The sequence below is a fragment of the Malus domestica genome, chromosome 17, assembly GCF_042453785.1.
Source record: "Malus domestica chromosome 17, GDT2T_hap1".
In the NCBI taxonomy this organism is placed as follows: domain Eukaryota; kingdom Viridiplantae; phylum Streptophyta; class Magnoliopsida; order Rosales; family Rosaceae; genus Malus; species Malus domestica.
Window position 1 is genome coordinate 23051955 of NC_091677.1, and position 60757 is coordinate 23112711.

At 36.5% G+C, this 60757-nt stretch overlaps 2 protein-coding genes and 3 long non-coding RNA genes across 7 annotated transcripts; 2 read left to right on the forward strand and 3 right to left on the reverse strand.

Moving 5' to 3' along the window:
- The first annotated feature begins 1706 nt into the window (after nucleotides 1-1706).
- LOC103405447 (cytochrome c-type biogenesis CcmH-like mitochondrial protein) lies at nucleotides 1707-4563 on the forward strand. Of its 3 annotated transcripts, none has more exons than XM_008344451.4 (4): nucleotides 1707-1990; nucleotides 2294-2467; nucleotides 3965-4096; nucleotides 4190-4563. In XM_008344451.4, exons 2-4 carry the CDS (start codon nucleotides 2324-2326, stop codon nucleotides 4388-4390), a joined length of 477 nt encoding a protein of 158 aa, XP_008342673.3. In that variant the 5' UTR covers nucleotides 1707-1990; nucleotides 2294-2323; the 3' UTR covers nucleotides 4391-4563. The 3 variants fall into 3 exon arrangements, with proteins under 3 accessions (XP_008342673.3, XP_070672841.1, XP_017179388.3); XM_070816740.1 differs by having other exon boundaries at nucleotides 1889-1997; XM_017323899.3 differs by having other exon boundaries at nucleotides 1962-2070.
- Nucleotides 4564-5417: 854 nt separating this feature from the next.
- Nucleotides 5418-8430, reverse strand: LOC103405448 (sulfite exporter TauE/SafE family protein 3-like). The gene is made up of 11 exons (XM_008344452.4): nucleotides 8027-8430; nucleotides 7555-7714; nucleotides 7225-7425; nucleotides 7089-7153; nucleotides 6962-6998; nucleotides 6787-6863; nucleotides 6633-6719; nucleotides 6463-6513; nucleotides 6023-6338; nucleotides 5781-5921; nucleotides 5418-5664 (listed from the first exon to the last, which is right to left on the reverse strand). Exons 1-11 carry the CDS (start codon nucleotides 8207-8209, stop codon nucleotides 5579-5581), a joined length of 1404 nt encoding a protein of 467 aa, XP_008342674.3. The 5' UTR covers nucleotides 8210-8430; the 3' UTR covers nucleotides 5418-5578.
- A 12825-nt stretch (nucleotides 8431-21255) lies between these two features.
- Nucleotides 21256-23564, reverse strand: LOC139193755 (uncharacterized). The gene is made up of 3 exons (XR_011578220.1): nucleotides 22867-23564; nucleotides 22493-22742; nucleotides 21256-22411 (listed from the first exon to the last, which is right to left on the reverse strand). It is a non-coding gene; the product is annotated as an uncharacterized lncRNA (long non-coding RNA).
- Nucleotides 23565-28103: 4539 nt separating this feature from the next.
- Nucleotides 28104-29896, reverse strand: LOC108174852 (uncharacterized). The gene is made up of 3 exons (XR_003776789.2): nucleotides 29722-29896; nucleotides 28949-29008; nucleotides 28104-28242 (listed from the first exon to the last, which is right to left on the reverse strand). It is a non-coding gene; the product is annotated as an uncharacterized lncRNA (long non-coding RNA).
- A 26473-nt stretch (nucleotides 29897-56369) lies between these two features.
- Nucleotides 56370-60557, forward strand: LOC103405449 (uncharacterized). Its single transcript, XR_524437.4, has 3 exons — nucleotides 56370-56745; nucleotides 56836-56905; nucleotides 60012-60557. It is a non-coding gene; the product is annotated as an uncharacterized lncRNA (long non-coding RNA).
- The last annotated feature ends 200 nt before the right edge of the window (nucleotides 60558-60757 follow it).

Sequence of the window (60757 nt, forward strand, 5' to 3'; positions counted from 1 at the left end):
CGAATCAAATTTCAAATGCCCAAATTTGTGGCATTGGTGGAAGGGATCCGGAGAGGATCCCTTTCCCATTTTTTTTTCCCCTTTTTTCCAAGTTGCTTTGGCATGAAACCGGCTTTTTTTTTTTTTAATTTCTTTTTACTATTATAAGGGGGAGAGTTTGAAGCTATTACAATAATTTAGGAAATGAGAGTTTTGAACTCGGAATGCATGGATAAAAATCTAACACCTTAACACTACTTACTAGGATATTGGTTTACATGCTGAAACTAATTAAACCCTATATATAGAAGGCTGGATCTTGTGCTACGAGACATGAAATAGCTGGTTGACGAGCCTAATATTTAGCAAAACGAGATTATGATCAAGAAAATTTGTGTCAGGTCAACCAATAAGATGATGTCACATGTTAGTTACTTGCTAGGTACACTTAAATAGACAAGTATATCAACAACTATGTAATCAAAATATTAATAATGTCAAATAATATAATATGAATTGACATATTGACAACTATGTTTCATACAACATAACGTAAATTTTCTTTATAGATAATTGATTATTAGAGCAAGCATATTAACGTTAATCGGCTTACCTTTTGTTTGTCTGAAAAAAAAACAAAGAGGAATAGAATAGGTATCCCCTTAGATGTCGTTTATGCATCCTAGAGCAGATGGATCATCGTATCTCCTGTATTGAACACTAAATCTTATCTATTGATAGAAAGATCTTTGTCGTATATCGTTATATGTGCCCCCTCCCTATTTTGAGAGAGAGAGAGAGAGAGAGAGAGAGAGAGAGAGAGCATATGGATCATCGTATCCCCTGTATTGAACACTAAATCCTATCTATTGATAGAAAGATCTTTGTCAAATACCTTTTTTTAGGAATTCCTCATATCCAAGGTAAGCAAGAGCACCTCTTCTCAAAATCTCAAAAGGAAATATGTTGAGTCAGAATCCCATTGTAAGATTCTTGTGGTTCCGAAGGATATAACTACAGAAGAACTAGAAACAGAGAGCTTTCTAACTGTTTTCATGCGACTGTTTAATCTTAAGAATGTTAATTTTAAGAATAAATGATTGCCCTGACCTTTACTGCCCACCTCCCTCTCATATGTGATCCAATTGCGCACCCACTATTCCCAAGCGACATGCATAAGTGGGTGACGTGGTTGCTTTTTCCCGTACAACATGCATTGAATAGGTAGCGTGATTACTCAACACACATTGAATGTTTAAGGACTCTCAAAGTAGAATTCTTCATGAATTTTCTGTCAATATTATAAGTATTGTGTTAAAAACATGATATAAGAGTCTGACTTTTGAAATAGTCTCATTAGCATTTATCATTATTTACGACATCATTACTACACATCAAATATTTGAGGTCCCACAACTATGTAATAAGAGTATTAATTTTGTCAATAATATGAAATAAATGTCCATAGTTGATGGTGTTGATATGCTTATCATGTAATAAGAGTATTAATTTTGTCAATTAAAAAACGTCAACATCTTATATTGATTTTTTTTTTTAGAAGCAATAAGACAAAAAGTAAAGTTTGAGAGGAGGGGAGGGAAGTGGATGAGAGTAGGAGATGAGAGAATCCTACTCCAATTCTCATGACACCCCTCCGATTGAACTCAGGACTGCAGACTTGACCGGAGTGCATAGTACAAAAAGCCTCAGCCCTTTCAATAAGGTTTGTGTTATCTACATACTTATTTTTTACTTCTCACAAACACACCTCTTAATTTTCAACATTCGGATTGAATGCATAAAAAAATCAACGGTGAAATATTTAAAAAGGTATGTAAAACGTAAAAATAAGTGTATGAATAACATTATTTCGTTCAATAAAAGTGGAGCGCTAAAAGTTTTCAAACGAGGATAGCATACATTTGATACGACTGTCGTTTTACATTCAAATCAAAGCAAAATCAAAGCACGACAGAATTTTTGAGAGCGTATCATCTCAGTTTCAGCTCAGGTACGCCGTATGCGCCGGCTCTCTCTTCTTCATTTCTTATCACCTGTTTGTTTGCCAAGAAAATGCCGAGAGAAAACTACGTAACAATTTCACTTGTCTTTCATAACTCAGTCAATTCTCAAAAGTTATCAACAACATATAGCGGTTTTGATCGATTGTTGGATGTGTTGTTTTTGAAAAAATAAAATGCACGGCAACTGTTTGATGAAATGTCTCAGTGAGAGCACAACCGTTTGAACTTTGTTTAATTGCCTATTTAATTAGTTTTTATTTTTTAATTTTTTTGGGGCTGATCGTTGGTAGGTTTGAGATCTTGAGGCCCGATACAGAACAATGGGTAGCGAAGAGGACCCGGTGAAGAAGTCTCAGGTGGTGGATGCCCGGGCTCGGAACATTAGTCATAATGTTCGATGCACTGAGTGTGGGAGTCAGTCCATTGAAGATTCACAAGCGGATATTGCCATTTTGCTTAGAAAGGTACATTTACCATTATGTTGAATTTGAGATACATTATTGATACAATCCATGAAAAACCTTTTGACATCCAATCTATGAAGCAGTAGTGAACCTTAGAGAGAGAGAGAACAGTAAAGAATCATTACATATTATGAACTGGTTTTAGACCAGATATATGATATACAACTCTAATTATTATTATTAACAAGCTTGCACAAAATCAGTGATACTTTGGAAGTGTCAAGTTTGTGACCTTTGCTCGGTTGCTCCGGTCATCTAGTGAGGATAATATATAAAGAGATAGGGGTAGGGAAGCAAACACAAGATGTACGTGGTTCACTCTAAGTTTGGCTACATCCACGGAATAGAGGAGTTCTCATTAATAGTGAAGGGTTTACACAAATACAGAAGTTCAAGCATAATCATCATTAATGGGTTCTAATGATTATTTTAAGTACAATAATGACATTAGGGATTAATTGTAGTAGAATGGTCTCCTTTTATAGTTGAGGAGAGTCTCCGACTTTCGACTGCGGTTGATGTGGGACTCTAGGAGTTTTATTCTGACATTGACATGTGTTGTGCTATGATTGGCCTACTGGTTGGAGGGAAACTTTTGTGCTTCTGCAGGGGTGCCTAAGCATGAACCCTTTAGTGGGTCCTTAAGGGTATGAAGTTGACCGGTGCTTGGTAGTTTAGGGATTGGTCAAGTATGGTACAAACAAATCTAAACACAATAGATTAGTTGGAAATCTAACTAATCATGTTTTGCACTAATTGACTTGTTGAGCTTTCACTTTGGTTTCAATCTGGGTGCTTGATGATGCATGCTAACAATTATTAGGTATATCATTAGTCAATTTGCGTATGGTTCAATTACACCAAAGTTGAGATACCTATCAAAACTTTTGAGAAACATCATGTAAGTAAGTAGCAAGTAGCAGCTACTAATCACTTAGATGTCCAAGTTAGCAATATAAGAGGTTTTTTATTTGTTTCTTTATATACTTATAAGTTATCTGTGAATGATAGTCTTCAACTATTCATGTCTGAAATAATTGCTTCATCGTTCATAGAGAAGATGGAGATATTTGCGACGAGTGACACTAATTAATGGCCAAAATTAGGCTAGTTTGGTTTAACCCAGATGTACTAAGTGGCGGGATATTTGTAACAACACTACATTTTAGGTGCATGTTTGTCAATTTCATTTGTGAACTTATTCTAGCATGGTATTTCTCTATGTCAGGCATGTTACTTTCCATCTTGATTGTATGAAAAGGAAATTTTTTTATTTTTTAAGTTGATTAACTTCCCGTACTGTAACATAATGATTATTTACAAACTGTCAAATACCGTTTGAACTTATGCTAGTATTGCTTTTCTCTAACCATCTTGATTGCTGTTTGTGAGAAGGAGTTTGGGAAGTCCATAAACTTTTTGTTACATAACTGAGTATGCACCTTCTGTATCATAAAGGCTTACCTAATAACGTTAATGTATATGATATTTGTGTAGTTAATTCGGGATGAAATTCATGCTGGGAAGAGCGATAAAGAGATATATAAGAAGCTTGAAGAGGACTTTGGGGAGACAGTACTTTATGCCCCAAAATTTGATCTGCAGACTGCAGGCTTGTGGTTATCACCGGTCAATTGGAAAACCTTAAACACTTGAACTTTTCTGCTGGAATCTTAATTTTTTATTTATGCTCATTTGATTGTTATTGGGTTTTGGAAACAGCTTGTCGTTGCTGGTGCTGCTGCAGGAATATGGGCATATAACAGGCACAGGCAAAAGACTAATGTCCACATCATGGCCTTGAACCTTGTTAGAGGTGTTCCATTGACCCCGAATGAGAAGCAAACCATGTTAGACCTCCTCACGCCTCCGCCTTCACGAGGAACTCCTTCCTCATTGTGGAGGAGGTGGAGAGAACAGTGATGCGCCCTCTTCCACAAGCCCTAGTTTTCTATTTTATACCTGAAACTGCGTGGTAGAAATTAATGAACTATAGCTGAACAAGGATAGGGTCCGAAGATGTAAATCGACTTGTTAAGTAGTTTGTTTTCTTTGAGTACGCTCTGTCAACGCAAAATAAATCTGATTTTCATACAGTCGCACATAGCTGGTGATCACGTTGATTGTTTTGTTTACTAGTTGATGTCTTGTTATTTGACTATCATTTAAAATTCTTGTCCATGTTTTGGTTGGAAGTTTTCCTCCGAGATGCTTGTACTTATTTGTCTAATTCTTCCTTGGCCAAAATATCTAAACGTTTCTTTCAAGTTTCAGCTATCTACTGGTTGCAATGAAGCTCCTCTTAACATTTAGTAGATTTGTGGAAGGGTTCACTTGAGTTCACACAATTAGGTGGTTAACTCGATCAGTCATTGTGAATGCGTATGCAATTACAAAGCCTCGTAGATAAGGGTTTAGTTGCTCTTGTGAGTGATTATTAGCCGTTGATGCATTAGATCTGGTAATGCACCTATGGCTCATTAGTCATCCACACGTGTGTGGATGGGGCGACCGAGCTCAGGATATCTGTAAACCTAATTAAGAGATCGGTCTCAAAACCATTGTATGGTGACCAAGTTGCAATACTTTGGTCAACAATTAACAGGATATCTGTTAACCTAATTAAAATGCTAACCAATCAGGCTCTCAAAAGATCGCACACATTCATGTTTTCTTAAATTGGAACTATGGAAAGAAGCCACTACAAAAATTTGACGATTCTTTTATTTTCCCTTTCAACGCAAGCAATACCAGGGAAGACCGGAGTGCTGTTTAAAGCCCCGGACCAAACACACTAATTTCGTGCATAAGGGTGAACGTTCTTAGAGCATCTCCAACAGCCTCTACAAATACAAGTTTATTAACCAACGCGGTAATTTGAAGAGTAAATTTGCTACTTCACAATTTTTCTCCAAACTATAAAATTTAATATTATAATTAGGGGCACGCATTCAAAAGAAACTAAATAATGATATAGAAACAGCTTAAACTTTTGGTTTTGAGTACATGTTTTTGGTTTCTAGTATAAGGAGGTATAATTAGGTCAAAAATCTGTCATGCTAATTCCCCAGATGCTTCTCTCTGCTGCCAAACTTTTCGTCTTCGGAAAAGCTAGGGTTTTTGAGTGCAGATGTTCTGAAATCCCAAGGGCTTCTTCTGCTCGATATTTTTAACCATGTTTCCTACGCCAATCCCACCTGTTAAGTTGCAAAAAAAGTATTCACTTTGTCAACAGAAATACGTATCTTCGCCGCCCGGAATATGACAGGTTCAACTCACTAAGAGAAATAGAGTACAAGGGGATGGTGCATACCTAACGTTACTGAACTCACAAGTATCGTGGAAGCGAGAACGAAGATAATCAACGATGCTCTTCCCAGTTTCTTGATCACCTTTCCTGCCACATGCTGCCCTACGACTGCGGAAATAGTAGTCACAGCAGCAAAGTAGAGAGCTGCAAGAGAATTACAAAGAAAAAAGCCAACGTTTTATTTGAAAGTATAACCAAATTGTCTTTTAAACAATCACAGAAACTTGTATGGCTAAGAAAGTTACCGTAGGGAACGGGAAAGCGTTTTAGGAGGTAGTACTCTACAACGGACATGGACGAAGAGAATGTCATGGCAAAGGTGGCTGTGGCACTTGATACCTGAGGAGGGATTCCCATCTCCAAAAAAAGGGGACCTAACATGAATGCTCCGCCGAGGCCAAGCAATCCACCAAGGATACCAGCTGCTATGCCACCAGCGCAATAAGCAATAAGCTTGTAAACTGGCCACTTTGTGCTTGCTTCTCCCTTCGATGCAATTACTCTGCGCCCTTTGTACAGATTAACTGCCTGATATGAAGTTACTCCAACAGCCACCGGAATCTAATTTATACGACAAGAAAAAATTCCATCAATGGGAGTCTCATTTTGGTCATATTTCTGGCTATCTGCAGGCACAAAGAAGTTTTTCTTTTCTTGGTACAAGAAGCATGGAAGATGTACGTACCTGCAAGAGTTCTATCAACCAATATGTTCCAGAACATTTCTTCACGTAAGTCTGCACCGACAAGTAAGATTCACGTTAATCTAATTTCTTAATGCAAAGAAGTGAAGGAGACTCCAAATGGAAAGAATCAATGTAAGGAAAACCGACAACGTATGACACTAGATATAAACCTTAGCAATCTGCAATGCAAGTATTACAAGCCAGACTGCTACAAGAGCTCCGAGTTCCTTCCAGCGAACATTATCAACAGCAGAAACCTGGGAATATCACAGAAGTTAGTGTCTAAAATATTGCAGAGAAAAGTTTAAGCTTCAAAATTTTTACCTTCGTTCTTTTAGTTTCGTTCTTTTCTGTTAGAGCTCCATTGGTTGCGCCTCCAGGAATATATTTGTCTTCAACATCTTCATGAGTAAAGAGAAAATTAGCCTTCCAAGTAATACTAATAAGATAAATATCAGAGCTTGAACAGGCGACAAGAACAAATTGTAGACCAACTCACCATTTGATTGCAAGCCTTCGGAAGCAACACGTTTAATCTAAAAATAATTAAACAAGTTGCAGAGTTAGATGGATCAGTTGTGCAGAATATAAGATGAATTCGGTAGAAATCAAAGTTTAAAGCCTGCCTTTTTAGTTACAGTTTCTGCTTTCCATGCCTTGACACCCTTGAAGAATGACTTAGTTGATACCGCTGCAGATCATGAACACTCAATGAAGCTTGTCCAAGATGTGAATGAAGAAGAATTGTTAAGAAATTGTTACCTAAGAGGACGACAAATAGTAGGATTGTGATCATCCAGTCAGAAAGAACCACATTCAGAGAAACGCCAATGCTGATCCCTAGAACCAACACTGGTTGGAAAAGAAGTGCGAGATCATAGTCGATGATGGGCAACTCAAGTGTAGGATGCCTTCGCCTTAAATTGTACACGACCGTTGAAGTTGCTGTACCCGTGATCATACCTGACTAAGCGCAAAGAAGCGACATTCAGATTTTTCAATGGAAAACATAAAAAGCAAAAGGTAAAATAGCATCGGGAGCGAGATGAATTAAATAAAGCCGCTCTGTGATATATGAAACTATGTACTTACATTTGGATACTGCTATAGCTGATTTCTGATCAAAGCCAATGATGAGGGTGAGCATTGGGATGAAAAAGCCACCCCCACCAACACCTCCCACACTCCCAAACGCTGCCCCAACAAATGCAATCATCGTACCAACAGCAATTTTCCAGCTGAATCTGATTTCCTACACGTAAAAACTACAATTCAACTTTGAACTATTTCGACACTCGAAGTACCACTTAAGCTTGAAAAAGTGAGCTTTGCTTATGAGAGAACAAAAAGGTATGTAGTACATTGTTAATTGATTGTGTTGGCTGGGAAGTACAACTTCAACACACACAAATTCGGAAGTTTCATGCCTAATCGATCACCCTTGTGGCGACGTGCATTTTCTCAGAAGCCAAACAGTTCATGTATATCACAATCAACTTAGAACAACATACATTGACTTAGACAACATTAATCCCAATAAATTTTATTCGAAAATTGGACATACCGGCCACACATGCTTATATCCCAAGTTTGATTCAACCTCTTTCCCAGTATTATTTTCATGCCTTGAAGGTTGTGACTCCACCAGTTCTTCATGCGCTGAAACTGCTGCTGATGATAATGCTAACAAAACCAGCAAACCCAGCAAACCAAACCGAACAGTTCCAATCATAATCATACTTGACATCTTTCTTTTTTTCAGAACTTGCTCCTCCAAAGCAGCAAATGAAACCGAAAATTATAGCAAAAGAATGTATCTGAATGCATGTACTTGTATAGAGATACAATCTTGTTAGAGCAGGATCTCCAAAACGGGTAATTTTTTTATTGCCTTTATTTTTTGAAGATTCAGTACTGGACACTGAATGATGATTGATTCTTATAAGATTCACAAGGCACGATCGAGTTGATTATTTTCCAACTTTGAACCTCCCTAATTATTCCTCACCAACAGTCACCCATATATTTATTGCTTGTTGGAGCAGCAGGCGTGTATTTATTACAGAACAAGGAACTAAAAATTTCACACCGATATATTTGTTACTGTTTTCTAACCAAAACAAATAAACTCAATTTGGAGGGTTCGGATCCCCCTCTCCTGTTGGACAAAGGCACGATTTCGAAATTTCACAAATAAGGGAATGTCAACTTGCTATTTATTTGAACTCAAAAAAAAAAACTTGCTACTCCTTTGAAGGGTTAATCTCAATTTACCACCTTGAAGTTTCTTGGTTTTTAACATTTGATACATGAAGTTTTTTTTTTATCGTAGAGTGATACCTAAAGTCATAATTTTGGAACCGTTTCATATATCCGTTAAGGTTACTGTTAAGTCAACCGTTAACTGGTGACATGACACTCGAGTAGACAATAACTGGATACCATGTGTCATTATGAGCCCACATGAAAATTAAAAAATTAAAAATTAAAAAATAAAAAAAAGAGAAAACCTAAATCTTCCACCGCCATTTTCACCCCCAAACTGCTGCAAATGCAGAGTCCCCACCCCATGGCTGCCCTTCCATCCTTCTTCTCCAACATCTTCGCTTCCAAAAACCTTAGCCTTTTCCTTTTGCCCTGTGCTTGAAGCAATACAGGTACTTTATTGGCTTTATTTGTCTCTACCACTGCAATCGTAGCGGACATTCCAATCTTACCCTCTTTCTGATTTCCCTTTTTTTTTTTCTCAAAATCCAAATGGGTTTTTGACAAATTCGTCAACAAGAATCTGTCTCTCTGGAATGCAATCCTTGTTGTCAATTTAAGGGTCGGTCAATTTGACAAAGTTCTTCGACGTTACATAGATTTGAGGCAGTGGAATGTCGTGTTGGATAGCGGTGCCATTACGTTTGGTTTGAAAAATTGTATTAAGCTGGGTATTTGTGGGTTCTTCGCTTAGAGGAAGAAGAGCAGAGAGTTATGGAGGTTTGGAGAGAGAAGAAGAGGAGAGAGAGAGAGAGAGGAAGAAGGAGGAGGAAAAGGAAGATACTTTCATGGTTTAGGGAGTGTGCGGACGCCTGAGAAGGTGCTGGGTGAGAATGAGAGGGAGAGAGTATTGTGGCGGTTATGGGTGGAAGGGTAGCCATGGGTAGGGGCTCTGCATTTGCAGCAGTTTGGGGTGAAAATGGTGGTGGAAGATTTAGGTTTTCTCTTTTTTTAATTTTTAATTTTTAATATCTACGTGGACCTATAATGAAACGTGATGTTCACTTGGATGCTACATCACTAGTTAACGGTTGACTTAATAACGACTGTTCTAAAATTATGACTTTGAATACCACTCTGGGATGAAAAAAACTTTATATACCAAATGTTGAAAATCAAGAAACTTTATGGTAGTAAACTGAGATTAAGCCTTATTTGAAAGTACACACCAAACATTATAAAATATATAAAAAAGGAAATACAAATCAAACTAGGTTCTTAGCCAATGTCGATCGATGACCACATAAATAATAACACAAATAAGTCGGAAGGTTTTACAAATTTACACCACGTTGAATTGAGATTTAGAGGGATTTTAATTCTGTTAATAAATTTAGAAGTATTCAATCAAGATTTTAAAATATTTTATTAAAATTCTTAAAAATCTGGTGTATTCAATTAGAATTTTAAACAAGTTTATAATATTCCAAGTATATCCAATTGGAAATTTATTTTAAAGAATTTTAAAAAGTTGAGAAATTTGAGAAATTTCGTAGTGTATTTTAAACATTCACAAATCTTACCTCCCCTGAGTTTTCAAGGGAATTGAATCAATATTTTATAGGGTGTGATATCCACACACCCCATTTTACTTCTCACACACCTTTTTAATTTTCGGCCGTCGGATCGGATGAATTGAAGAATATCAACGGATAGAAATTATCAAGGAGTGTGTGAGAAGTAAAATGGATTGTGTGGATAACACACCCCTATTTTATATGGAATCTTTACAAATCAATTAAACTTCATAAATCTATTAAAATCCTTTAAAATCTCAATTAAATACATCTCTATTATTCTCTCCCGTGCTGCTCACCTAAGGTCTTCAAAATGAGAACCTGTGAGGTCCTATTGAATATTTAATACACACAATTAATTTCAAGCAAATTTTAAGGGGGAATTAATAAAACCTTAATGTTATAAATTCATTGCCTAATATATAATAATAACAAACCATGCCTAAAAAACTTTACAGATATAAATTCATTGCCTAATATATAATAACAACAAAACATGCCTAATATATGTAATAATACATGCTTAATTAAGTGAAATTATATTTATAGAAACTTCATTCTAATCCTTGGCAAAGATGACTTTTAGACTAAAACCATGACTAAGATCAAAGTACAATTGTCACAGCCCGTCCCGAAATAAATTATCGATGACATGAATTGACTATTTTACCTTTGGATGTGAGCATTGTGGTGTGTTATGCATGTAAATGGGGGTCCAAACTTGCATTTTTTCCCTAATTTTTGGAACAAATTGGAAATGAGTTTTTGTGGTTTTGGTTGGTGACCCACGTGGACCACTCACACACACACACACACACAAACCCTTCCTCTTTCTTCTCTCATGTGCTCTCTCCCTCGGACTCACTCTCTCTCCTTTCTCCCGTACGGACGAACATCAAATCTAGAAGAAAGTTTGCAGATCGAAGGTTTAAAGGAGACTATCGTGTCCTTGAGGTTCATATAAATTGAATGGTACCATTTTTAGGTAAGAACTCCTTTGAAAACCCTAGTTTCTCTCGAACTCTGATTTAGGTACTATTCATGCAAACGTAAAATCTCATGTTTTGGGGGATTTCAAGCTTATAGGTAGCTTAAGGAGGTCCTCACAAGGCTAGGAGTGGTTCGTTGGAAGATTTTGGACGTCGGAATAGCGAGAACGACGAGTTTTAAGAATTACCGGAATATCGAGGCTTTTTCCGGCGGGTTTCTGGCGGTTTCAGGGCTCGACTCAGGTATGGTTTGGTTCGTCTTGGTGAGATCTTTAAAATGGTTCAAGTTTCATGAAGTTTGGTGTTAAAACGAGAGAGATATAAGGTTTTGAATTTAACCCAAAAACCGGAGAAGTCACCGGCGTTCGGCGACTCGTCAGAGAAGATGAAGGTATATTCCGTCAAAACTGACGGACTATGCTAACGACGTTGGATGACGCCGTTAATAATTAATGGTATATGCTACCTTTCTAACGGAATATTCCTTAACGCTGTTAGGGTTACTGTTAGTGTGCCTGGCACGTGCCCGCACGTGGGCGGCGCGTCTGGCCGTGCCTTGGCCAGCGAGTGGCGGTGCGTGGGTGGTCCGAAAATTATTCTAAAAATATGGGGATGTTCGTGGAGTTGTGTAGATCATGTTGGTATATTCAAACATCCCATTTGAGCAATGTATGAGAAATTATTAGCTAGTATTGGTTAGGTGCTTTAAATTAACGTTTATTCAGTTAATTCGCATATAGGTGAGGACGAGCGCAGTCAAGGGCGACTCGGGGGCTACGACCCTTCGACATACCAGTGAGTGGGCTTTTGGTTTTTAGTATATACTTATATACTTGATATTTTCCCAGAAAAATGCGTTTAAATGAAGTATGCCTTGAATGCCATGCATATAAATTTATATTCTGTATATGAATTGGTATATGATGCATAATATATAATTGTGGTGCTATGGATGCTCAGGTAAGCCCAGTGAGTTATGCATTGTGATGTGATTTAATGTTGTGATTAATTGAGAAACATAGAGCTCATAAACCTGCACATAGGGTGATTGTGATTTAGCCAGAGATATGGCACATGCCTGTTATTGATGTCACCTCCCGCACCATATGCTCATATTGGATCCAATTTAGGTGCATAGTCTTGTCGTACAGACCATCATAGGTGGTTCCGACTTGTAGGTGACTAGCGATTTATCGCCCAGCCATCATGAGAGAGTAGTATTGAGCATAATTATATTATACCCAGTCTTGGCGTATAGACCTTTTCATTGGTTCTGACTCGTGTGCAATATAGTGCCGTATAGGTCATTGTAGTGACTCTGGCTAGATTGACTATTGAGCTATGAATTCAGCCGTACAGACTTATGCAGGAGTTCCGACTAATATGTTATATTTCCATGAATTTATTCTCACCTGAATTACTTACTCTGTTATATCTTGGCATGGCATACTTTTGATTATGAATATGTGAAGCATGATTTGAATTGATATATTTACATATATATTTATGCATATGTATATATTCTATTTCTGGGAAAATTATACATGTTTTATGGTGAAGGGTTAGAACTGTTGAGAAATGAAATGATTTTGTAAAACATTTGTTTTTGCCCACTCACGTTTTCTGTTTTGCGCCCCTCCAAGTTTTAGGTAGACTGCTGTTGGTGGCGTACGAGGATTCCGGCGGTTTTGACATATTAAAATAATTGTAGGACATCTTATGGTACTGTTTAACTAGTACTTGTCCTATTGGACTGCACTTAGACTTTCCATGCTCTGATTATGAATAATTGCTTTTGTATCTCACTCCTAACACTTCCTATTTGTTAGTGGACATTAGTAGCTTTTGGTTTTTATTTATACGTACATTTCTTATCTTATTTGCTTCCGCACTGTGCACATGGCTACGTCACCCTACGTGACGGCTAGCATGCCTCGATCTCGGTCGGGGTGTGTCAACAATTTTAGTCCCTTGATACATTAATAACCTCATTTATTAATTGCATTTTGAATTTTGAATTATTTATCTTTTTCTTCCTAATTTTAATGTATTAATTTTATTTCATTATAATTATAATTCTCATTCCATTTATCGAATGTATTTTGTTGTAAACATTTAGATAAACTAATTTTTGTTATACAATATATTTCGATGTACTTTGTCTTTTTCATTTAGATACATTAAATTCATTATCATACATTTCGGTGCATACATTTAGGTACATACATTTTGGTACATACATTTAGGTACAAACATTTAGGTACATTAATTCAATATAATACATTTCGGTACACACATTTAGATACATTAATTTAATATAATACATTTTTGTGCATATATTTCAGTACATACATTTCAGTATTAACATTTAAATACATTAGTTCAATATAATACATTTCGGTACATTAATTTAGTCTTTCAAGTTCGAAGAATGTTAAATAAAATTAATAAATTAAAAAAAAATTGGTTAAAAAATAAATTAAAACTTGTATATTAATAAATTTAAATATTTAATGACATTAAATAAAATGCACATTAATTATTTGAATTAAGGACACATCAAGGGACTATAATCAATATGTAATCTAACACTAGGTTTATTTTAAATTTCAACCTTCCCGAAGGATTAAAGTAAAAACACCCCTTATATTTACATATAATGTAGGTAATTATTTTACACACACTGGAGACTTACATGCTCCAAACCATATTGATTTGGAGATAGGTGGTTTGGATGTGGAAAAGTGAGTCAAATATTTCTCTCCGGACCTATTCTCAAAACCATATTGATTTGGAGATAGGTGGTTTGGGGGATGCACTCCACTGGAGACTTACATGCTTTTATGGTTACCCATGGGAGACCGAAAGACATAAATCATGGAGACTACTCGAACAACTCAATGAAAATGCAAGCTTGCCATGGTGTTATATTGGGGATTTCAACGAGACCTTGAAAGCTGACGAGCAAGGAAAGGATTTAAGCAGCAAGCGACATATGTTAGTTACCTTGTTCGTCTAGATCGAGCTCTCGCAACTCAGGAGTGGATAAATTTATTTCCCAAAGCCAATGTTAGTTACCTTAAGCCAACTTCCTCGGATCACCTACCGATTTTTCTTGATTGGGAGGCAAAAAGCACAATGAAGTTTAAAAAGGCTTTTAGGTATGAATAAGCTTGGACAGAGAAAGAGGGTTGTATAGAGCAAGGTATAAAATATCGATGATATCGGAAATATCGGTAGTCCAAAAACACGGAAATTTCAATGGAAATATCGGGATATTATCGATATTGATAAGAATTGAATAAAAACCACGGAAATTGTAAGAAAAACTTGGAAATTTTTATTGAAACTTTGCAGGATGTTTATTTAGTTAATTATCTATTAGTTTATCACAAAAAAAAAAATTGGAAGGAAATGCATTACATGATGGATTTAACTGATTTAAGTTCATTATATAGCGAGCTGACAAACATTGTGAGTGTAGAAAATATGTACGTAATTAATGAAAGAAGTTTAAACCAAGGTCTAATATATCAATATTATCCTGATATTTCCATCGAAATTTCCGTGTTTTTGGACTACCGTCATTTCCGATATCATCGATATTTTAGATCTTGATAGGAACTCTATGTGGTACTAAGTCACTCATGTATCTAACCATGCAATGTATAAAGTGTAAAATATTGTACTAATTCATTATATATAAATGATTATGGTGTGTTTAAACTTCATTCATTAATTACTACATATTTTCTACACTCATAATGTTTGCTAGCTCGCTATATAATCAACTTAAATCAGTTAAATCCATCATGCAATGGATTTCCTTCCAATTTTTTTTTGTGATAAACTAATAGATAATTGACTAAATAAACATCATGCAAAGTTTCAATAAAAATTTCCAAGTTTTTCTTACAATTTCCATGGTTTTTATTCAATTTTTATCGATATCGATAATATCCCGATATTTCCATCGAAATTTCCATGTTTTTGGACTACCGATATTTTCGATATCATCGATATTTAAACCTTGGTTTAAACACACCATAATCATTTATATATAATGAATTAGTACAATATTTTACACTTCATACATTGCATGATAAGATACATGAGTGACTTAGTACCACATAGAGTTCCTATCAAGATCTAAAATATCGATGATATCGGAAATATTGGTAGTCCAAAAACACGGAAATTTCGATGAAAATATCGGGATAATATCGATATTTTAGACCTTGGTACAGAGGCGGTAAAGGTGGGGTGGGCTGCGGAATGCAATGGTTCTCCAATGTACTTAGTCACGGAAAAAATCAAGGCAACACGAATTCAATTGCTCAAATGGGCAAGTAGAGAAACGCGGAAAATTCCTGGGGAAATCGCAGCGACTGAAGACAAGTTGAATAGCTTATTTGGTCAACCATTTAATGACACCACCATTGCCCAACGGAAAGAACTACAATTACAACTCCATTCCTTACTAGCTCAGGAAGAGGCTTTTTGGAAACAGAGATCCCGAGAAAATTGGTTACGTCTAGGTGACCAAAATACAAAGTATTTCCATCAGAGAGTGAATCGTCGGCAACAAAGCAATGGTTTACATGGGCTATATGATGAAAACAGAGACTGGCATGATGAAAAACCAGGTATGGAATGTATTTCACAAAACTCTTTGATTCTTAGGGAGTGACGAATGCTATGGAAGTTCTTAATACCGTAACTCCAAGGGTGGGGCCGGAAATAAATGAGGAGCTTTCTTTGCCATTTCTGGATGAGGAAATAAAGCACACTATCTTTCAAATGCATCATTCTACGGCTCTAAGACCGGATGACATGTCCCCAGGTTTTTACCAAAAACACTGGGATACAGTTGTCCAAGATGTTTGTAATGTCGTAAGGTCTGTACTTTCTTCCGGAATCATGCTTCAGAAAATTAACTACACCCATGTGACGTTGATCCCTAAGAATAAAGATCCATCCATAATACTCATCTCAGGCCGATTAGTTTGTGCAATGTCATTTACAAGATTTGTTCAAAGGTTCTTACCAATAGATAAAAGCATGTGTTGTCAAAGGGTGAAGCTGTTGTTAAAAGTTTATGAACAAGCTTCGGGTCAAGCGATAAATTATGACAAGAGTTATGTGGCTTTTAATGAAAATCTCACAACCGTGGATAGGCAACTCCTTTCGACTGTTTGGGTATTGCTTGAGTCGATTACCATGACCGTTATTTGGCTTTACCAGTGTTTGTGGGGAAGACCAAGAAAGCCACATTCTCCTATGTAAAAGATCATTTATGGAAAAAATTGAATGGGTGGCGTGGAAATTTGTTGAGTAGTGCGGGTAAGTGTTAATCATTATGCAGGAAGAAGAGAACAGATAGATTATAGAAGAAGGAGGAAACATAGGAAACGTAGAGAGAGAAAGAGAATGATTTTTCACTTGTATTTTCTTGATTGATTCAATGGTTCCAATGATACAGTTATATAGAAGAGTACTGAGCTAACTGCCTTACCTGAATCTCACACTTAGCAATAATCCTAACTACCTTATCGTATTTGGCTAATCCTAATGACCTTATCTTATTTGGCTATATGCCCTAACATCCCCCTGCAAGCTCATGGTGGTTCAAGCATGAGATTGTTGCAATTGGATAGTAGAGTATCTATTCACTGCTGATAGTTGTGGCTGATCCCATTGTCTCACAAGCGGCCAAATGCCTGACTAGGGCCTTATCGTTCATCATCTTCTTAATGGCAAAAGCAAGACTTAATGTCACAGCCAAAAGCAAACCTTCTGGAACAGCAATAACTACAATTGTAATAGCTATAGCAAAATATTCCAAGATTTCCCATGTGTCATCTCCGGACCAGATCAAGTGGGATCCTTCTTGAAGCTTGTGGCTGAACAATCCTTGTATTTTACCATTATACCGTGTATACCATAGTAACCAAATCAGTGTAGACTTGGTGCCCCCACCCTTATCAGAAATTCTCATATGGTATCCTAACTGAATATCAAATATACTTCCACCATTGCATAACCGAAGTACATAAAATCCTTTGAACTCATGTACAAAAGTTTGAGCAAGAACACCAATTTTTGCCTTGTTGTCAGAGTTAAGAGTTGGAAATGTCACTTGAATACACGATCCCATGAAATCAATTGAGAGTCTGTACTTTCCTTGTCAATACATTCCAAAACTTGTTTTTCTGCATCATCTAAAAACATTTCATCTTCTGAAACAATGAAGTGAGAGAGAAAACCAGATTGGCGATCATAAGCTGTATGAATTTCAACATTAGAATCGCTCTGTAAAGGTGTTTCATGATTTTCCAGGATGACTGGACACACTATTTTCAATTGTTGATCCAATGTGCTTTGACATAATTCAGGGGTTGAAATTGAAGATTGAGCATTATGTATGTGATAACAATCATCATCAAAATGATCTTTCTGTGAACATATTTGATGTACTCTGCAAGTTTGTGAACTTTCTGCACCAACAGAACTAGGTGGCTGCTCTTTGGTTTTCATTATAATTGTTGTATCACAATCATTCTGCTTTGAAGCACTGATAGAATTTCCCTTTGGGGAATTAAATGGCAGGGAAGATTCAAGTTAATGAGAGAAAGAATTGACCATAACTGAGTTTGTCTTAATTGACTCCATTGAATCAGAAAATCGAACCTGATCCTGCAAGTTTGGATCTTGTGTAATAGATGAGTTGGTAGTTTGAGCAGAACAATGGGCGGCAAGATGATCCTTATGTGAATAAATTTGACATGTAGTAATTTCAGGTGGCAGAGAACTAGGATATGTAAATGGAGATGAGCCAAGAATTCCATTATAATTATCAACATTACTGCCATAGCTTGACTGGTATGAACTTAAATTGAATTGATCATGATCCACACCATTGAAGCCAGTATGAAATTGAGAGCTAAAGAGAGGAAAGAAAGAACCCTTTGTCTCACATTCAGCAAGAGCACAATCCACAATGGCTTCCTCAGTGAGCAATTGTGCGCGAAAGTCCTTGATTGAAATGATACTATCACGCCCCCGAATTACAGACTTAAATGTGTTGTATTTTGCAGGTAGTCCATTCAATGCAATGATCACAAAGTCTTCATCATCAAATGTGACACCAAGAACAGAAAGTCCATCCCTTGCTTCTTTAAGCCTTTGAAGATATTGGGAAACTGAATCGGATCCTTTCTTTATGTTGTAAAGATCACTCTGTAACTTGATTATACTACTTTTTGAACTTGGTAAGAAAAAGTGGTTTTGAAGACAAACCCACATCTCTCGAGAACTCTTGCTACCAATTACACAGGAAATAGTGGATGAAGAGAGAGTTGCAGTAAGACACTCGTTCCAACCCTCAACTCTCTTTTCTAGGTTCATCGATATTGAATCAATCGAACGCACCTCTAAAACCTGTTCAACTTTTGGAAGGCCCTGCGTTATATCACCAGATCTAGATTTTTCATATATAAATGTAACGAATGTATCTCCTTCGGAAAGGATTTCTCCATAATGTCCATGAACAGTTGCTCCTGGAGTGGCTAAATAGGGCTTCGCCGATCTTATTACTACAGAGTCAATTTGAACAATTATAACTTGCCCCGATTTTAGGTGTGATCCTTTTTGGGCACATACCTCGTGGTTTGTTTTTTGCTTCAGGCAACTTAAGTTCTTTTGGGACTTTCATATATATATATATATGTCTGTATCTAATTCTCCATATAGATACACGGTGATGACATCCATAAGTTGCATGTCAAGTTTTTCTGAAATCACCAAACTTATTAAGTAACGGAACGTAATTGCGTCCATTACAGGAGATTATGTCTCTTCATAATAAATTCCAGGTCTTTTTGAAAAACTTTGTGCAACGAGTCATGCTTTATATCTTGCAATCTCGTTTTTCTCGTTGCGTTTCCTTGTGAATACCCATTTGTAACCTACGGGGTTCACACCAGGCGGGGTTTGGACTACTGGTCCAAAAACACTTCGTCTTTCCAAGGAATTTAATTATGCTTGGATTGTATCTTTCCACTTAGGCCAATCTTGACTTTATCTGCATTATCAACAGAGAGAGGCTCATCGTCGATGATTATTTCATTTTGATCCCACAATTCATTAGTACATTCATAATTTATGGATATTTCTTTGCTTTCATGTACTTCTGTCTCTTCAGGAACATGTGTCTCATCAAGGACATTTTTTTTTTCTGGAAGTACAGAATCATGAATTGTGGATTTATCATTCAATTTCTTGTCTTGAATGATATCATTTGGGTTCAATTGTGCCCTCATCTTTCTATTTCGAGGGGCTGAATCTTTTGAACCTGGGGGTCTACCACGCTTCAGGCGTGCACTGGATGAATCATTCGCTGCCACTTTATTTTGTCGAACAGGGATATCAATTCTTGCAGGTGAGTTTGCAGCTGGTATATGTGACTTTGTCACCTTTCGAAGCATCATTAAATGCATCTGGCATTTGATTAGCAATACCTTGAAGATGAACGATCATTTTCACTTCATTTCCACATTAAGTGCTTCATGGATCAAAATGAGATAAGGTGGGAACAACCCATGTTAGCTCTTGCTCTTCTTTTGGAACGGTTTTTTCTCCTCCTAACGACGAGAAAACTGTCTCATCAAAATGACAATCAGCAAAACGAGATGTAAACATATCACCAGTCAAAGGCTCCAAATATCTAATGATAGATGGTGAATCAAAACCCACATAAATTCCCAGTCTGCGCTGAGGTCCCATTTTAGTTCGTTGTGGCGGTGCAATAGGCACATAAACAGCACTACCAAAAACTCGTAAATGTGAAATATTTGGCTGATGTCCAAACACGAGTTGTATTGATGAGTATTGGTGGTTGGCTATGGGTCTCAGTCGAACCAATGATGCTGCATGTAAGATGGCATGTCCCCATGTAGAGACATGCAATTTCGTTTTCATGAGCAGAGTGCGGGCTATTAATTGAAGTCGCTTGATAAATGCCTCTGCTAAACCATTTTGGGTATAGACATGAGGAACAAGATGTTCAACATCAATGCCCAGTGCCATGCAGTAATCATCAAAGGTTTGAAACGTAAATTCACCAGCGCTATCAAGTCGAATGGACTTAATGGGATGATCTGGAAACTGTGCTCGCAACTTAATTATCTGAGCAAGAAGTCTCGCAAAAGATACATTTCGAGTAGACAATAGGCAAACATGTGACCATTGGATAGATGCATCAACCAAAACCATAAAATATCGAAATGGTCCACAAGGTGGTTGAATAGGTCCACAAATATCCCCTTGAATTCTTTGTAAAAATGATGGGGATTCATCATCAACCTTTAGTTGTGATGGTCTAATTACCAACTTCCCTTGGGAACAAGCCTTGCAAAGGTTATCATTTGAGACATCAATGTGTCTGCTTAATAATGGATGTCCATTAGAGTTGGTAATGATTCTACGCATCATGGTAGATCGTGGATGACCTAGACGGTCATGCCAAAGCATGTAAACCTTTGAATCAATGAACTTCTGGTTCATGACAGTATATGCCTCAACTGTCTTTATGTATATATAATACAATCCACTCGATAAACCATGCAACTTCTCCAATATATGCTTCTGGGTATGATTGGAGGTAATGCATAAATATTCCACATTTTCTACACTTTTCGTTTCAATGTGGTATCCATTTAGACGTATGTCTTTAAAACTCAACCAATTTCGAATGGATTGAGTAGCATATAATGCATTCTTTATGGACAATATTGTTCCATTTGGTAACATAATCTGGGCTTTTCCTGAGCCTTCAATTACATTTGATTGCCCTGATATTGTTGTTACCTTTACTTTTGCAAGTACCGAATTCGAGAAATACTTTCGATCTCGAAGTATTGAATGCGTGGTTGCGTTGTCTGCAAGACAAAAGTCTCCGCCATTGCTCTTGTTTTTAGAATAACCATAATTTTTATCCATGTTCTCTGAGTAAAGAAAAACAGTTTATTCATACTGGAATACTACTTTTATTGAATTAAAAATGCGAGCATTAAACCACAAGTACAAATAACAAGAGTACATTAAACATAAATAATTCAATCGGACCCATAAACTTCATTCCCTCTTTCATTAATAAAGTCTGTAGCATCCAGGTGGGTTGTGTTTAACTATCCTGATAAATTGGTCACTGGATCAGGGGTTTCCATTGGTTAAGCCTGGTCGAAGAAATTGATCTCGATATCCTTTTCCTTGAAAGAGGCTTGATACAGATCCACTAAATGCTTTGAGGTGCGACAATTACGCGCCCAATGTCCGTTGCCACCACACCTATGGCAAACTCCTTTAGGATTTCTAGGAGTGTTCATATGAGTTTTTCCTTTCTGGCGATTTGCATTTTTAAAGCTCGGGCCTGGATTATGCCTTGGAACCTGGTTGTGAAACTGGACACCATGGTTTTTGGCTTTCCCGTTTCATCGGCCTCGCTTGTGGCCACGTCATCGTTTGTAATTATTGCCACGGGAGGTAATGGTATTCCTTTCAAAGGAAGTAGCATTCACTTATGGGAAAGGTGCTAATCCAATAAGTCAGGAATTATGGTTTTTCATCAGGAGCTCATTGTTCTGTTCAGCTACTAAGAGCACAGATATCAGCTGGTTGTATTCAGTGAAGCCTCGCGCTCTATACTGCTGCTACAAGAGCATGTTAGAGGCATGAAATGTGCTGAAAGTCTTTTCCAGTAACATCTCTTCAGTAATAGTATCCCCACAAAGCTTCATCTGAGAGGTAGTTCTGAACAACGTAGAATTGTACTCAGCCACTGACTTGAAATCCTGGATCCTTAGGTGAGTCCAATCATAACGAGCTCTTGGAAGAATCATTGTTTTCTAGTGATTGTATCTGTTTCTCAAGGCATTCCAAAGGGTTAACAGATCTTCAACCGTTAAGTACTTGCTCTTTAGTGCCTCATCAAGATGGTGACGAATAAAAATATGGCCTTTGCCCGATCTTGAGAGGATGAGTTGCTCTCTTCCCTGATGGTATCTCCAAGATTTGTTGCTTCCATATGGATCTTGGTATCCAGTACCCAGGTAAGGTAATTATTTCCAGTAATGTCCAGAGCAGCAAAATCAAGCTTTGCCAAGTTTGCCATTTTCTTTTCTGAAAGAAAAATGAGGTGTGTAAGAACTTACAATAATATGTGTTCTAGAGGAATATATTATTAGAACTTCTGGTTCTTACAAATTTTTGATCTTCAGGCCAAAATGTTAAGTACTCGAAACTTCAGGCTCGAGATTTACATGATTAATGAGAAGGACAATTGTACCGCACCATTCTCATCGAAACAAGTATAGGATGAGCGATTATTCCGCACCACTTTAAACAGCAGGAAAATTTAAATATGTAGAGCAAGGTGGACGATTATATCGCACCACCTAAAATTGCGATAAATTAAATATGCAAAGCATGGTGAACGATTATACAACACCACCTAAAATTGTGATAAAATTTAAATATGCAAAGCAGGGTGGACGATTATACCGCACCACCTAAAATTGCGATAAAGTTTTAAAATTTAAATATGCAAAACAGGGTGGACGATTATACAGCACCACCTAAAATTGCGATAAAATTTAAATATGCAAAGCAAGGTGGATGATTATACCGCACCACCTAAAATTGCGATAAAATTTAAATATGCAAAGCAGGGTGGGTGATTATTTCACACCACCTAAAATTGCGATAAAATTTAAATATGCAGAGCAGAGTGGGTGATTATTCCACACCACCTAAAATTGTGATAAAATTAAATAGCAAGTAAATTTAAATATGTAGGATAGGATGGGTGATTATACCGCTCCGCTTAAAATTTGCAGTAAAATTAGATCTGTAGTCCAAGATAGGCGATGATACCGCACCATCTTGGATTGCATAAATAAACACTGAGTTAGTAGTCAAGAGTTACACCAAACAAAAAATCAAAGATATAAGTAACTGTTAGGTTGAGAACTAGAAGTAAACATGGTCCCAACAGTTCTTCGCGAGGGTATATCCAGCAATTGAGGCAGAGGAAGAAGAAGAACAGTAAAAACCTTAGAGGAAACAATTTTTTTTTCTTTCGGTGAAGGGAAATGAGAAATGATTAGAGAGTCATGCTGATAACGTGTTATAAATAGGCAAAAGTAGAGAAATAACCTTTGCTAAGAGCGAGGACGAAGTGGTGCAAAATATCATACTGACAAAAGTATTGCAGATATTAGGAAGTGAGGGATACTGAGAGTATTATATTTCTTCCTTTTCTCTTCTTGATATTTTCTAACTTTGAACAATCAAAGTGCTCTATTTATAGAGCCACTTCAATGGAAAATTACAAAAGGATTACTATTTAGCTTCTGAGTTTATACTATACACATGTGGGCAAACATACCCACTATTTACAACAAAAAATTATTTTACACACACATATATATAATAAAAATGCCTAACATATGTAAAAATTCATGAAAAATAATTTACCTACAAAACAAAGAAATGTTATTTTATTCAAAATTAATTTACCTATATTTTACATAAAAACATTGGTCAATCATTTGCAAATTATAAGTACAATCCAAAAATAAATATCGTGCTAATAATAAATAAATTTATTTATAGGTAAATTAACTTTTAACTAATTTACCTACAATTTACATAAAAATATAAGTAAATAATTTGCACATCATAAATTTATAATTGTGTAGTCAACTCTTGAAAGAATAAAGTTTTTCACTCCCACATAGAGTTCACCTACTATTTGAACTTTAAAATATTATTAGAATGCTTCAAAAAAAGCAAAACAATTTACCCAACATACGTAAAATACTTTACCTACATAATAAAACAATATTATTTTATCCAATAATAATTTACCTTTTATTTATTTGTACATATATAATAAAATATGCTCAATATATGTGATGATACATATAAAATAAATTACATACCTAATAAAAGAATGTTATTTGATTCAAAATTAATTTACCTATTATTTTCACATATATCTTATAATAATAAAATATGCTCAATATGTGTAATAATACATGAAAAATAAATTACCTACAAAATAAAGAAATGTTACTATATTCAAAATTACCTACAAAATATATGTTATTTGCTTATCATAAATTTGCATATAGGTAAATTTTGAATGTATTTGTAGTACTATATATGTTCAAATAAATAAATAAATAAATAAATATATATATCTATATTTTGGCAAAAGCCGGTTGAGAAAGACCAAGTGTGGATTGGCATCCAGGACAATGATCCACGATCTTCACTCTAAGGTACCGTTTGGTACATAGACGGGATGGAACAAGATGGGATTGGACGGAACGAAACAGAGGTTCCGTGTTATGTTTGGTACGTGCAGGACGGAATGGAACCAAAAGATTAAATGACTAACTATTACTCATGTTCTGTCTGTTGTTTGGTACAATGTTTATGTGTGGGACAGGACGAGACTTTATTTATTTATTTATTTTGTTTTCTTAACTTGTTCATATTTGAACACATATATGCTTATCTATGATATATTTTTTACACTAGCACATGACTGAAGATATGTTATGCCATGAATTATGTTTGTACCATACTTAGGACCTCCATATTTTAGACCTCGTATAAATACTCGGGGGACTCAAATGTAATTATGTAATAAATGAAGGGGCAAATATGTAATAAGTGAGGAGCCCTTATTCTATAAAAGGGTCTCCTCACCCTCACAAACCTCAAGCCTCACTCTCACATTACAGAGCTCTCACCCTCAAAGAAGCTCTCATCCTCTCACCAACAGAGAAATACAATATCAATGTGGATGTAGCCCAAACATTGGGGTGAACCACGATACATCTTGTGTTCTTTACTTTCTTGCAGATTCACGGTCGGGTTTACGTTGTTCCAAGATCTCCCGGTTTTGTGCATCAACAAATTCCATCTCGCATTACCTTAGGATCATGGATAATTGCTTGAAGGTTACTAAGAATGTTGAACCATTTGATCTTGATGTGAATAAACAATTCAAGGGGACTTGGATCCAAATCATATGCTTTTAATCCACATCATTCGAAATCAAATGCAAGCACAAATAACAAAACCCCAATATGGTATCAGAAATAAACAGCAATGGAAGCATCTCTTTAACTTGGATTACTTAAGTTTACGAACTCTAAAATTGATGGGTTCAGGAAATAAATCCCGCAGTTAGCATGGGGATGGACAAATACCCATCGGTTATGGGTAACTGCGGTTATCCGCCCATTTAAATTTTGCGGTTTTATGGGTAACCGTTTAGATAATTAAATGGTTATGGGTATAACCATTTATCCGGAAAATTTAAATGGGCGGTTATGAGCATTAACTGCGGTTATAACGGTTACCCGTTTACCCGTTTATGAATAATCAGTAATTTTGATTTTTAATTAAAATTAGGGAAGTCGTGGAAGAAGAAGTCTGAATTCATATTTTTAGATGTTGTAACTATTTCTAACAAAATGGGTTTCTTTCCTTTCTCCTGATATACTGTCCTATTTTTTTTACATGTTTTGTATACACTTATGTAGTTGTGGAAGTTAGTCCTTTATATCTTAGAAAAGTTTGAATTCATGTTTTGCTTGTAAAACTAGGTTGTTATTTGTAAAACTAGTTTGAATTCACAATGGATACAAATGTTTTGCTTGATATTTTAGAATTAAGCATCACATATATCTATATTTTTATATTTTTAGAACTCTGAAGTCTAAATTCATGTTTTGGGTGCTGCAGATTGATATTTTAGAATTATTGGAGGTGTATACGCTTACGGTTAAAAAATAATGTAAATAGGCGCAAAAAGGGTAAATGGGTTAAAAAATGGATAAACGGGTATACGGTTACGGTTAAATGGGTACACAGTTATGAGTATGGTTAACCATTTATAAACGGTTATGTGTATAGGTATAACCATTTAGGTAATTACCCAACGGGTAAACGGTTATGCGGGTATGAGTATAAATGGCTATGGGTAAATAACCGCGGTTACCCGCCCGCCATAACCATTGCCCATTCCTAAGTTAGCACATTATACCTATACTAAAACCCCAAAACCGCGCTACTATTCACGGACAGTGCGCGGACGAAAATGTCCTTCGTTTTGATGTTGCTGTTCCGTTTGGTTGAGCTTTTTGTACAGTAAAACTACACCAGTGCCCTTTGTTTGGTTGTCTTTGACAGAATTGGACTTTGTTTCACATTTTTTTGTGGTTGTATTTGTTTTTGCTACAGTTGCAGCACAGTTTTGTCAGGCTCACATGTTGGTCATCGCATAGTACTTTGTTTGGGTTTTATTTTGTTCCGTTTTGTTTCCTCTCATTTTCAACTTTGCTTCACTGTCGCTTTCACCCGTTTTGTTTCCTCTCATTTCCATCTTTGTTTCGCGGTTGTTCTCACAGCTTAAATCCTTTTTGCCTCAAAAATTCCTGCTTCAGGTCGTCGTAAATTTTCGTGTTGTTGCTTCCAGTCGGTGTTTTGTGCAATTCTACAACCTGCAGTTGCTCGGAAAATACGAAATCAATGTAAGGTTTTTATTTGCACCATGCGAAGACATCTATGTTTGAGGTGAAAAGTTTTGAAATTATGTGGTTTTAATTCGAAGGATAGTGTGCTTGCTTATTGTTAATTATTTTTATTTCGTTTTGAATTTGTTAGTTTATCTTTTGTGCATCTAAGTATTTGATCAATGTTTTAGACTGGATTTTTGTGGTTTTGAGCTTATGGGTTTTTTTGGTGCATGAGAAAATGTTATCCAATTGTTTGATTCAACATTTTCCCTTAATATGTTGTAACATTGCTGTCGCTGTGCCCCTTTGTCAAACTTTGTTTTCTATTTTTTATTTTTTCTGTGTTGCTTTTGTAAAATTGAAGTAGGAGTTTGACGGATGTTGATGAATCCCGCAGTTTATTGGCGAAGAGAACAACACCTTTTGTAATGTTTGTAGTCATTTACCCACAGATTCATAAAGTGGTGTTATTTTTATGGAGGATGGTTGTTAATCTTTTGTATTGTTAATTTCACAGCGTGTGGGTTGCTCGGAGACCACCGGGTTATGCTTTTGTTCACTTGGATCACAGTAGAGATGCACATGATGCATTGGTGAACTAGATGGTATGTTTAGTATTTGGTTGTTGATTTTTAATATGGGGTTTTCTTAGTTTATATCATTCGAATCCAGCATAAGGGAGAAGCATAAGTTCATCGGCAACATTGTTTGTGAAGCACCATAATTAGATGGTATATGTTTTGAGATACATATTTCAAAATCTTCCTTATGCAACCTGTGATTTTTCACGAATTTTATGTGTTCAACTAGGTCTAGGTTTCTTCTTTATATAATGTGATTGTCATCTTCGTTAGAATTTCTTCACTTTTTGACATGTGAGATATCTCAATCAAAATAATGCTCATCCTATAACTTATAATTTAGTAGAACAATATTGATACCGTTGTTTATGTTGTGAGCATTCTGTTTTGCTCTTCTAGAATTGTGACTTGCGGTCTTTCTTTTTATGATTCACTGTTTTATTTTTTATGTTAATCCTTTACTTATGCATTAATGGGTAAGTCTTTGGTTCTGTTTTTTGTTGAGCTTTTTAATTAGCCCAGGCTAGCTATCCATTCCTAATGGATGTGTTTGGTTTCTGGATTAAAAAGGCAGTTTCTAACTATGACATCTAAGAAAAGTATTGTCACGCCCCGGACTCGGGGTCGGTAGTAAAAACTTGAACCCGAATCCGAAACGCGAACTAAAAACTAAATAATTAAAGTAAAACTGAAACGGGTTGGAAAATAAAATTCTTCTTATTTAAAATAACTCAATAATTCTTTACAAGGCTAAAATAAAGAAATACAAAATTCTATCCTCACACTTAATCCGATCTCATCCCGTCTACCCTCTTAGATTGTTTAGTTCGTAAACCTGCATAACAATAGAGGGGTGAGCTTTAACAGCTCAGTAGGGACATAACCTTATTACAGTACATTGACAATATTAAATTAAGTGTCATAAAATCATGTAATCAAGTACCAAATCATTATCAGCAACAATGCATGAGTGCGATACAATACTCTTCATCTCTACCCGTTAATTCATATAATAAAACACGCGGACCTGCACGTCCCATACCGTGCATTTTACCTCTGCAATGGTGGTTCGAATGTTCTATTATACAAATTAACCCCCTGTAACTCAATCATCCCAATTTCCCCTTTTGTTAGTCATCTTGCCAAAACTCTTCGTCGCCAGTCCCGAATTACCCTTAAAGAATCTGTGCACTGTGGGCTCACCTGAGACCTAGTACCTGCTAAGAGTTTGACTCAACTACACAAAAGATCATTTCCATTACCCTCTTTCCAAATTCCTTTCTCACCTACAAAGTTCCAGCCACTTCTGACACATGAGTGATGCACAAGCAACGTTATTACATCTTTCACATGTCACAATAGATCTCCATGTCACAATATATATCTCAATGAATAACATTCCAGTAGTACTAACAAGTAAACAACCAACTGAAGCAATAATCCAAACAATGTCCAACCACATTAATCAACCAACACAAATATAGTACTTCACGAAATTTAATAGAATCAATATCTGTAAAGGTCTGCCGTATTTCCCCTACCTGGATTCCAAAGCATTGCTCCGAGATAATAACACAAGAAACCACAACTGTGATAAGCTCCTATTCACAAGTATAAGAAAATTACCAAATTCCTTATATGAACTTTAATACTAATCAACACACTTAAAACTCATCAGTTCCACGGTACTCAATTCAAAAGTCATTTGGTTGACTATAATGATGTACAAAATAGTTTCTTATATATAGCAAACATATATAGTGCTTATTCAAAAGTCACTTGCCTTCAAAACCATTCATATTATTAAACTGTACAGAAAACCATTTACCAACATGCTTCTTCATTTAATATAACTAAAACGATATATATATGTGTGTGTGTGTGTGTGTGTATAGTGCAAACAAGCTGAAGACTAAGTATGCTTTTGTTACAGTATGTACAAATGCAGAAAAAAAAATAAGTATATATAGTTGGATAGTGTGAAACCAGCGGCAGATAGATATGTCGATATAAACTTTATCTATTCTCAATTAAATTAGCATAATACATAATACATAAGTAGTTTGGAAAAGGAAATTGAATTGGATTGTTAAACTAGGGTATTATCCATAGCCCTTTCATATTTTATAATTAAAACATCCAACTCAAAGAAACATACATACTTAAAGCCGAATACAATATATTTGATCGAAGTAAGCATATGCATAAATTAGCTTTGAATAACCATGGAGCTTTGAATAACCACTCCATGGCAGATACAAAGAAGGTATAAAACAGAAATGAAAAAGGATAAACAGAGTATGGAAATTGTTACCCATAAATAGCGAGATACAGGTTGAGTAGGTTGGAGGACTAGTTTCTAGTTTCTGGTCTCTCTCAACCATTTCTCCTCTCCACATAAACATCTATATATATATATATATATATATATATATATATATATATATATATATATATTAAATGAACGAGCTCCAGAGCACCCATTGCATGCTAGCTCATGCCGGAAAAACAAATGGAGTTAATCTCCTATTTATAGGAAAATGATAGTGGCAAGACTAGATGAGTCGGCTAGTTTAAGTGGGTAAAGATTTAACTAGAAAATCATTAATTGGTGGAGATGTAGCTGCTACTTATCTTGGACACCAAGTAATTTGGTTGGTCCAATCAGAAGAAGACCAACATAAAGTATCAATGCATGTCTTGCCTGGTGGCGGTGTAAGGAGAGTTGATACGTGCATGGCTACAATCATCCCACCTCATGCTAAACCAATATGGTGAGTCAACAACGTACTGAAACTTTAGTATGATAAACATACCTAATAAATATATATATATATATATATTTTTTTTAATAATAAAAAGAAACATATATTTTCAAAATGCGGGATCTTACAAGTATAGTCTTTTTTCTCCTTTTCAACTTATTAAACATGATTTCCTAAGTGTTTATGTTTTTAATTTGTCTGTTTGTAGTGTGGGAAAATTCTTATTATCTCCTTGACTTTACAGTTTACTGCCTGCACACGTGTTTGATGTTTTGTTCCGCTTTCGGTAAGTAATGTTTGTGTCTTTGTAATATGTGGTTTCTTTTTTAGTCTTCCCTTTTCAATCATTGATTTGCTGCTTTTATCAAACATTCCTTATTTGATAATAATTTGGGAGAGCAATTTAGGTTTCTCTTTCAACGACAAATATACCTTTGGGACAGATACTTGAATTCCAGTTTTGAATCCTTTTTTCCATATTAAATCCTGCTTTCCAATTTTGTATACTTAATTAAAATTACTTTTTATTTTTTATTTTTTTTTATATAGGTTGTATAGTTTGTTAATTCAGGTTTAACATCTTATATTATTTTTGAACTTAAATAAGTTGTTTAGTATTAGATTGTTAGTGGGGGTTCACTTCAAGATCACAATGTGATGTGCTTTGTTCTACAATAGTGTTTAAACGTTTTGGATTTCTTTCTTTATCTATAGATTTGCATTAATATTGTTTTTTGTCAAGTTAGTTCTTTTCCATGCACATCGATATATAAGGCTTGAGATTTAAGTTTTCAGTCATGTGATGCTCAAATGCTTTATTAATTAGTTGGTTAAATGTCTGATCATCATTTGGGCCTATAGAATATTAAATTTGTTGTCAATGCTTTGAAATTTAACTGAGTACCATGCATACCTGATTGTTTTATATTTGTGTTTATTTTCGCTTCACATTAATGTAAAGTTATATTTATGGAAGGCAAAAAAAAAACAACAGTTTACACCCATGCCACCTGACAGACATAGTTGTCTTTTATTTCTTTCTTAACTTACTAAAACTAACTTAGTAAGTGTTTTTCTTTTTGGTTTATACATTTGCAGTGTGGGAAAGTAATTGATTATATCTCTTTAACCCTGCTTTTCCCTTTTGGGACAAGTGCTTCACATTTTGTTCTACTTTTGGTAATTGATATTTGGTTTCCTCTTTAGTTTGCTTTTTCCAACTGTTGTTTTACTGCTTTCATAATGTGTTTAAGTGTTTTATAATAGTTATTCTTTGTCATCTGTTAATGTGTGATCATTTGTCTTACTATCCTAATATGAACTGTTTTTTTTTTTGTCAAATTTAGTTCTTTAATTACTTTTGGTTGACTTATTTCTTTTCTGAGTCCTTTTTATTTTTGCAATTTCGAGTTTATGTAGTGGTTATCGGTTTTGTAATAGTTATGTTAAAATTATTTTAACCATTTATTTAATTAGGAATGAAAGAAATCTATCATTTCTTTCATATTTGTTTACAAATTTGTGTTATGCTGATTCTTATATTTATAAAATTTATTTCTCTTTTAACAAATTCAATGGAAACAGTTAAGGTCTAAAGCAGACAAAATAAAGATTCGTGTCTGTAGGATATGGAAATCTAGCATTTCCACAACTGTTCGCAAATACGTAACACTACACTGTATCTTGGCTGATGAAACGGTAAGCCATAATTGTCCCATAATTTAAATTAAGTATTTTAACCGTTATAGTTATGTCATAAGTTTTTTTTTTTTTTTTTCATTTGTTAGTTTGTTAATTTATATTTATGCTTTTATATTTCTTTTTTCTTTTCAACAGTTTGATTTTTTAACATGTCTAAAGTGTTTTGTAAATCTTGGTTGTGATAGTTGACATATTTTCAGTTAGTTTATTTACCCATTGTGCTCATTCAATCTCTATGTACCAAAATATCATGTTTTTTGCTATTTACTTGCTCATAAGTTTTTTAATTCTGTTATTATTCTTTTTTTGTTTTTTTTTCTTAATGTGGCATGTGATCAATTACGAAGAATAATGCAGTTGAAGCATCTGCGTCAGACATCGATTGTGAACTGGTAGCCTTAAAGATTGATGCTGGTAGTTGTTACGAAATCATGAAATTTCGCACGATCAAAATCAGAGGACAGTATAAAGTGGTGCCGCATGAAACCCAGGTTATATTCACTGGTACAACAATGGTTAAAAAATTGTCTACCGTCCTTCCACCCATCCCTCGACATCGGTTTTTCCTACTAGATTTCAACATGCTCTATGCCTGTCTGAACAGAGATGATATTCTTACAGGTAACATCAATACATGTATATTTGTCTATATATATATGTATGTATCTACATGTCAATCAATTAAAAACATTTATGTTGTTTTTTCACTGAAATGAGTTTTGACATTATTTTTATATTAACTTTTTAAATTATAAGATGTGATTGGCCATATAACTGCGGTCCATCAATTGGAATAAAAACAGATTAATCAAAGACTAGCGCATAAGTGTGATATACACATTGAGAATATCAGGTTGTTCTTTTCCTTAACTGTTGCAATTCCAATTTGTTAATATCATTTTCTCAGTTAGGCTGGGAAGAAAATTTAGTGTTTGTTTCTCATTTGTTTTGTGCACAGAAAAGAAGAATTGTTTGTTACATTGTGGGCAGATATTGCCGAAGCTTTTTGTTCTTTATCGACCCAGAAGTTGTCTTTGCCGATTATTGTTGTATTTACAAATTTAAAAGTCAAGATTTACCTAGGTAGCTCATTTAACTAAAACCCATTTTTTCTATCTTTATTTGGATATGTTCTTACATTTTGTTGCTATAAACTGTTCCACTCTTTTATCATTATGGAATTTTACTGTATTTGATTGCTACTCTTTATGATAGAATTTTGATATCTTATTTTTTTTTCTTTTTTATTTCTTATTTATACACTGTTAGAACCTGTTTGTTACAGTTTATATTTCGTTTCTAGCATTGCATGTTCAAATTATTTTGCCACATTTTTATATGTATCGATTACAATTTTTTCTTGACATTTAAACATCTATCATCCAATTAAAAACATTTACTCATCTATGATATTTGCTAATATTTGTTTTACAATTCTGTTATTATTTTTTGCCATCAACAAAGAACATCGTCTTGAATAGTACTGGCTCCTCCCTTTTTTTCATCGACCCAGACATCCCAGAGGTTAACTCATATATATCAATGTCAGTGCACTTCTAAAATTGTCATTCCTGTTAAAACCTCTAAACATGCTGATTTTTCAAAATTTCTTATTTTCTTTTTAAACTTGCAGGTTCTCAACCTGTAAAGTCCTAGTAAAAATACTGCCTCCTTCTTCAAGGCAGGCAAATGAGGCTGAAATTCTGCGTACAACAAGAAGAGTAACAATAGATGAGCTGACCTTTTTGGATCCTGATTTGTATAAGGTATACAAACGATTTATGCTTTTCTATCTTTTTTTTTTTAATTTTTAACATTTACCTGCATTTTTACATATTGAACAAAAACTAATTTTGTTGTTGCTCTTACACGTGTCATAAAACATTTGACATAATGATACATTCCTATGTAAAGCATCTGTCAAATGTTTTGACACACGTTATGATTGGTGGTACAATGCTTGCCCTAGTTGTGTCAAACAAATGCATAAGGACCCATCGACCGGACAACTCATTTGTCAGAAACACCCTAACCAAATTCCAACACCATGGTAACATTCAATATGCAAGTTTGTTATTCTGTCTCTTTTTTACTTTTTCTACGATTTTCAATTCTATGCTGTTTCTTTCCAACTAAAAAATGACTTCAAATCTATAACCTCTGTTCTTTAAACTTCTTTGCTCTGATTGTTAACAATGAGTTATAAGCCATTAAAAAAACTCATGGAATTTAGTTTTTAAATATAGGTACAAAGTTAATTTGATTCTTGAAGACAACACTAATGAAATTAGTGCTTTGATAATTGGCAAATCTGGAGAAAAACTCTTTGGTATGCCTTGCAAAGATTTGGTCATGAATCAGAGATTGATTGACCAACAACAACTGTCTAATGAGTTTTTGCGACTAATTAGACAAAAGAAGATTTTCCACTTGCGATTTGGAAATAGAAAAAATAGTTTTAACTCAAGTGATATGCTGGTTTACAATGTGTGTGATGATACAGCTATAGAACCAATAACTCCACAGATCTTACCACGAGCAGTTACAGTATCTTCCACTACTGTATCATATTTGACCTCACCACCTGAAACAAGCGGAGAATCACATAAACGAAAGAGGTAGTCTATGAGGAAAGCTCTTTTTACTGGTAGTGAACAGAGGTATAGATTCAAACTCCATAGTATCATAAAATCCGATAGTTTTATTTTATTTCCCTGTGTTCAAATATTCATATCTTCTGGCTATCTTGCTTTGCTTAATATATACCTGTCAAGAATCTGTTCTTTTTTTTTAAGACAAAATTTGAGGAAAGAGGTACGAATTATAGTTGGACAACATTTTTTATGTTTTATCCAATAAAATGTGCTCATCATCATGGTCATTTAAAACAGTGAAGTAGAAGAAATTTCAGAAGTTGATCCAAAAGAATTTGATGAAATGCCTATCAAATTGCTGAAAAAATAAATCACCTTCAGCTTCTGCAAAAACAAATAGTCCCTCCAAAAATTAACTAGGTTAGTATGGTTTCATTTTGCTAAATTCTTTGCTTCAAAACTGCTTAGCTGTGAACTTAATCACTTTCTAAATGCCTTGCATTATTTTTCTCTGTACAGGTTGGTTTCTCAATGTCAACACTGATAATGCTCCTACTACAAGACGTTTCCTCCTCTGCTACAATATATTTTGCATCTTTTCCTACTTTGTATTAAACTTTGTCTAATATCTTTGGTGTTTTGTAAATACCACTTTCTGCACAAAACTGGACAATATTTGTTGCACCTTCGTATACCAGCATTTGTTAATTTTTTGTGTACAGAAGCTGGTTTAGTTTTTAGAGCACAAAGAACAGCTAAAGTAGAATATATAGCTCTAATATTTTTTGTATCCCTGTAAAAAAGTATCTGCTAATTTTTTTGTTTGTAAATATGATCATCCTAATCCAAAAACAGTTATAAGTGCTGTGATCCAATCATAAACTTTCATGTCTATCCATATCTTCTCACAATTCAAGCTTTTCTCCAACTTTTCCCCAACTTTTCCAGTTTCTTTGTTATTAATGTTGTTATTGCTTTGCAAATTCATTTTTCAAGTCTTTAATATAGCATTTCACTATGCTTTAAAACCCGTAGCAACTCGCGGGTATAAATAACTAGTGAAAATACCAAGTGCACATCAAGCTCTCTATTTCTTCTCTTACTTCTCTGCCACTGTTGCCTTCTGTTGGAGAACAATTCAGAATTAAATACAAAATAACAGAACTCGAAATTGTAGAATATTTATTAATGAAAATACTTGCTGTGCAGAATAAAATACATAAATAAATACAAGAATATCAATGGTACTAACGTGATTACATAAGGTAAAGGCTAGCGTAATAACTATGTCCTTCAAACAATATTTCCGTCCCACTCTTGTGCTTGTGGTTCAACAACGTCTACTCGACCAGGATTCAACTACCTAATTCTACAACCTGCACTGGATTCTAGAATTCTAGCGAATTTGCTTTGTGTGTTTACTCTCTGGAAATTTCGTACAAAAGAAAGAAGGAAGAAAAGATGATCTGTAATGCAATTGAGGACTCTAGTTATATAGGCTATTTCATACCTCTTCAAATACCTTTTGGATGTATCTGAAGTTTAATTAAAAACTCAATTCGAAAATTAAAACTAATTGGTCAGTCTAATTTTAATTATTAGGCCCCAAGACCCTTGTCTTGATTAATTAATATTAATTTATTAATTTATATTAATATTATGGTATAATCATCAAGCCCAATCAACACAAATGGTGGCCCAAGCCTCAATCCCCATTCCAAATGGTCCAACACCTAACTAATATTGTAGATGACAAAACATATATAAAGGTCATTGGGAATCTTGTTTTCTCCAATGTGGGACAAGAGTCTCAAAACTCTAACACCTTTTTGAGCATGGCACCAATATGGCGTGTGTTCATCCTCTCCACGTGAAGTTTGTCATATGCCTTGAATGATTTCAACTCATCGGTAACCTTCACAAGCTCAACTGTGGGCTTCTCTCGTGCAATTGGAAGGTAAGGGCCTTGGAGCTGGGTGTCATTGGCAATTTCCTTTGCAGGAGAATCATCAACATGTAGCTTGAAGACCCTCGAGAGAACGATTCTTCTTACGATGATCAACATAAATTCCAATGGCTGGTGTAAGTTTTTTTGGAATCCCAGCAGACTGGTAAGCAAACAAGGTAAACAACTTGTTAAAATCATCACATAAAAGCTCATGTGTTAAACCAGACGCAAAATAAAACACAAAAACTGATCTAAGAATTTCAAATTTAGGATCATGTTTATATTTTTATGGAATCTGGCGATCTGCAAATGTTTCGAAACTGAAAAGCAATCTGTATTTTATTTATTCTTATAACACTTCATCCTGTAATCAACTTTAATAAACTCGTAAAACCTAGATCAATTCCAACATAAACAGACCACTTATCAAATACAATTCCCAAGCACAAGTTAAACTAGTGAAACCAAGAAAACTAACTTAACGTAACTACTAACACATTTAAAGTTCATCCAACCAAAATTTAATAAAAATCCTTAAAACCAAGTCCCCAAATCTCCCAAACCAAATAAAGCATAAACATTGTTTGAAAAAAGGCTAGCATTTGTTACACCAGTTTACAGAATAAAGGCATGCATGGCTGTACCCCTCAACCATCATGCCATGAAGTGAGTAACTAGCTCGCCTAACCACCAAGTCACCCCTGCACAAATTCTTAATAAAAGGGGAGCCCTACGAAGGGTAGAGATTAATCTTAAGACCGACACTAGATTGCTGGAGGGGTGTAGAGATGGGAGAATAGTTAATATAGAGATGAAAAAGAGCCAGCTTTCAAACTTGTATGGATAAAGGTGGCTTAACTTATGACGAGAAAGCATAATCAAAGCTAAACTCAAACCTTTTCATTGCTACCTCAGGAAAGGCAGAAGTTAAACCAGAGAAACCAAACCACAAACACACCATTACTCTGGTCATTTATTCTGTGTAGATTTACAACCAAAACACAAATATACCACTAATCAAATACAATTCCCAAGCACAAGTTAAACCAGAGAAACCAAGAAAACTAACTTATTTTCTCATAATCATCCTATTTTCCTAAAAAATATAAATTTTCCATGGAAAAATCAAGAAAACAAAAAAGTAAAACCCAATAAAAAAAGCAAAATTAAAGATCTATAGAAGCTAGAATTTTAGTGTTTGTTGATGGTGTAAATATTGAAAAAGATAAGGGGCATTTTTGTCTTAAAATGTTATAATTTTGTGTTCCACGGATGTGGAACCAGTTGTTCCAAAGGGGTGAGGTGGAACGAAAAATCAGCCAAAACTCGTTCCGTGGGACAGCGTGTTCCATGGTTTTTGGTGCACTAAACGTGGGAAGGAATGCATCGTCCCACTGCTTTTCGTCATGTCCCACGTACCAAACGGTATCTAACTGTTGAGTTGGTCATAGATGTAGAACTGGGTTTTGAGATCCAGAATCGTTTGGTATACAGACGGGACGGGACGAAACGGAGAGGGAGCAAAGATGCCCTCAGATGGAAACAAGGAGGAAGAAGAAGGAGACGGAGAGGTTATAATTTTGTGTTCCACAGATGTGGAATGAGTCATTCCAGGGGGTGAGGCGGAACAAAAATTCACCCAAAATTCGTCTCATGGAACAGCGCGTTCCACCCGTTTTAGGCGCACCAAACGTGGGACGGAACGCCTCGTTCCACTCCGTTTCGTCTCGTCCCACGTACCAAACGGTACCTTAACATTGTAAAACTTTCCACATGCAACACTGTTGATGCACAAAATCAGTGGGGACTTTGGTACAACAGAAAGTGTCAAGTTTGTGACCTTCGCTAGATTGCTTCGGTCACTAGTGTGGATAAGTATGTAAATGGATAGAGACAGGGAAGCAAACACAAGATGTACGTGGTTCACCCAGATTGGCTACGTCCACGAAGTAGAGGAGTTCTCATTAATTGTGAAGGGTTTACACAAGTACATAGGTTCAAGCTCTCATTTAGTGAGTACTAGTGAATGATTTAGTACAAATGACATTAGGAAATATTGTGAGAGAATGATCTCTATTTATAGAAGAGAGTTTCTAGTTTCATTCTGACATTGACAAGTGTCGTGTTGTGATTGGCTTCTGATGTTGACACGTGTCACGCTATGATTGGCTCCTGATGTCGACACGTGTCGCGATGTGATTGGCCTCCTGGTTGGAGGGAAACTTTTCTAGGTCTTTGACGGTATAGCGTTGACCAGTGCTCAGTAGTTTCGGGATTGGTCAAGTATGGTACAAACAGTGCTCCCCTAAGTTATAAGTGAGGGAAGCTCCTCGGTTGGGGACTTGCAATATTCAAGCCATTGAGTAATCACGAAACTTTTAAGTACCGAAGTGTGGTGTCATTTTCACTTGCCTTATCTGTCTCATATGTAGATGTGGCATCTTCTCTGGAAGTACTTTTCCTCTATCCAGGGGTGGTATCTTTAACCGATGAAGATGCATAAGGTAATGTATCAATTTCACTTGAAGCTTACTTGTAGTTTCGGGCTTGGTCAAGTGCGATACAAACCCTATAGTAGGAGTCCCCCTAGTCGCCGAGCTAGGAGATTTGCCGAATGAGGTAACAGACAAGGTAAGAAATCAGACTTCCAAGCAAGCAACCTGGATCGGAGGTTCGACTTCGGCTTTCGGTTGATTATTCTCATTCTCATTGTGTCGTAAACAACAACAAAGATAAGGAGAAGTAAATGGAGAAGAGATGATATGAGATACTTTTGCTTTTGAAGAAGTAACTTTCCACAAGCTTATTCTTGAACTGGGCTGGAGGGTTTTCTGGTTTCCTCCAGAGTATAAGGCCGACTCAAGAATTTGAGGGTCAAAACAAGTCCATTAAATCTAGAGTACGTTCGACCCTGATGATATGTGATACTTTTACTGTTGAAAAAGTAGTGGATGTATAACACGTGTTCTGTTACACTTGTCTCCACATGCTTCATTGTATCCTTCTCACTTGCCCTATCTGTTCCTCAGGCAGATGTGGTATCTTCTCTGGAAGCATAAGATGTTGAAGATGAGTACTCGAGAGCAATGCCAGGTAAGTAATTAGGCAAAGGGTTTCAGGCAGTCAGTTCCTGACTGGAAGCTTGATTCCAAATGCTGATTGATTGCTCTCTTTCTCCTTGTCTTGCAGGTAAGAACAAGGCCAAAGGAAGAGACAGAGAAAAAGCATGATATGGGATACTCTTGCTTTTAACCTTGATGATATGAGATACTCTTACTCTGGTGTAGCTTGTTTGCAGAGGTATTGTTGGGGGGGGAAAAAGCTGAGTATTTCGAAAGACTTTGCTGAGAATGCCCTCTCAGATGTGAAGAAAAGTTGAGCATTTTTTTTTATTTGCAGGTCTGCCTGGCTGTGGAGGATGGAGGTTGACATATATAGGAGTCTCTCTAATAACAAGTAGTAGTGCTATTCCTTTACCCTTCTTGGTCATAGCAATGTAGTGGGAGCTACAAGCTTTACGTGTTTTAACTTTGTCAGAGCACTTTGAAAAAGTGGTCTATGGTATCTGGAAAACTGATGTTGCGTGTGAAGATTGCAGACAATCTTTATCCAAGGAAATCTGTCTCTCGAAGTTTGGAGAGCGGTGCCTCTTCGGTTTTTGAACAAGCAATTCTGTCGGGGATCTGGCTCTAGAGATTGAGAGAATGGTGTTCTTCAATTTTTGAGAAAGCAATCCTGTTGGGAGTCTGACTCTTGAGATTTGGAAAGCAGTGTTTCTTCGATTTTTGAGAAAGTAATCTTGTTGGGAGTCTGACTCTCGAGATGCAGAGGACGGTGCTTCTTCGATTTTTAGCACGTAATGCTGTTGGGAGTCTAGCTCTCGAGATTCGAATAGCTGTGCCTTTTCTATTTTTAAGCAAGCAATCTTGTTGGGAGTGTTTTCTCGAATGTGAGTAAAGGTTGGGCATTTTTGCCAGTTTGCCTTGCCACGGAGCACAGAGGTTGACACAGATTGGGACTTTCTAGTTATCAAGTAGTGGTGCTGTTCCTTTACCCTTGTGGGTAATAGTAGGGTAACTGGACCTTCAAAATTTATGTGTCTAAACTTTGTCAGAGATCTTTGGCAAAGTTATTTGTGATACCCGAGGAGCTGATGTTGCGTGTGGAAAGTGGTGCCTCTTCGAAATCCGGAGAGTGGTGCCTCTTTGATTTTTGAACCAACGGCCATGTTGCCCTTTCTTTTATAAGGGCACCAATTGTGTGCAAGAATTACATTCAGAGAGTTATTGCTTGTAGGAATTTTCCCCTTACTTCAGAGATTTATTGCACCTCATTTCTCCTTCATCATTTCTGAGAATGTCTGGCCCATTCGACCGTCGTTTTGACTTGAACTTTGGTGAAGAGGCAGCCATGCCTTCTCAAGACAACATATGACGCTCATCCTTCTTATCCTCTACTGGTCCTCTTACCGATGGGGACTCTGTTATGAAGAATGATATGACCGCTACGGTGGTGGCTAGGAACCTTCTCACTCCCAAAGATAATAGACTAATGATATGACCGCTACGGTGGTGGCCAGGAACATTCTCACTCCCAAAGATAACAGACTAATTTTCAAACGGTTTGATGAGTTGGCTGTTAAGGATTCTCTGGCTCTTAGTGTTCAGTGTGCAGGTTCTATGTCTAATATGGCCCAACGCCTATTTGCTCGAACCCGCCAAGTTGAATCATTGGCGGCTGAAGTGATAAGTCTCAAACAAGAGATCAGAGGGCTCAAGCATGAGAATAAACAGTTGCACAAGCTCGCACATGACTATGCTACAAACATGAAGAGGAAGCTCGACCAGCTGCAAGAATCTGATGGTCAGATTTTACTTGATCATCAGAGGTTTGTGGGTTTGTTCCAAAGGCATTTATTGCCTTGGTCTTCTGGGGCTGTACCGCGTAATGAAGCTCCAAATGATCAACCTTCGGTGCCTCCTTCTTCTGGTGTTCTGCCTAGTACTGAGGCTCCGAATAATCACCCTCTGGTGCCTCCTCTTTCTGGGGCTCTACCGACTGCTGAGACTTCTCCTGAGCAACCTTTGTGAAGGCTCCCTCTTGGTTGTTTATTTTGATTCATGTATATGTAAATATTTGTAACTTATCGGAGATATCAATAAACAAGCTTTGCTTCATTTCAACGTATTGTGTTAAATACATCAAGGCCTTCTTCACTAAGTTCTTTGAATTTTTCCTTTTGTTGAAGCTTGTATGTTGAATCTTTGTGAGTGAAGCATGTAGGTTAAGGTAGTGTTCCCTTAATTTCCCGAGTGAGGAAAATTTCTCAGTTGGAGACTTGAAAAATCCAAGTCACTGAGTGGTCGTGAGACTTCTAAGTATCAAGGTGCAGTAGCATATGGTAGGAGTCCCCCAAGTCTCCGATCGAGGGAGTTGACAAAGGAGGTCTCTTGCTAGTAGCCAAGTTTCCAAAGTAACAAAACTTCACCATTTTCCTTTCTAAGTGGTAGCCCAAAACTCCTCCTTCATATATATTTGTTATGAAAGTTGTTAGGCCCAAAGAAAATGAGGCCTAGGCAATTTTTTTAATTTTTATTTTTTTGAAATTTTTCAAATTTTCGAATATATATATATATATTAAGCTTTATAGGTGAAGCTTTGTAGGTGAAGTTTTGAGGTTGAAGCTTTGATGGGTACCATGAATTGATTTTGCTTCACACTATCTTGATCAAGATAGTGTGAAGCTTTTGTAGGTGAAGCTTTTGTGTTGAAGTTTTGTAGGTGAAGCTTTTGTAGGTAAAACTTTTGTGGGTGAAGCTTTTGTGGTGGGTGAAGTTTTTGTTGGTGAAGCTTTTGTGGTGGGGAAAGCTTTTATGGTGGGGGAAGTTTTTGTGGGTGAAGCTTGTTGTCCTCCATTGATGAAGCTTTTGTTGGTGAAGCTTTGTTGGGTACCACGAATTGATTTTGCTTCACACTATCTTGATCAAGATAATGTGAAGCTTTTGAGAATTTGTAGTTGTCCTCCATTGATGAAGCTTTGTTGAATTTCCTTTTTTTTTTTTTTTGGGAAATTAGAAATTTGAAAATATGGGAGAGACAACATATACAAATTTTGCTTCCACACTGTTGAGCAAGAGATTGTGATGTAAGCCACACCTTGCAGTAGTCGAATGTTTGAATAAACCATATAAATTGAATTTGCTTCGAACAATCTTGAATTTGCTTCGAAGGTTTGAGAATTGTAGTTGCCCTCTATTGATGAAGCTTTTGTTGGCACCATAAATTGGTTTGCTTCACACTGTCTCGATCAAGAGTGTGTGAAGCTTTTGAGAATTGTGGTTGCCCTCCATTGATGAAGCTCTTGTTGGAACCATAAATTGGTTTTGCTTCACACTATCTTGATCAAATGTGTGTGAAGCTTTTGAGAATTGTGGTTGAACTCCTTTGATGAAGCTTTTGTTGGCACCATAAATTGGTTTTGCTTCACACTGTCTTGATCAATAGTGTGTGAAGCGTTTGAGAATTGTGGTTGCCCTCCATTGATGAAGCTTTTGTTGGCACCATAAATTGGTTTTGCTTTACACTGTCTTGATCAAGAGTGTGTGAAGTTTTTGAGAATTGCGGTTGCCCTCCATTGATGAAGCACTTGTTGGCACCATAAATTGGTTTTGCTTCACACTGTCTTGATCAAGAGTGTGTGAAGCTTTTGAGAATTGTGGTTGCCCTCCATTGATGAAGCTCTTATTGGCATGATAAACTGGTTTTGCTTCACACTGTCTTGATCAGAAGTGTGTGAAGCTTTTGAGAATTGTGGTTGAACTCCTTTAATGAAGCTCTTGTTGGCACCATAAATTGCTTTTGCTTCACACTGTCTTGATCAAGAGTGTGTGAAGCTTTTGAGAATTGTGGTTACTCTTCATTGATGAAGCTCTTGTTGGCACCATAAATTAGTTTTGCTTCACATTGTCTTGATCAAGAGTGTGTGAAGTTTTCTACGAGTTGTAGTGTTTTCATTGTTACAAAGGAGAAATGTCTGAAGCAAATGCAAGAAGGCTGAATAGCTTGATCTTTGTATGCCATGCACTGAAGTTGTTGTTGGCTTGCAATAAGACTTTGTTGGTGACTATAACTCTTGTTGGGCATAAGTGCTCCCCTAGTTGAGTTGTAAAACTTGAGGGTTTTTGATTATTTATGAATGCTAGGAGTTCACATGTACAAGTTGTACCACTCGTTTTCTAGTTGGTGGAATGAATAGTGAGTTTCTTTCATCACTTAGTTGGTGGTACGAATGTGAGTTCCTTCATCACCTTTCATCACATTTCATCACCTGGTTGGTGGCACGTAGATAAGTTCCTTTTTCACCTGGTTGATGGCATGAGTGGCAAGTTGCCAAATGATATTAGAGTACGGGTTGTACATTTCATCACCTAGTTGGTGGCATGAAGGAGAGTACGGGTTGTACATTTCATCACCTGGTTGGTGGCATGAAGATGAGTTTCTTCTTCACCTGGTTGGTGGCATGAGTGGCAAGTTGCCAAATGATATTAGAGTACAGATTGTACATTTCATCACCTGGTTGGTGGCATGAAGGATAGTACGGGTTGTACATTTCATCACCTGGTTGGTGGCATGAAGATGAGTTTCTTCTTCACATTTCATCACCTGGTTGGTGAGAATAAGGGCAAGTTATCGAGGCACATTGTAGCAAGTATCGAAGACACAAAGTATGTTGAACCCTTTCGAAGTACACTTGGCTTATGTATGGATGTGTTTAAATGTATGATGTTTATGTATGAATGTGTTGGAATGTATGACGTTTATGTTGATTGATATGAGTGATACTTATGAATGTTTTGCCATGCATGAAAGGATCCATGCTTTTGATATGTGAACCATGTTGGTTGCAACACTTAATATCACATACTTTTTGTCAAAGTACGCATGTTGAAGCTCTGAGTTGGAGTATAAGGGTAAGTCAGCGTAGACCAAGTGTTCCAGTGCTAGGAACGCAAAAGACTCAGAAGAAATTGTCTGAATTCCCTCTTCTTTATGAAGGATTATTTTGTGAAAACAAGTTCATTTAAGCAACATCTATAAGCATGCAATTAACAATTAAAGGCGGAATCATGCTTGCATGCACTTAAAAACAAAACATTAACCATGAAATTCAAAGCCTAGTAGATTGGTGAACCAAAAACTCAACTCAAAACAAAGTGAGTTGAAATTTATACCTTTGTAGATTCCTCTTTGCATAAGCAAAGGCTAATCACTCAAAGAGAGGGCCTTCATTCCTTGCATCTTAAATCTATGGATTTGGATGGAAGAATAGGTTTCTCCAAGTTCCCAAAATTGAGAACCTCTAAGTCTCTTCACCAAGGAGAGATTGGAGAAGAAATGAGTGACCTTAGAGTAGTGGGATTGCAAGATGCACCCCCCAAGGTGGCCGGCCTCTTTAGAGAGAAATGGAGAGACAAGTTCTCACCAATTTTCTCCAAAACAAACCCTTAATGAATTTTAGCTATAAAGTCATATTTATACCTTTATTCATTTGAGTGGCAAACTTGTAAATAAGTCCAAGTTCACTACCCTAAACAATATGGCCGGCCATTAGGATATTTTGGACTAATTGGGCCTTTGTGAATCATTATTCATTACGTTGTCATACAACTTAAGTTAATGGGCTTGACGTTCGAAGCCCATTGGGCCTTAAGGTCCAAAACTATCCTGAGGTCTTTAACGAACTTATTCGTTTGATTAATTAACATATTAATTAATCCTTACCATAAATAAATGATTAAACCATTTAATCATTCTTACTCATCTCCATTGTTTCTTCAATCTCCACCTTACACGGTGTGCGATCCATTAGGTTCCTTTTAGCGAGGCAGTGGGCGATTAAAACCATTTTACATCGATTGTGAATTGAAACTTACTTTCAATTCTCCCTTTAGTGATTACACACGTTTAGGGCTTCCACAAACCATGAGTGACACCTTGCAGCATATCATGGTTACCCAAGCTAATCAGAAGAGGTAGAGAAAACCTATTCAGTTTGGGATTACAAATGCAATACGGTCTTTCTTTAATACAATACTCTTGACCACATTGTTTGGTTTGATAGTTTATTTATTCATGTCTACTATCCAATGTGATTCGTGTGCTTATATGATTACCTTGAATGTGATTTGGAACGCATTCCTAAATCTCATTCATACTCTGGCCAGAGATTCTAAATCATATCATAGAGTATTCTCCCCCAACGGTTTGAAGGTTAGAGATCCCTTGTTGCGCATTCACTTGCCTCCATGGCTAAGTGGCTTAACCCCAACGATGCCGTGGACACTCCAATGGAATGACGTTTGACATAATCAAAGATCAAGGACTTAACCACAAGACAACTGTGATGCCTCAGGTCAAAGGACTACTTTGCATTATCCCAACCAGGAGTTCTCATGTGACATGAGTATGAGAACTCTTCGTTGATCGCGTTCAGTGAACTCATTCTCTACTGAGCACCTACGTACTTGTCTTGATGTCACACACACCAATGACTCGAGACTAGTCACTCTCCCTGAGAGAAGACATAGCACGTACCGATCTTGACGGACTGTCAATGCCCAATTGACAATCCTATGATCAGGAACATTTAGGATGTGTCTACGAAAGAATGGTCTCATGAATCTAACTTCATTAGATTGCATTCTCCCAATCACATATTCCTTGGACTTTATCGTTTAAACATATAACATTTATATGAGACGGCTCAAACAATAATATTTGCCCTTTATATTTAAACTAGATTAGTTTAACATGTGAAATGTCCGTAAAGTATCATCATATGATTGGCTTTAGGGCACATTTCCAACACTTTAAATATTTGCCGAATGGCTTGTGTGAAAAAAGATCTCAAGCGGTTGAGAGTCAAAACATTTGTAATGTGTATTCCTTCTTATAATAGTATTTCCTTCAGTACCTAGTCCTCCACTTTGAAAGAGTGAGGTTTGGCCCCATAGTCATAATAGTCGACGGTACGTTCACCCCTGGTTGTCTTGATACGAACTTTTATCCCTCTTGTTGTAATGGGCTTGCTAAGAGTAAAAATCATTTCTCTTACCAAGAGACAGATACGTTTGGTGACTTAGCGAGTAGCTAAATGAAGCAGGATATGATGCAATGGGTGTCTGAATGGCCAAGATCTCCTCACTTGGTAGAACTTGACTTCCACTTTCCACTTGTTGATAGAGGTTAACCATATGAGGTTCCCTTGGTATGTCCTTACTTCGGCGGAGGTGTGGTTGTAAGTCTGTGCCATCACCTCAGAGTAAGTCTTCCAAGTGTTGGCATTGATCATGTACTTGAAGAAACAATCACATGGGCCTGCTGTGAAAGCTTTGAGGGTAGTCTTGTCGTCTGTCTCGGCACAACGGGAATACTCATGGCTGAAGCGGCCAGCATACATATGTAATGACTCGTCTGGCTTCTGGCGAATAGTGTACAAGTCATCCGCAGAGTGCAAGCAATCAGTCTGGAAAATGTGTTGAGAAACAAACAGTTTCCTCAATTCCTCAAATGAGTCTACCGTCTCAGGTGAAGCCGGCAATACCAGTTTAGAGCTCCACCACAGAGGGTAGAGGGGAAGAGAAGACATCGCTCTTCGTCGGTGTGCATCCGGTATGCCATGGTGGACTAAAAAAGGTTAATGTGTTTAATCGGGTCCTCATTTTCAGTATAAAGTTGCAAGCCAAGCTTCTGCTTTGTCTTTGCTTGGAAGGGGTGTCGAGGATCCTCCTTGTAAGAGGGCTAGGCCTAGGTTGATTCCAATCAGGTATCTCAGCTTGTCGTTCGGCCTTCAAATTGTTTACTTCCTTAAGAAGTTGTAAGACAAGAGGGTCCTGAGTGGAGTCATGTACCACTGGAGCTTTCTTTCGTAAATTTCCATCTCCTCTTGGAAGTATGAAGGTTTGATCAATAGCGTGTGATTTTTCCCTGGACTCGCCGTACTGACTTCCAAGGTATGTCTGTCGGAACATCTCTGAGTCCCCTATACCTTCGTGTTTCTCTAGGACTTGTTGGCCCTTCCTCAAATTGGTACCCGGCCTGGGACATGGGAGGAGACCGAGTCTTTCAGAGACCTTTGGGTCATTGATCTTCGAGCTTACATGGATGCGATTATCTCGACGTTGCTTTAAGAAATCTCAACAGTCGCGAAAGACGGTTTTCGATCCTTCCACTCCTTCTGTAAGGAGGTGTTTTCCTCCACTTCTTTTACTTCGGGTCGAATCAGTTGGGTTGAGAGAAGTCTCATGTTGATTAATGTTCTGATGATTAGCTCGCTCTTCATCAGGGATACCCATGTTGAAGGAAGGTAACCCTCCGTGTTGGGGGGCACCCAGATGATGGTTGATGTCCACAGGGGTAACGAGCTCACGTGCTTGAGTATTCCTAGTTTTGTGGAACATCTCAAAGGGCTTCTCATACTGCTCTTGGAGGACCTCATTCTTCATTGCTATCTTGTTGTTCTGAGCTTCTAGCTCATTGACTTTAGCTTGAAGAGCAACCCTCTTTCCTTCCTTCTTTCATTGTCTCGCAGTGCAAGAGGGGTGTCATTCTGCGTGCTGTAGCTTCCTTCGCTCCCCATGTTGGAGAATGATGCCTGGTCAAAATACAGTGTACGAATGGTGGAAACCATCTTAACAAAGCTGAAGAGAGTGGGAATAAATGTCGTTCCCACATGCGGCGCCAAATGTTGATGCACAAAATCAATGGGGACTTTGGTACAACAAAAAGTGTCAAGTTTGTGACCTTCGCTAGATTGCTCCGGTCACTAGTGTGGATAAGTATGTAAATGGATTGAGACAGGGAAGCAAACACAAGATGTACGTGGTTCACCCAGATTGGCTACGTCCACGGAGTAGATGAGTTTTCATTAATTGTGAAGGGTTTACACAAGTACATAGGTTCAAGCTCTCCTTTAGTGAGTACTAGTGAATGATTTAGTACAAATGACATTAGGAAATATTGTGAGAGAATGATCTCTATTTATAGAAGAGAGTTTCTAATTTCATTCTGACATTGACACGTGTTGTGTTGTGATTGGCTTCTGATGTTGACACGTGTCGCGCTATGATTGGCTCCTGATGTCGACACGTGTCGCGCTGTGATTGGCCTCCTGGTTGGAGGGAAACTTTTCTGGGTCCTTGACAGTATAACATTGACCGGTGCTCAGTAGTTTCGAGATTGGTCAAGTATGGTACAAACAAACACCATTGGTCCATATGGCATCGCCTGCAGTAGCAAATCCAAATGCCTTACAGTGAATTAAGGATCTCCACCTTTGATAGATTTTTCTTAAAAAGGTCAAATTTTGGTTGGTTACAACTAAATACAATTTATGAAAAGGACATTAACAATATTTAGTTATGTTGATGCACAAAATCAGCGAGGACTTTGGTACAACAGAAAGTGTCAGGTTTGTGACCTTCGCTTGGTTGCTTCGATCACTAGTGAAGATAAGTACGTAAATGAATAAGGACAGGGAAGCAAACACAAGATGTACGTGGTTTACCCAGATCGGCTATGTCCACGGAGTAGAGGAGTTCTCATTAATTGTGAAGGGTTTACACAAATACATAGGTTCAAGCTCTCATTTTGTGAGTTCTAGTGAATAGTTTAGTACAAAAATGACATTAGAGATTATTGTGGGAGAATGATCCCTATTTATAGAAGAGAGTTTCTAGTTTTGTTCTAACATTGACACGTGTCGTATTGTGATTGGCTTCTGATGTTGACACGTGTCGAGCTGTGATTGGCTTCTGATGTCGACACGTGTCGCATTGTGATTGGCCTCCTGGTTGAAGGGAAGCTCTTCTGGGTCCTTGACGGTATAACGTTGACCGGTACTCAGTAGTTTCGGGATTGGTCAAGTATGGTACAAACAAGTTATAACAACAAAATTAGTGGAAAAAAGGAGCAATAGTATTCAATTTGTGTTATATCATAATTTATATACAATATTTTCTTCATCTCCAGAAACTATTGTTTTTTAATACATCAATATTTTTACACTAAGGGGAGGGGGAGTTCGGCTAAGACACACAATGGGCAGCCTAATTTGGTATCAGATTCGACATTCACGAGATTTGAACTTAAGACCTCTCATTTCTAAATGAAGATGAATACCATTAGATCGTAGTACTGAGTGGCTCATCTCCAGAAACTTAATATAGTGCTTTAACGACAAAAGAAAGGTAAAGAGGAAATCAAACTTACGAATATAGCTTGTGTAGTCAGTAGCAATTCCTGGTGTGGCTATTGATGCCCAGACAAGGGTTGCATAATGCAAATCACAATTAGAATGTTCTTCGCCATTTGTTCTTTTTTCTTGTGTTGTCAAACTCCGAAAAATAATACAAACCTATTATTTTCAAAAGAGTTCAGGGTTATAAAGTGGTATGGTCACGTCCCTTTATATAGCAGACTGTAAATTAATACAGTACATGAATGATAGGCATTTCTTCAATAGGACAATGTATTTACCAGAATTTTTATTGTAGGAGATGTATAGGCACCGCAACTTTTGGAAGGACACAATTTTAAGTTAATTCAAAATTAGTGTTGTTAAGTACGTACTAGGTTTTTGTTTGGCTTCCCTTGTCAAAATTTGTAAATATTGCCACACATGTTCATAATTTAGAGTTAGGGTACAATGTTTGTAATGCCCCGGTCCCGAAATATTTATTTTATTTCGATAAATAATAATAATAGTGATAGGCCCAAAATAAAAATCTTCTTTAAGTTTATTATCCTTAGCTAACAACTCCAATTCAATTCCTTCATCCCACAAGCAATTTATAAGCATTAATCATTTTTCCAAAACATCCAATTTAAATTCCAATTTAGTACCATTTCTTTGTAGGGACCAATTTCCATTATGTAACCTTTATTCTTGAATTAATTTAACTTCACAAATTTTATGGCTGCATCTAACGTCTTGTTAGACTGCCTACGTACCCTCAACAGGGATCAAGCCTTTCGTAGTTCAAAAGTTCAAAGTTTCGAACCAAAAACAAACTATTCATTTAATCCCACATACACCACAATCATATTAATATTTAAACCATAACAATTAGATCAAAAACATCCTACTTAAAATAACGAAATTCATATAACAATGAAAATGTCAGCTCCCTGGCTGTGCACCGTCGCAGGTGGCGGTCGGCCACCCGACTCGCCAGAAAATTCAACTATTTCTAAAAATCTTCAAAAATTACAGAAATGAAGATCTTAATGAGTAGAACATCTTTCATACCTGTGGCCAAAGCCAATTTGGCCGAGAAAAGCTCTAATTTAACTAAAACCCGCCGGAACCCTAGAAATGGGTGGCCACGAATTCTTAACTCCGATGCTCCGCCGCCTCTACCATTGTTTGGGCTTTGTTCTAGGCCTCAAGAGGAGTCTAGCAATGGTGATAATTGGAGGTAAACCTTTCACAATTGTTTAAAATCGAGCAAGGCTGCCGCGGCACCCGTGAGGTGTTTTCCCCCATTCTAAGACCAATTTAACCCCAATTTGTGGTGGAATAGGTAAAAGAGATGATTAGGGATAATTTTCAGGTGATGGGGGACCTTAATTTTGTCGGAATTTGGCCGGGATACAACAATTCCGCCAGTTATGCCCCACGGGTCAAAAGACCCGTTCTTCCCCCCTTCTTCCTCTTGTTCTCTCCTTTCCCTCCTTTCTTCCTTTTGTGATTGGGATGTGCCCATTTCCACCACTCACCAACCGCCACATGGCTACACACCCATGCTCCAAAAGATCTGGAGCTCTCCAGAAAATGGTCGAATGACCATTTCATCCCTGACTTTGTTTGTTTATATCTTCTTCGTTATAACCCCATTTCACGAACGGTTTACGCCCACGTGTTTGTGGGGTCGAGCTCTATTCACACATATAAATTGTGACCCAAAAAGGTTGAAGGATTTTAAATAATTAATTTCCAACTTTAAACTTCGTAACTATTTTAATTTAAAACTAGATTCAAATAAATTAATATAATTTCCCAATGAATAACATAAAATCTCGATAACACTTTACGTAACTTAAAAATATTCAATAACAAAACTATAAAATTCTCCAATTCTATTTCTATAATCATAAATCAATTTATTTTCGATTTTTCCCCACATTATGAATGTTTATCTCATATATTTAAATTTTTCAGGGTATTACAATGTTGATCTAGAATTACTACTGGGATTGAACTTGTCAAAGCACCATCTTCACTACAAAAGGTTTGAATCATACATTTGCATAAGCATGTCAAGCTTATTTTTTTCAGATTCTTTTTTATTAGTGTAGTTGTTTAGTCAAAAATTCCTTCTGTTGTCCAACTCTCTAGACACGCAAATTAAGACAGCCTACATGAGATAACTGACACATTTTCCCGTGCGTGGACCTATTACCATTGATCTGGAAATGTCTCTTTGGCTTGTGACACGTGTCTCCTTATTCCCCTTGTCTGAAACATCCATCTCTTCCATTACAAAGGTTTTCAAGGTTTCATTTGTGTTGGGCTAGGTTATTCACATTTCAAGAGAAAGAGTGCATTTAGCCTAGAGATACCTCTTAAGCTTCCAAACCAAAACCCTAGCCACAAAACCATCTCATGCACAAACACCCAATCACTGCATATTAGGGTTGCATTGTTTTTATGGTTTTACATTAAGTTGTTGGTCTATACTTTAAGTTTCATATCCTTCATAGACCAAGCTTTTGGATTCAAGTTAGATTCTTCAACAGTTTAACTGAAGAATTTGACTGGTCATTTAAATCCAGATTTCATAAACATATCATAACATTGTATCATTGATTGTGTTGATCTCGGTGCCACAAGGTGAAGAACTCAAGAGGAGTTGCCACTTCGTGAAGATCGAAGGAGTTCATCTTGTGTAAGACAAGGTTATACAAGGGTAAAGTTGCTCCGTAGATAGGGATCTAGGAATTGAGCTTGTGTGATCATTGTATGAACTTTGTTTACACTAGTGGATTGGATTCAGTGGAGAGTCCCCAGTTTTTTAACCCAGAGGTGGTTTTTCCGGCCAAAAACTTCATTGTGTTCAATACTTTACAAAACATCCTATATGACCAAATAACCATTGTTAGAGGTAAACATTTTAGGATTTGCTAGTATTGACACTTTGTTAACCAAGCAAACATAACTCAAAAATTAAGGCTAGAACATAACTGACGATTACATTGCCTTGTTTTAGCTTTGTAAATTTGCTTGGTTTATATAATTGTGAGCACCTAACACTTGACTAGTATGTTTGACTAGTCAGTATAGTTGGTTTCAAAGTTTTTATTGTAGGGTAATCCACTTGGTACCAATTTCAAGTGTTATTATATATTGGAAAGACACAATTTTAAGTTAATTCAAAGAGTTTCCTACCGTGACCATCCCCACCTCCGATGAAATGCTAGAATGGACTGTCCAAGACCTCCTTATTGATTCTGGTTAGAATATGGGTTTGTTTAAGACTTCCTATTGATTTTGCTTGAAATGTCTCGCTTACCATTTCCTTCTTCTGTTAATAGAGCTAGTGAGCCCTTTCATAAGGTGCACTCTGATGTATGGTGGCCTAGTCAACATGTTGCCATTTCTAGTTATCATTATTATGTAGTTTTCATTGATGACTTCACAAGATGTACATAGATTTATCCCCTTGTTAATAAATTTGATATACGTACTATATATTTTGATAAGTTTCATGCTTATATTACTACCTTCTTTGCCAAGCCAAGCTGCCAAAAGCATACAACATTATAAATCATGCCGATACACTTCGCAACAGAATGGGATAGCTGAAAGGAAATATCACCATCTTATCGAAACTATAATTGCTTGTTGTCTACAGCTTCTTACCACTCAAATTCTGGTACCAGACTTGTTAATTTGGAAAGTGCAAAGGTATACGTATCTCGACATGTGATTTTTTATGAGGACATCTTTCCATTTGAACATGTTAAGGCACAAGATAGGCATCCAGTCACAGGTTTCATTTGAATATTTTAATGTGACTCCTCTTACTACATTTAGAGTTTCTTGTATTTCGCCAAAATTTGAGGCACAAGCAACCAATCAACCATATGCCTCTACTTAAGCAAATTATAGTGCTTTTGGCAGTGATTCATTTCCTATTGCAGCCAGTGCAATAACTACGGGAGTGGATGTAACTGACAATGAGATTTAGCTAGAGACTCACCTATTCAACAGCTGCCTGCATTCTAGAATCCCAATCTAGTTGCAGCAGCTCCTATTAATACAACCTCATGGTGACATAAGAGAAGTTACCCCTAGTCAGAGGGAGATATAAACCTTACCCCTCGTAAAATAAGAAACAAAATACAAGAAAAGAGGTGGGGTGGGGGGGGAGACATACATCTTATCATTTTTGTAAAAGAAAATACAAGAAAACGAGGGTGAGACATAAACCGTACCCCTCTTCAAAAAGAAAATACAAGAAAATGAGAGGGAGGGGGGAACACAGAATCAAACCCTTCTAAATAAAATCTAAAAGGTAAGAGCCCTATAAGACAAGCTACAAAACAAAAAGGAAACTCCAAAAGATTAGGTATAAAAAGAAAATCACACATCAAGAAGGGGAAATAAACATGTAGGCTGGCATGCCCAATAAATCTGAATGCAGAATCTCTATAAGAGGAGCGACATGCCAAACAAGTGAAGATGAGTAAAGCCTTAGCTAATTTGTCAGCAACTGCATTCACTTTTCGAAATGTATGAGATCAACGGAATACCATGCACTGCAACCGGGAATAAATTTTTTCCAACAAGTATGGAGCAACCAAGGAGGAGAAAAAGAACCAGAAACAAAGCAAGTTAACAAGCTAGACGAGTCACTTTCAAGCCATAAATTTTGTCAACCCTAGGAATGGGCAAACTCCAAAGTAAGGATGATAGCATGAAGCTCTGCATAGAAAGAAGTATGATATCCCAAGCTCAAGGAGAGATCACCACGAAAATACTTGTAGAATCTCGGAAAACCCTACCACAAGCCATAGGACCCCGTTTTCCTAGCAAGGTTATCTATATTCACTTTGACCCAAGGAAATGGAGGGGGATGCCAAAAAAAAAAGGAACTATGGGACTAGCTTTACAAGACTCATTCAAGATTCCAAGAAAGACTAAAAATTGCTTATCCAAAATACCACACTTATGACCAAGAGTGAAAACTCCAACCTGCCTAATCCAGGCTAAAGTAGAATGACAAAGACGTGGAAAGGGATGAGGCTTACTTTCAAACTTCACTTTATTACGCATCTTCCAAATAGCTATTAATAAGAATAAACCTGATACTAGCCATATATTGTAAAGTGTTGGAGAAAATTGTTTTGACACAAAGTGAGTAGAATAGTGGAAGAATAGAGCCAAAGTAGTAGAAAGCCAAAGCCAATCATGTTGTGTAAATTCACAACTACAAACAAGTGCTCAATAGATTCAAAATTACTATAACATAGTTGGCATATTGAAACCGAGGAACGCATCGTCGTTAAAGTTGATTCTGCATTGGGAGCTTATTGAAAAGAATCCTCCAAACTTAATAGAGTAGTGAGGTGGAATGAAAGGACGCCAAATAATGTAAGCCTAACTCTTAATAGGAAATCGATGACAAATAATTTCATAACCATTAGAAAATAAACAAAATCCAAATGGAGACGTTTCCCAAATGAACACGTCCTTGTCCTCATCAATTGGAAGAGGCATCTCTAAGAACTCTTTAGCCATGTTATGACTTGTACCTTAAATAGATTTCCTTGGAAATGGTCGCCTCTTCTTCCTCGGCAAATAATGCTAATATATCTATCACAACTTTACGTTTGATCGCTTTTAGCTTTACACACATAATATCAAATTCGGAAAGTTGGAGTAATCAACAAGCTAAACGGCCAGAAAATGTAGGTCTAGTGAGTAAGTACCTTAAAAAAGTCAGATTTCACCATGAGGTGCAACTTGTGAGTAAGAAAGTAGTGGTGCAATCATTGTGATGCACAGACAAAGGCAAGGCAGAGGCACTCTGTTTTCTGATAACGGGTTTTCTCTCCTCTTAGTTGTTTGTTAACATAGTAGATTGGTGTTTCTTCTCCACCGGGTTTGTTTTAGGCAAGCAAAGCCCCTACTCCGGTGTTTGTCGTGGCTAAGTAGGGCTTGAGCATGATTCCTGGGTTTGGTGCCTTCATAGTAGGAAGGTTCATGATCAACTACTACACTCATTGTAGGCCTCAGAACACTATTTGCTCCATTCGAACTTCTTCCCCTTTCCTATGTAGTGGAGCAAATGCTCCTGTTACTGCTGCCAATCTCGGAATGAGCAAACTTCTTCTCCTTCCTCAAATATTATTAAGAAATATTCTTATATGTACTCTTTTGAGACATCATTATGATGTTTCAGACTAATAATGTAATATATGATATTTTATTATTGCACCGAGGTACAATGGTAACATTATGAAAATATTTAAGCCCTTCCTCAAACGTTAGGGTTGGACTTTGTAATTATTAGCTTTATCTAAACTACATGTTTATAGAATTCTGTTTGTGAGCCAAAACTCTAAAAGTATTATTCTAACCCTCTTATCAAAGCTAAACAAAAAGAAAAAACATGGGCAATTTGGTAATTAAATGCCACAAAAATTTTGTTGTTTTTTACACAAATCTCACAGCCTAATAAACATAATACACACTAAAAATTGAGAAGTTTTTTTAACCCCACGTCTCCCACTTCAAAAAATAAACCCCTTCTTCCAAGTTCCACGCCCAATTTTATTTCCTTTTTTATTGGTTTATTTAAAAAATATTATATAAATATTTTTATAACAAATAATGGACACATTTAATTACACACATGTATCGTATGGGCACACGACTGGTTAAAAGATAAAAACAAAACAAAAATCTTAAACATTTTAGGAGAGTGGGAAGCAAAAGTGGGTGTAAGGCCCATGGGTCATATGGAGACCCAGAAGATTGGACTGAAGCCCAAAGCATTCGTTCACGACGGTACCACACTACCATCTTCCCCTGTTCTACCAACGGATATGTAAGAAAAAACCCTAATCTATCACCCTAATGTGTCAACAGTTTCAAAAACCTTTCATCACCGAAGGCTTAGATCGGTTGATATTAGTTGAGATTAGTTGGAGTTCGAAGTTTTGCTTTTCATTTCCTGCATTTTCTCACTAACCAAACAGACCCACTTCACAATGTTGTCTGTTTTCCGACATGATGTGTAAAATCTAGCTTCTCACGCAAAGAGGTAGGCATTTTCTTGAACTCCTTTGTTCGACTCGTCAAAGGATAAATGCTACTTTTTTTTAATTATTATTATCTTAATTTTTGTAAACAGTGTCTCCTGCTAGGTAACTGTTCTTCCAAGAGGATTTGGTTAATGTCGAATTCGAGGTCAACAACTGCAGGTAAGGCTTTTCGTATATGTAGTAACACGTTTTTTTGGGACAAATGAAGCATCAAAGCATTAGATGCATCTGTTATTTGGAGGTTGTGCAAACTTCATATGAAACATTAAACTGTGTTCGAAAGAGCTCGCGAGTTACCGTTTAGGCTTTCCATAGACTGTTTATGTAGAAGATTGGAAGTGAAATGATAAAATTAGGCCATATCTTTACATGTTTTGTTTATAATTTCGGGTTCTTTCTCAAAACATTGTTGTCTACGAATATATAGTTTATATTAGCTACTATCTACCATTTCAAAACAACCAACAAGGGGTAACATGGGATAGTTTGTTAGTATATATCTTCCCTAGTAAACAAACTCCACTCTATGCTGCAGAGAAAATCTAATGGTATGGTAAAGGAGATCTTAAAGTGTCACGTATACGTTCTCAAGAAGGAAATCACCCTTTTCTGTTGTAAGTGCGATGTCAGTGTCCTACGGCTGTTGAAATAAAGCATTTCTTTCTAAATAAGTAGGGAATATCTTTTGAATTTGAAGAACTTAACTTCCACACAATCGTGTATTAAACTTTATTCTTCCGCAAGTAGGATGGCAGTGTCAAAACTACGTACTCTATTGGTTAATATAGTTACATTTCTCCTTTCTACTCTCCCTTTTATAGACGCAGGCAGAATAATTTTGGCAATTTTAAACCTCTGTGTATTGATCTTTTTGCTGCTCTTGTTCAAGTGGCTATCCTGATAAAAGCTGAGTTCTGAAATATCAGAGATTGACTCCGAAGCATTTCTGGAATTGGTATTATATGTTAGGGAATACTGGTAGATAGAACTATGAGGGTTATTAAACCGTTTACCCACCAGACTGCATGTTTCATGCCGTACCACTGGTAGATAGAGCTGTAAGGCTTATGGAAAAACATGGTTTTCGTGTGGCAGCACCAGTTATTGCATAGAGTGGGTATTCAACTGGAATCTGCTTCTACATGTTGGTCCAATTGTAAATGGTGGGCCAACACATCATCAATTACCTAAGGGTATATTTGGGTGAGGGACTTCCAAATCTCAAGGGATTTAGGCCAAGTGAGGAATGTTTGGGTGAGGGACTTCTAAATTCCAAGGGATTTAGGCAAAGTGATGAAGAAATGGATCACAAAAAGTTAGATAATAGGCCACATGAGAATTGCAAAAGCATGTGAGAGGGATTTGCAACTGACTAGTTGGAATTTAGAATGGATTTGCAATTCTCACGTGGCCTGTTATCTAACTTTTTGTGATCCATTTCTTCATCACTTGGCCTAAATCCCTTGGAATTTAGAAGTCCCTCACTCAAACTCTAAAACATTAGATAGGAGGATTGTAAATGCAGTACATGATTGTCACAAAGGTATCCAAGTGGGATTTGTAAATGGCTCGTTCCAAGTAGTCATATGCAAATTCCTCCCAAATGCCTTTGTAGTGTTCATGCGGTGCATTTTTAACCCCTCCTATCTAACATTTTGTGATCCATTCCGTGCTAACTTGGCCTCAATCCTTTGGGACGTGCAATTGTCTCATCCAAACATGGCCTAGAAGTGATACTTGAGTTAAAGGTCTTTTCTTATTTAGATAGATGGTTTGCCATGCTGATTTGAGATACTATTGGACATTATAGGAGTTGGTTGGTTAGAGGCCTTTTTCTGTTTTCAGTGGACAGCTTGTGACCATGCTTGTATCTATAATTATATCATATGAGTAAAACCCTTCTTTTTTTTCTCACCTCAAAAGAATAGAGATAAACCATGTTTCATGGTTCATGGGGTTTTTTAAGCGAGTTCAGTTTTGTTTTTGAAACATTACAACTTACAAGTGCTAAGATTTTTCTTATACAATTTGATTCTAGGTAATCTTTCCTATTGTATGACGACTTTCATTATCAATCATATCTTCCTTGGCCAAGGATTTAGAGTTTTCTTTGAATAAATTTGCAATGGGTCTATGTTTGCATTATTCTTTGAGTTTAGTTTTCTTGAAGAACAATGTATTGAATAAAATTATTGGTGATCATCCAATTTTAGGAAATGTGCATCCCTCGTTTAATTGATGATTATAAATGCATATGGCTCCATTAACTTTACGTCGGAGCTTGAAAAAAATATGGCATACGTTGGATCAGCATTTGAGTTAGTTGTAGACTGGTAGTTGATTTCATCCCTTTGTTTTGACTGATATGAAGCATCAAATTGTTAGGGAAAAAGGCCATTTAAAAGAAAACAATATCCAACCATTTGACAATGATGATGACATTCATTTCAGATCAAATTCTTTGCATCTACTGATAGAGTTGTCTGGATAGTGTGAGGGTTTTGCATAACATTTAGCCTGCTTGAAATGATTAATCTGACTATATTAGATTATGTGGAGTTTAGGAAGACCTAGCATGACTGATCTATCTATTTGTTGGTATTCAGTTAACGTATTTTAGTTTGTTGAAAAGTTAAAAACTAATCTAGAATTAGTTGATCCATATTTTAGACATTACCTTGACGAAATAGATAAGGGTTTGCTGGGATTGGATTGAATGCTAATACTTTAGAATGGTTGGTTGATGGAGGCTTTGCGTAAAATTGGAAACTGTAGTTTTAAATGGAGAAAAATGATAAAAATTCAAAATTGTTGTTTAAAGTTACAATTTGATTTGATTTGTAAGTTTAGTGGTAATGATTTTACATTGCAGGGAGTGACAAGGATATGCAATTTAGTGTAGCTTGTATAGTTTCTGCCAATCGTTTTTGCTCACCTAACCTCCTGTTATGCATGCATGAGTGTAAATTTATTTAGTAGTTCAATTACTAATAAGGGACAAATCATGGTGGTGAATCTATTTTTTCATTTGAATCGCCTCAATGATAGATACTTGTGCGTTCATTAATGAGTTGCATAAAATTGTTCAGACTGCATATTTCACAAAAATGTCCGTTGCATTTATTTCATTTCTGTATAATCTAGTCATTTTTCTTGGCACTATTTGCTTGTAGCTTTTCACCTGACTTCCATGACCACCATTCCATCTACTCTTCAATAGCTAACTGCCTCTCAAGGTTGGATAAGAAGTCTGCTTTATGTGCAGGATCTTATGAGCTTCATGTCAAGTATGCTAGAAATTGAGTGGTGTGGTATCCTTATTTGACTACCGCGTCCCAAGGTGGGCAGTCTTTTTTTACGTTTCATGGGGCCTGAGTCTGCCGCCATGTGGATTGCGTGTCGTGTTTATTTGCTTGGTGATTGGGAATTTATAACTAAATATCATTAGGAGTTGCAATTGGCAATCCAAAAAGGTCATCCTGCACTCCTCGAAATGCAGTTTCTACCTTATGTTTCTACACGAGAGGAGTGCAGGATGAATCTTTGGAGTGCTAATTAATAACATCTCCCTCATTTTATTACTCGTAGATGTTCATTGATGTCCTGAGCAGGTTCTTTCTGATGAACGAAAGACTTGAGAGCCTAAGGATTGTTCAATTAGACCATAGAATTCCATGTGATAGTGAGAGGTAGGTATTCAGCTGTATCTATTTGATTTTTACTAGAATGTATGAACATTTCCTGCGATGGCTTATATCGGGATTAAACCAAGTTGTGATTGTTTAATGAAATTGAACCCCGATGTTGAATATGTTTTCATGTGTGAATACATGGAATGGCTGCTTGGCAGCATTTCTCCAATCTTTCATATATTTATCTATATGCAGACTAATTGAATGATAAAACTAGTATATTTTGCATTCATGAATTTCCATAAAGTGAATCAGATAACGATGTTTACGCACGACACAAAAGAGAATATTTAATATATACCGTAATTCAGTATGAATG

Excerpts from the sequence above, each read along its gene's own strand:
- LOC103405447 (XM_008344451.4), top strand. The coding sequence starts at position 2,324 with ATGGGTAGCGAAGAGGACCCGGTGAAGAAGTCTCAGGTGGTGGATGCC. Across the intron at positions 2,468-3,964 it reads TTGCCATTTTGCTTAGAAAG|TTAATTCGGGATGAAATTCA; the intron begins GTACATTTACCA and ends ATATTTGTGTAG. Across the intron at positions 4,097-4,189 it reads CAGGCTTGTGGTTATCACCG|CTTGTCGTTGCTGGTGCTGC; the intron begins GTCAATTGGAAA and ends TTTTGGAAACAG.
- LOC103405448 (XM_008344452.4), bottom strand. The coding sequence starts at position 8,209 with ATGTCAAGTATGATTATGATTGGAACTGTTCGGTTTGGTTTGCTGGGT. Across the intron at positions 5,922-6,022 it reads ACGCTTTCCCGTTCCCTACG|CTCTCTACTTTGCTGCTGTG; the intron begins GTAACTTTCTTA and ends ATTCTCTTGCAG. Across the intron at positions 5,665-5,780 it reads TGTGAGTTCAGTAACGTTAG|GTGGGATTGGCGTAGGAAAC; the intron begins GTATGCACCATC and ends GCAACTTAACAG.